Genomic DNA, 72089 nt, shown 5'->3' with positions numbered 1-72089 from the left:
ACTGCTTGGTCCCCAGAGTCACAGGGCCCCACACCCCACCTGGTGGGTGGGTGCTCCTGGACTGAATTCCAACATGTGACACCAAAGGGAAAATACCAGGAGTCTTGTCCTAAAGGTAAGCTGAGGTGAGATCTGGGAAGGTAAGGCTAAGGAAGTTGCTTATGATGGAGACCAGCAATTCTGTTAGTCTGTCTTATAGATACTTAAGCAAGTACTCAAAGATTCGCATACATGAAGGTTCAATGCAGCATTGTTTATATGTATGAAATATTAGACCATGCTCTTAATTTACATCAATAGAGAACTTGTTAAATAAATTATGGCCCACACTTATGAAGAAAAACTATACCTTTGTTTAAAATAAGCTATAATGCTTTCAGCCAAGATGGAGTAACAGGGACCAGATTTACCTTCTCACCTGAAACAGTGTTAAAAATGGACAAAATACATGCAACACTGTACTGTGGGAAACAGCCTGTAATTGTTAGTGAAACAAATTTCCAACAGTGGACATCAGACAGTGTAAGACGTTGATCCCTGAGAAGGAGAAAATAAACAAGATGACCATATGATTGCCTGAACTCACTGGAGAATACCAGACCACAGTGCAGGGAGAAGGAACTCAGGTGGAGACCAGAAGTCTTCCTGAGCTGAGGAGTTGGAGCTGGGGGAGATGAAGTGGTCACGGTTCACTGGCAGAGTACCAGTGAGGCAAACCTGCAAGGAAAGGGAGCTCCAGAGATCTGTAGAGGGCCCCCCTCTAATCTTCAGCTGTGTGTTGACCATCATTTATATGAGGCAAATATCCAAGGCCTCAGGAAGGAACACCTGAATGGATAAAAGGTAATAATTCTCTAAACACCTATAGAACAGAGAATAATTTAAGTTGCCAACAGCCAGGATGCAAAATCCTCATAATTCAACAGACAGCTGACAGAGCATTCGGAAGATCATTGTCTCAGTAGAGGAAGAAATTATCCCTACACAACAGGCTGCTCTGATTCTGCCTAACAAAGCTTAAAAACAAGTCTCAAAAGGAACTATTTCTAGGTAATAGTCACACAAAGAAACAGAAAAATATGACCTGTCATGAGGAGAAAAAGTAATTCAATAAAAATGAAACCAAAAATGATTCACAAATGATATAACTAGTAGAAAGAGACATTTAAGCAGTTATTATAATCATATTCCAAATATTTAAGAAGGTAGAAGGATGATCATGTTAATAGATGACAGATAGAAGGAAAAAAACAATTTTGAATTTCTAGAGAGGAAAGCTGCCTTGTATTAGTTGAAAAATATATGAGATACAATTAATAGCAGATTAGATACTGTAGAAGAAAGATTGGTGAACTTGAAGACATAGCAATAGAAACTATCCAAAAGGAAGCACAGAGAAAAAAAGAATGGGGAGGAAAAACACATCAGCAAGCTGTGGGATAATGTCAAGCAGTCTTATACATGTCATTGGAGTCCCTTCTTACGATTGCTGAAGGCTCCCAGGGTGAGTATGCCAAGAGAAACTGGCAGACGTGTCATGCTCTTTACTACCTAGCCTTGAAAATCACACAGCATCACTTCTTCCACATTCTAAAGGCCTGCCCAGATTCAAGGGAAGGAGACATGGATCCACCTAGTGATGGGAGGAGTGTAAAGGAATCCACAGAGTTTTAAAAACCATCATGCAGACCTTTCCCCTATTGATAGTGTGCACATGCCCTTTTTCTCGCCCTTGTCTTTCAGTCCACCCTGTTGCCTGGAATATGGCTTTTTCCATCCTGGACCATGAGACTGAGGCCATGAACTCAGAGCAACTAGACAGAAAGACAGTTTCTGAATCACTGCAGAGTGACATCCCAGCCCTTTACTACCTACATGGAATCTCTTTTCTATCTTCCTTAAGCCACTGTTATTCTGGGTTTCTGTCATTCACACCGAATCTAATCCATCCTGAGTAACAAGGAGAACAGAAGTGGGCAGTGAAAACTACACAGATCAGGAGATAAGAGTAACCTTATGAGAACACAGGAAAACAACATTCCATAGTATACTACACCTGAAAATTCAAAGATTTTTTTGTGACTTTTTAGGGAGAGATCCTACATTCTCCTTGGTGTGGGTGGTCAAAGATTAAGCCCTAAAGTATGGGGTACCTGTGCTGGGTTTGAACTGCGCTGGGCCAGCGTCTAATGGGCATAGGTGTGCAGTATGTCTTGAAGGGGTGGACTGGGTGCCTGTTCCACATGCTCCTCTGGTTTGCTCATTAGGTTCTTTACCAACATTTTCACAAACTCTCAAATCAGAACTCTCCCATCAGCTTCAGATCACCTCCTAACCCAAAGCAGGGTTTAGCAACATAAATGCAATTTGGGGGCAGATTCCAAGGGTAGCCTAATGTAAAGAATTATTTAAGTGAGGGAATCATACGATGAGTAGTTATGTATAACACATATATGAGTAACCGCAGCATGACCTACTCCTACCAGAATTAACATTTGCCTACATAAAATATTCATGCAATCTCTTGTTTGAGAAAAACTTTACAAAGTGCCTGTGAAATTAATTCATCAAGTATCTATTCTCTGACTGTATCAGTTGGGGTTTTCCTGTGCTTTTTGTTCATTTGTGCAAGCTCTTTCTAAATAATAATAAAAAAAAAATAACAATTCATGCTGATGTATTTTAATGCCATTCTTCGCTATTAGTCATGCTCAGAAAATTATCAACATTCCTCTCTCGGAATTGCCAAATGCTAGGCATCAAAGTTCTACATGAATAATCTTTGCTGATAATTGCTAGTGAGGCTTATGGTTTACAGACTTGCTGAGGTTCGTGGAGGTTTATTGACTCAGAGTTAATTAAATTGTTGGTGCTGCTTTTGAAATTCTGCCATCAAATCATGCCAATCCTTAGTACAGCCTTTGTCCTTGGGGCCTGGGTTGAGTTGTAACACAGGGGTTTTTGGTAAGTGCTTCCCTGGGGAGGGTGTGAGGGGATAGGGATACATCACAGAGATTAAGGATGTACATGCAGAAGCTTAAACATAGGCACTTGTTTTGCATTTTTCTTGATTTTCCTAGATTTTGGAACCTGCTACATTTCCCTTCCAGAATTTCTCTTCCCACAGGAGCTCTGTTTCATAGTCAACCTGATTTCTTTTAATATGTACCTTTTAAAGAAATTTTTAAAACCACGTATTTTGCTGCCAGGTTGTGAATATGTGAGTCATTTGGGATAATTTTACACCCCTTCCCCTAAAATAGGCTTTTCAATTTAGGGTATGACTGTAGAAGGTATAGGAGTAGAACTATTCATCGTTTGTGGTTAAATTAAGTCTATGATGACCATTTGTATAGGCTTTTTAGGATTAGAATCAATCAAGAAACGGTGGCCTGGTTCACACCACCTGGCTCTGCCATGAACCAGTTGTGTGGACTCTTTGTCGGTGTGTGTCATTTAATCTCGGCCTGTTTCCTCCTCTGGAAAATGGTGGCAGTAATTGTACAATCCCAGGGGTTGTTGTGAAGACTGAGTTTACCACATATACGAGGTCTTTAGGATAATAAATAAATGTTGTTTGGTGTGTTAAGTTATATTGTCATAATCATAATTGTAGTAATTATTTATGCCAAGCTATATAAAGTTCTCAAAGTTTTCACATCTGTCGTCTTCATCTGACATCAACCGTACATAATTAACTGGTGTATTATTTTTAATATCCTTTTACATACAAGGAAACCGAGGCTAAAAAGGTTAAGAATTTTTCTCAAAGACAAATGATTATTAAGAGTTAAAACCAAATTTATGTTAAGCTATGCTGAATTGAATCTTAACTATTTATGACTTCACTCTACTTTTCCACAGTGTCATTGAATTTAGAACTGGAGAAGATATTAGAAAACATTTAGACTGAGCCCTTAACTATATGGCTGGGAAAAATGAGGCCCAGAAAAATGAATATTTGCTCAAGATCACATTACAAGACCCATATTTCTTGACTACTAACTAAAAGTATTTTTCCACTACCATATATCATATAAAAACAATTCCAGTAAATCATGGAGGAAGCAGTGATAACATTCCCACATAAAGAATGAGATTCCCTTTTAGTACTTGAGGATTTTAATATCATTAGTTTTCCGCAAGCCAACTGTTATGAAATTGCAATAAAAGGCAAATAACATCCTTTCCATCAATGAGCTATTGTCCTACACAGAGGTTCCCTTTAACTTCTCCTGTGTAGCGATGACTTTACTTTGTTTTTGTCTCCTATAGTTTTTCCCTGTCTCATGGGAAATGAAAAGCATCCCGTGGTGCTTTGCGCATGCTGTGGTCAATCTTATGTTGAGGGCTACCATTAGCTATGAGGTGTGCCTAAAACGCAATGAGATCAGTTTTCGCATATGGCTTCTGAATCAAGAAGAATGTGTTGTAACACATTTTGTTTTATCTTGTAACCTCAGTAAAATAAGCACATCCAGTTCTGTGGTAGCAGCTTTCCTACGCATTTCACTACAGATTCCAATATGAGCCTGTTTGATGCAAAGCATAAATACCACATTTTGTGTGAAATTAACTCTTCAAGTGCAACCTGTGCCGTGTTATAGGGAACATTGGGAGGCAGTATTGTCTAGAGCAAGAGTTTATGACTGGTGCAAATAGTGTTTCATATAGGAAATATGCCCATCGCCACAGCTGAAGGAGTGATCTGTAACTCGTCGAACTGGAAAAATTGCTGGAAAGGGCTTCCTCTCCAAACTCCTCACCAGGCCAACTCTCCCTCTGGCTCAAGGGAACTTCATTTCCCAAAGGCTACCTCCTGGCCTTCAAACAGGCTAGAACTTCCCACTGCAGAGCCTTCTCACCGACTGTCTTTTCACTTGAAACACTCCTCCCACGCCTGGCAGCTCCTCATGCTCCTTATGGGAGCAGAGTTCTTGTTTGAGGTGGTGAAAAAGTTTGGGTAATGGTTGATGATGATTGTAGCATAACATTGCAAATGTAATTAATAACCACAGGTTTGCACACTTGAAACTGGTTAAATGGGAAATTTTGAGTTGTATATATGTTATCACAATAAAGAGTTTTAAGAAAATGTTTTACTTGGCCACCCTAACTAAAGAGGTCACCTAGCCCTGTTATTCTTTATGTCCACATCCTATTTGATTATTTTATAGTACTAATCAGAACTTATAATTACTTATTGTTATTATATAAGATGATCTTTCTCTCCAGCTAGACTCTAAGATCTATGAACATAGGCAGATTCAGTGCCTAGAATTCCACATATGCTGAATAAATATATTTGATTTGATCTATTGGATGGATAATTGAGATTCCTTGCAAAGGCATTAGATTTAAGTAAGACATTTAGGAAGAAATTCAACAAAATTAAAAGTTTTACAAAGAAAGTCTCATTCATTCTAAAATCAATAGCAAAGTCTTGAAAAAACAGTTTGTTTAATTTTTAAGAGAAGCTAATCAGTAGTATGTTTTGGGGAAAATAGTAATTGTGATGAAATTAAGTTATTCCATTTATAAGGAGTGTCAATAAAGGAATAACTGGTGATTTTAAACAAGAAACTTCATTCATTAACATTTGCCCTAGTAGTGTAATTCCAGTGTCAGCCAAGGTTGCCTCTCCTTTGAAATCAAAGGGAAACTGGTTTAAATCTATGCCACAGGTAGTGATGGCTCTGAGTTCCTCTAAATCTCTCCAGATTTGGGCAAAGAAGCCTGGTTTACAGCAGTTTGGGTCACCTCGGAGCCACATTCTCTTTCTCTTGATTGTCCAGCTTGTGGATGCCTAATTACATAGACTTCTTCTATCCTGACCCTGATCCTGATGTGCAAACCAGCTAAACAAACACACAAACTGCCCCTCTCCTTTCCACCTTGAAACTCCTGCTCGTTTCCTTTGTAATCATTCAGTTCTCTCCTGCCAAGTTAGGCCTCAGGGATTTTTGCCAAAAATCCTAAACTCCTTTTCAAGGCCTTTAGCTCAGGCATAAACAGTTCCCTCCCACAAAGAAATTCTGGTCCTCTTAAAATAATTTATTATTTTCATTCATCTTGTTGTATTGGTTAAGGCTCATTTGGTTATAAGGAATAGAATCTAAATCAAGCTAAGGTAAGCAGATTGAAGGATTTATTGTAAGGATACCATGGCTTCTTAGGAAACTCAAGAAAATTAAATAACCAGGCCATGGGGCAGTGTGTCTTAGTAGAAACACAGTTGTAGGGAACATAGTCTCTGAGGATTGCAGACAATTCCCACAGAAGAGGAAATCGGTGTGAACTGGCTAGAAACCCCAAAGAAATGTCTATGGTGTAAACTGCTGAGTGAACAAGATCTGGTCCCATTCCTCAAAGACATAAAAGTTCTGTGCCAGTTTGAAAGTGTTATGGACCCCAGAAGAACCATGATTTTTTTTTTTTTTTGATGTTTTTGTTTTTATTTTGCATTATTTAGCTTTTCATATATTTATGCCATACCACCTTATGAGATAGTTTTCCTTTCCATAGTACACTTTTTAAAAAAAATTAAATTCAGTTTTATTGAGATACATTCACATACCATACAATCATCCATGGTGTACAGTCAACTGTTCACAGTACCATCCTATAGTTGTGCATTCATCACCCCAATCTATTTTTGAACATTTTCCTTACACCAGAAAGAATCAGAATAAGAATAAAAAATAGAAGTAAAGAAGAACACCCAAATCATCCCCCCGTCTCACCTTATTTTTCATTTAGCTTTGTCTGCATTTTTCTACTTATCCGTCCATACACTGGATAAAGGGAGTGGGATCCACAAGATTTTCACAATCACACTGTCACTCCTTGTAAGCTACATGGTTATACACTGTTCTTCAAGAGTCACGTCTACTGGATTGGAGTTTGATAGTTTCAGGTATTTACTTCTAGCTATTCCAAAACATTAAAACCTAAAGAGGGTTGTCTATGTAGTGCGTAAGAGTGTCCAACAGAGTGACCTCTCGAGTCCATTTGAAATCTCTTAGCTACTGAAAATTCACTTCGTTTCATCTTGCATCCCCTTTTGGTCAAGAAGGTGTTCTCAATCCCATGATGCCAGGTTCAGATTCATCCCTGGGAGTCAAATCCTGCATTGCCAGGGAGAGTTACACCTCTGGGAGTCAGGTCCCAGGTAGGGGGGAGGGCAGTGAGATTACCCGCCAAGGTGGTTTAGCTAGAGAGAGAGAGGGCCAAATCTGAGCAACACAGGCACTCAGGGGGAGACTCTTAGGCACAATTATAAGCAGGTTTAGCCTCTCCTTTGCAGTAACAAGCTTCATAGGGGCAAGCCCCAGGACAGAGGGCTCAGCATACCAAGCCCTCAGTCCTCAATGTTTGTGAGCACATCAGCAACAATCCAGGTGAGGAAGCCCAACACTTCCGCATATTCCCCCAGCTCCTCAGGGGGCCCTGCATATATATTTTAGAACCATGTTCTTTTAATCCAAGTTTGTTGGGTACAACCTTTTGATTGAATGTTTCCATGGCGATGTGGCCCACTCAATAGTAAGCAAGACCTTTGATTAAATTATTTCCAGGGAGGTGTGGAAGCCACCCATTCAGGGTGGGTCTTGATTAGTTCACTGGAGTACTTAAGAGTGTTAATAATAGGGTGGTATATGGGGAGAAATACACCCAATACAAACTATAAACTGTAGTTAACAGTAATATTTTAATACTTTTCCATCAATTATAACAAAGGTACCACACCAATGGTAAGTGTCAACATTAAGGAGATATAGGAAGTGTGGGGCTTTTATTCTTGAGTTATGACTGTGGTGATGAATGCACAACTCAGTGATTATACTGAGAACCAGGGATTGTACACTTTGGTTGGATTGTACGGCATGTGAATATATCTCAATAAAATTGCTTATAAAAAGGCATGATGGCCCTATCTAAGCTGTATATTTTTGTCCAAATGAGAGAAAAGTCTTCACTGTGGTTCTTGGACCACAGATCCATCCAGTGCCCCTCTGAAGCCGAGACAATGCACTGCATGTTTCGTCTTATAGATGTCTTAGCACCATCTAGTGATGCTCCAAAGACATAGAGCTAGTGAATGATTTTCTTCATTTTACAACTAATCCCTTTTATAAGAGTGACAGAAATTAACTTCTGGCTTTCAGTTAAAAATAGCGGAATGACCAGCGATGTCTTCTCTATACCCAATGATTACACTGAAGTAGAGTAATGAAATAAACAATGTTCTTAATTTTCAGAGACAAAGAGACCCAAGACCAACCCAGAGAAGACAAAAGACTTCAACAAAGAGAAGAGGACAAAGGGTGGTAACTGGAAACAGAGCGGAGGAGGTTAAAGCCAGTGGCCTGCAGAGGGGATAACAGATGGGAAAGGCACTCACTTGCTCTACAGAATGCCCGAGAGGCTCTGAGCTGAGATACTACATCCTCTAAAGGGAGGGATGAGGCAAAGGGCTGGAAACAGGCAGAGCACTAAATCTGCTCACTTCGCTACCTCTACGGGAGGCAGAAAGCTTTCACTCCAGAGGATTTGAACCCAGAGGCCCTGACCTCGGGGACAACAGGCTGGGAGGACAAAGGTGCAATGAAGGAAACTTCACACGTTGCATGATAGGTCTCCAACCTCCTTCCTGTGCTCTGCTCCCACTCTCTTCCCTGGAGAAGCTGGACAGCACCAGAGAAAAGGCCTCCAGCTGTGGCCGTCAGGGAGTGCCTGGAGAGGGCCAGTTCAAGAATGATGAGTAGTCAGTGAAGCCAGGATTCCACAACCCTGGTTCTGGACACCACACTCATCATTTACTTTTTTGAGTCACTCTCTAAATCAAGAATGGACAACCAGAGGTCATCACACCTTCAGGACAGCCACCAACATGAAAACCAGACTAAATATCTACAAACGGGAAGAGATGACAATGGAAACAGAAGATGCAGGGAGGAGATAAAAGCTACACTTAATTTTCTCAAAGAGGTAAGTTATTGTGTCTATTTAAAAAAAAATGGAAAGAAGATAATATTATTTTTTTAAAAATGAAAAGAGCTCTTTGAAGTTTATAAAAATGGTAATGGAAATAATAATTCATTATAAGGTTTGAAAGCTAAAGTTGAGGAAATTCCGCGAACGTTGAATGTGTAAAAACAATGTGGTTGAAAAATAGGAATCAGAAGAAATTTAGAAGCAAGAACAGATCTAAATGGGGAAAATATCCTGTCTAAAAGGACTTTCAGAAAGAGGGAAGAGAGTAAACAGATGTGTCATTTCACAGTGATGGGCCTTGGCAGGGCCCTTCCCATTTATGACAGTGGGTGCTTGGTAGGCCTCGTAATAAAGAGACTCATGTTATTCTATTCCGGGACATATTCTTGGAGAGCTTTCCACGTCAGCAGAAACAGAGCTCATTCTCTTTAAGTGCTCCATAATGTTCTATTGTGTAGAACTAACTAGTGTATTTAACTACCCTTTTCTCTACTGGTGAGTATTTAGGTGTTTTCTATTTCATGGTATTACAAACAGTGCTGCAGTAAACATCTGGAATACTTCTTGCAGATGTTTGAGAATTTCCCTAAGAGACATACCTCAAAACAAGATTTTTGGATCATAGAATATGAGTTTTATCAATTTAAAATTCAAAGGTTGTTCCTTCCTCATGTAGTACCAATTTCACAGTCCCACCAACATTTTCCCAGACCTTAGCCAAGAGTGGATGTGAATGATCTTTTAAGTTGTTTTCCAACTAATTAAAAAATGACATCTCATTATTAATTTGCATTTTTCTGACTATTATTGAAGTTTAACTTTTTTAAAATTAATCATTTGTATTTCTGATTCTGTAAATTGTCCATTCATATCCTTTGAACATTTATTATTGGATTATGTGTCTTTTCCTTACCACCTTATAGGAGCACTTTATATCATCTGGATAATGATTTTTTTAAAAAAATTTTACATGTTACTGATATTTTGTTCTAATCAATTTTACCTTTTAACTTGGTTTAATAGAGAAGTGTTTTGCATTTTGCTTAAATAGACTTTTCTTACCCCCAAAGTTAAAACTTATTTTTATATGTTCTTGCACATTTCTGTTACTTTTTTGTGTTTGTCACTATAACTCATCAGAAATTATATATGGGTGCAATAAGGATCTTACTTCATTGTGTTTTCCCAAGTAGATTCACTCATAGTACCAACACTGTGTATTGAGTAACCTGGCCTTTTCTCATTGAGGTGAAATGAATAAATATAACAAATGTTTGTTTGTGTGTGTATGTATATTCTGGTCCATTCTGTTGATCTAATTGTCTTTTCTTGGCTAATATCACACTTAAAACATCCATTATAGTTTCATGCTATATTTTGTTATCTGCTTGGGAATATCCTCCCTCACTTTTCTTTCTAAAACATTTTATAAATGAACTTAATTTGTATTTCTGTCCCTTTTTTCTTTTGTGTGTTGGGGGTAATTTTAGTCTGTTAGAACACTCTTTCTAGCTCTTCTCTTTAGGGTTGCTGTAGATGAAAAGGGATCACCATCTCAGGGCTTGCTTGTGTAGAACTCTGTTACATCCTCTCCAGTGCTCTCTGACTCCTCCCTCAAAAGCCCAGAGTTTGCCCTTATTTTCAAATTTTGCTGAGCCCTCCTTCCAGCAGAGCTGCTGGCCAATGGGGAAACTTGTCCAGACCATGAACAGAAGTTTACCATTTATAGGGATGGATAATTGGGATGGAGGAGAGGAACAGTGAGGAAATTTCACTTATTGCTTTATATACATCTGTATTGTTCAAGTTTCTTTCTAAATTTGTATTGCTCTTGTAATTGTATTAAAACAAACAAAACAGTCATCTAAATCAGTGTACACAGTAAACTGGGGAATATGGCAAGCCTAACCTTAAGCAGTGGCTTTGAAACTTAATGTTTTAGCTTTGGGTAGTGTTCTTCACTGAATTTTTGCGTCTTTCTGGCTACCAGTGGGAGGCAAGAAAGGAAATCTAGGTGGAGATATTTACAGGCAAAGTCCTCCTGTTTTCTCCACATTTCGTTCCAGCACGGTGTGGGAAAATAGAAACGCTAGAACAAAACCTTTCTAAAAACTTGATATTTAAGCCTGCAGGTCTTCTTCTTGGCCACCAGGTGGCACTTGCATGTCTCTTAAAGGAGAGAGGTGTTTGAGCATTATTAAATTACAGATATTTTTTAAAATTTGAGAACTTTGACAAATCAGCAGATTAACCTATGGAGACAAGAAGTATAGGTGTTTCTTCACAGATCAGAAAATTTTATTTTGGTAAGAAATTCTATTTCCTTCTCAATTAGGGAAAGGTGACCTTATGATTTCTGTCTGATGGTCCCAACATCTAAACTGTAAACTCATTCTTAAGCTTATGGACCTTAAGTTCACTTGATCAAAATGTGTGGTGTGTACACATATTCACCTTATTCCAAAGCTTTTGGTTGACTCTATGCAGCAAAATGTCAGATATATCTCAGACTTGCCTTTCCCTCCACATAACTGAAAACCATTTGTTTCCTTCTGACCTTGGGCTACCTTACAAAACAATCTTCCATTAATTTAACATGAGATGGCACAAAACCCAGCCTCCAGTGAATTCCTGGATCTCCCAAATAATTGAGAGTGGTTCCCCCACACTAACATTCAGGGCCTTTTTTTTTTTTAATCTCCCCAATGTGTGTGTATATGTTGTCTTCCAAAAGGCATGGACACAAATGTGTTATTCATAGTCACAAAAAACTGGAAACAACCCAAATGTCTATCAACAGTAGAAGGAATAAATAAATTGTAGCAGATTCATAAAATGGAATACTACACAGCAAGGAAAATGAACAAGCTATTTTTTTTTAATTTTTTTTTTCCTTGAACAGGTTATTTGAATATCGAACCAATCCTCATTTTTTTTTATGGCTATGGATATTTTGTCATAAACATTTCAGTATGGGAATAACACCAGTTGGGTCTCATATGAGGTAGCTTTTTGTGGTATGTCCTGTATGTAAAAAACTGGTTGAAATGTATATTTGATTATGAATGCTTTCTGTAGGATAAAGTCCTAGCTCTTTGGAATTCCTTTGTGGTTTGACACCTGCCCACCATTCCAAACTCATCTAGGCCTCGTTCTCCACATCCCATCCTTCTTTTTGGCTACACTATAAGCAATACAACATTCCCTGAGGTTCTCTGATCCCATGCTGATCTCTTTACAATATACATTAGTATATTCACTAAGTTTTGCAACCATCACCACTATCTAATTCGAGAACTTGTTCATCATCCCCAAAAAGGAAACCCTATACTTTTTTTAGCAGTTACTCCCCATTCTTACCTCCCTCTAGCTCCTGGCAACAACTTAAATAGTTTCTGTATTAATGGATTTGCCTATTACGGACAGTGCACATATACAGAACCATGCAAATAACTGCCTTTTGAGTCTGACTTCCTTCTCTTAGCAAAATGTTTTCAAGGTTTATCCATGTTGTAGTTTGTATCAATACTCCATTTTTTGTGACTGTGTAGTACTCCATTTTGTGGACATACCACATTTTGTTTATCCATTCATAAGTTAATGGACATTTGGGCTGTTTCCTTTTTTTGGCTATTTTGAAGAAAGCTGCTATGAACATTCATTTACAAGTTTTTGCATGAACATAGGTTTTCACTTCTTTTGGGGATATGCCTAGGAGTAGAATTGCCAGGTCATATGGTAACACTCTGTTTAACCTTGTGAAGAATTTCCATACTGTTTTCCAAAGTGTCTGCACAGTTTTTACATTCCCTCAAGTCTTATAAGAGGCTTATAATTTCTCCACATTTTCCTCCAACTTATTTTCCATTTTTTGGTTAGAGCCATCCTACATCCTAATGAATGTGAAGTGATACCTCATTGTGGTTTTGATTTGCATTTCTCTAATGACTAACAGTGTTGAGCATCTTTTCATGTGTTTGTACATCTTCTCTGGAGAAATGGCAATTCAAATCTTTTGGCTATTTTTAAATTGGATTATTTGGGGTTTTTATTGTTGAGTTTTAAGAGTTCTTTTTATATTCTGAATACAAGATATATATCAGATATATGTTTCACAAATATTTTTTCCCACTTTGTGGGATCTCTTTTCACTTTCTTGAAAATACCCATAGAAAAAGTTTTAATTTTGATGAATTTCAGTTTATTTTTTCTTTGGTTGGTTGTGCTTTTGGCATCATATCTAAGAATCCATTGCTTAGTCCAAGGTCATGAGAATTTACATCTATGTTTTCTTCTAAAATGTTTACAGTTTTAGCTCTTACATTTAGGTCTTTGGTCCATGTTTAGTTAGTTTTTATATATAGTGTGAGGTAGGTATCCAAATTTATTGTTTTATATGTGGGATATCCAGTTATCCCAGAACCATTTGTTGAAGAGACTATTATTTCCCCCACTGAATGGTCTTGGACTCTTGATGAAAATCAGTTGACTGTAGATGTATGAGTTTATTTATGAATTCTGAATTCTATTCCATTGATCTATATGTCTGTTCTTATGCCAGTGTTACACTGTCTTGCTTATGGTAGCTTTGGAGTAAGTTTTGAAATCAGAAAGTGTGAGTCCTCCAACTTTTTTCTTTCTATAATTTTGACGTTTCCATGAATTTTAGGATTAGCATGTCCATTTCTGCAAACAAAAGGGCAGTTGGAATTTTGATAACAATTACATTGAACCTGTAGATCAATTTAGGGGGTAATGCCATATTAATAATATTAAGCATTTCAGTCCAAGAACATGAGATATCTTTCCATTTACTTAATCTTTTTTACTGTCTTTCAGCTGTGCTTTGAAGTTTTAGGTGTACAAGTCATGCACTCTTTTGGTTAAATTATTCCCATGTATCTTATTCTTTCTGATGCTATTGTATACAGAATTTTTTCCTTAATTTTACTTTCAGATTGTTCATTGCCATTGTATGGAAATGTAACTGATTTTTTTCAATTGATCTTGTATCCTGAAATCTTGCTGAACTTGTTTATTGGATCTAATAGTATTCTTGTGGATTCTTTTAGGTTTTCTACATATTAGATCATGTCATCTGCAAATAAAGATAGTTTTCCTTGTTCCTTTCAATTTGGATGCCTTTTATTTTTATCCTTGGGAATTGCTCTGGATAGAACTTCCAGTAAAATGTTGAATCAAAGTGGCAAGAATGGACATTCTTGCTTTGATCCTGATTTTAGGGGGGAAGCTTTCAGTCTTTCAGAGTTAAGTATGATGTTAGCTGTGCATTTTTCATGTATGGCCTTTATCATGTTGAACAAATTCTCTTTAATTCCTATTTTTATGTAGTAGTGTGTTGAATATTTTCAAATGCTTTTTCTGCATCTATTGCTATGATTGTGTGGTTTTAAACTTTTATTCTGTTTATATGGTGTATTATATCGATTGATTTTCATATGTTGAAACAACCTTGCATTCTGGGGATAAATCCCACATGGTCATGGTGAATACATCTTTTTATATGTTGCTAGATTTGGTTGATAGTATTTTGTTGAGGACTTTTGTGTCTATATTCATAAGAGATGTTGGTCTGTAGTTGGCCTTTCTCTGGTTTTGATATTAGAGGTTAAAGTTGATTTTTAAAAAAACCTACAAAGGACAGGAGAACTGTAGCACAATACTCTGACATAAATTTTATACCACAAAAGTAGCACTTAAAGATCATTTAAAGAACATTCCAAATCAGGTATTAAAAATTCATAATAGAAAAGATAAAAAGCAGCCCTTTCTCTGTAGAATCACTATGGTGGCTGGGATCCTGTACACATCTGGAAAACTGGAGGGCCTTTAAGGCCCTCATTGCTGCTCAGTACAGCGGGGCTCAGGTCCGCGTGCTCTCCACACCACCCCACTTCCACTTTGGCCAAAACAACCGCACTCCCGAATTTCTCTGCAAGTTTCCTGCTGGCAAGGTTCCAGCATTTGAGGGTGATGATGGATTCTGTGTATTTGAGAGCAATGCCATTGCCTACTATGAGATCAGTGAGGATCTGCAGGGAAGTACTCCAGAGGCAGCTGCCCAGGTGGCACAGTGGGTGAGCTTTGCAGACAGCGACATAGTCCCCCCAGCCAGTAGCTGGGTGTTCCCCACCTTGGGCATCATGCACCATAACAAGCAGGCCACAGAGAATGCGAAGGAGGAGGTGAGGCGAATTCTGGGGCTGCTGGACTTTTCTGGTGGGTGAACGTGTGACACTGGCTGACATCACCATTGTCTGCACCCTCTTGTGGCTCTACAAACAGGTCCTTGAGTCTTCTTTTTGCCAGGCCTTCCCCAATAGCAATTGCTGGTTCTTCACCTGCATTAACCAGCCCCAGTTCCGGGCTGTGTTGGGGGAGGTGAAACTCTGTGAGAAGATGGCCCAGTTTGATGCTAAGAAGTTTGCAGAAAGCCAGCCTAAAAAAGGACATCCCATGGAAAGAGAAAGGCCCATGGGAGGAGAAGCAGAAGCCCCAGGCTGAGCGGAAAGAGGAGAAAAAGGCGGCTGCCCCTGCTTCTGAGGAGGAGATGGATGAATGTGAGCAGGTGTTGGCTGCTGAGCCAAAGGCCAAAGACCCCTCTGCTCACCTGTCCAAGAGTACCTTTGTCTTGGATGAATTTAAGAGCAAGTATTCCAATGAGGACACACTTTTGGTTGGGCTACCATATTTCTGGGAGCACTGTGACAAGGACGGCTGGTCCCTATGGTATGCTGAGTACCACTTCCCTGAAGAGCTCACCTAGACCTTCATGAGCTGCAACCTCATCACTGGAATGTTCCAGCGATTGGACAAGCTGAGGAAGAACACCTTTGCCAGTGTCATCCTCTTTGGAACCAACAACAGCAGCTCCATTTCTGGAGTGTGGGTCTTCCGAGGCCAGGAGCTTGCCTTTCCGTTGAGTCCAGACTGGCAGGTGGACTATGAGTCGTACACATTGCAGAAGCTGGATCCTGGCAGCGAGGAGACCCAGATGCTGGTTCAAGTGTTCTTTTCCTGGGAGAGGGCCTTCCAGCATGTGGGCAAAGCCTTCAATCAGGGCAAGTTCTTCAGCTGAACATCTCTTGCCATCGCCTAGCTGCCTGCACTTGCGCTTCAGGGAGATGGGGGTCATTAAAGGAAACTGAACATTGGGGAAAAAAAAAAAGAATAAAAAACAGAAAGATGTGAAATCAGTGTTGACCTAAATTAAGATATAAAGTCAAAGAAAAGAGAATTATTGTAGAAATGAAGTCTTAATTACTTGATGCTAAAGAAGAATAGACTTAAGTGAAAGTATAAAAAAGGACCTTGAAAAAAAAAATTAAAACAGCCTAGAAAATGAAAACAAAATAAAGCAGTAAAAAGATTAGAGTGAAAGTGAGACATACAGAAGATAGGGAAAGAAAATCCAATGTAAGAGAATTATTTTTGAAACTTTATTCCAAGAAAACTTTTCAGAAATAAAAGAAGACCTGACTTTATATATTGAAATGGTCTAACATGTTCTAGGGAAAACTGTATAATGTTCAACTCTCTCTGAGTCCTAGCTTAACAAAACTATCAGACTTGAAACATAAAAGAAAAATATATGGGGCTCCAGGTAAAAATCTAGGTCACTTAGCAAAAGAACAAAAATCTAGTTGATATTAGACTTCCAGCAGCAACATAGAAAGTTAAGCAATATTTTCAAGATATTAAAAAAAAAGTGTTAGTCAGCTATTCAGCTGAGCTATTAAGCATCTAGTCTTTTAAAAATAGTTTAAAACATATAAACTCAAGGAATACTGTATTTGTAAGCTCTTCCTGAAGAATCTACCAGAGGATGAACTTCACCCAATCAAGAGATGATGGGGAAACAGGAAAAAAAGTAATGGTGGTGAGCATTGAATATATTTAACTGTTGATCTAAAACTAAAATAAAGATGGGGACCAGTGTGGAAGAATAAAATATAAACATTATATGCTGTAACAAAGTAGAATGAATACAGAGAAAGAAAAAATTCAGAGGAGTAGAACAGGGAAAGTAGAATGAAAAGTAATTGCTTTGAGTAGAGTAAAAGAGACACAGAATAACTCTGATCTCTAGGTCTCATGGTGTTCTGAAAATTTTACTAATTTCTTACTTTAAAGTGACCAAAATTAGGATTAGGGTCAAAGAATGGGATTATCTCCTGATTTTGGCAAGAACCTGTAACCCTTGCTCTAAGCCTGAACCGCGTGTGACAGAAACTCTTGAAAATGCTGACAGCTTGAATTTCTATTTATCTATTTGAAATAGCCGCCTTCAAAGCTGGGAAATGGAACAGAGGCAGACCAAGTGAGTTTTGGAAAAAGTAAAGACAAAAAAAAAGAGGACAGGAGTGAAATTGTGTGCAGACACCATAAGGGAATTCATAGTCACCAAATTTGGGGTTTGAAGGTTGCTACCTAGTTATCAAAGTAGGGGATAAGGTGTCAGTAGTTTAGGTCTAGATTTATGAGAGTAACCCCAAAATAAATGGAAACAAATAGGCATGAGGAAGTTCCCAGGGAAAATGTAATACCCATGTCTGTTTATGATTTGCATGTAGGAGCCAGCCAGATGGTGCTATGAAAATCAGCCAGCCTGGTCTGAAAAGCCAGGGGTGGGGCTCCGCATCATGCTCCTCTATTTGTCCTCACCACCCACTGAAACATCCTGTTACATCACTCTAATTAGAGAGTCTTTTCCCCTCAACCCAAATGACAGGCCTTATTTAACATGTGCATTAGCTATTTCTCTCCTGGGTAGCAGACTGGAACAGGCATGGATTTTGGAATTAGACAGACCTGGATTAAATTCTGGTGCTGTCATTTAATAGCTAAAAGAATCTAAGCAAGATCATTTCACTCCAGTTTTCCCGTGTGAAAAGTTCAGATTATAATACCTACCTCAGACTTGTTAGGAGAATTATTTTATATCTATCACTAATTATGTTACTATAAGAAGTTACATTAATTAGTTTATATATATAAGAGAAGAAGCATATAAATATAAATAGCCTGGTACTTACGAGGTGGTCAACTATTGCATGCCTGGAGGCCTGGTTATTGCACCCCTGGTTTCGTTTGCCACTTACCACCCTATTTTGGAGTTGAGTATTTGCATACAAGTAGTAATTCACGGGTTGTTCTAACTCCACTTTTGTGACAATATTCTTGGTCCTAAAGATATGCTTTTCTTTCACTCCCTGGTTTGCAGAGGAACACTTAAAATCTTTCACTGTGCCATTTTGTTTTCTTTTATTGTCCTTGCTTAGTTATGTGCCAGCATGTTATATTGTTCAGTAATGATTTGGTTTGTATGTTTCTACATTATTATTTCTTAACTTCATATTCAATTTGCTAATGACAATAAAATTTACTTCAGGAAACCCTCAGATGTACTCCCAATTCATCCTTCCTTTTTCCTTCCTTCATTTGCCTTTTGAGAGAGTCTGACCTGTCTAGCTTCCTTGGAATATAGTGACTAATTCCAGTAGCATTGGTTGATAATTAATTCAAGTAGATTAAGGTTTGAGAAGCATTCATTGAGTACTTAAGAATAAAGGCATTTTGAAAAATATAGATAGTGGCAAACATGCAATTTTCATCTTATTATAATTGTGCTTTAAAATAAAACTGTACAAAACTATTTTAAATGTAGCCAATGGAAACTAAGTTAGCAATTTGATTCTTAACAACATCCATTAAAAAATGCAGGTACAATTTCTTCTTTAATAGTTAAACATTTTACATAGTTCCTTTTTAGCCTTTAATTTATATTTATATTTCCATTCCACTTCTTCCCTGAATGCTATCATCATGTAATATATTTTACACTTGAAAGTCTTTAATTTAGCATGATATATTTTCTTGCAACAAAAGTATATTTATATACTAAAATTGAACTTGTCTTTTATTTTCTATAACCATAAAGTTTAAAGAGTTTTAACATTTTCTTCTGCATTGAATTTCATTATAATTATTGGTTATAAGCAACTTATCAAAATTATAAATACATTACAAATTTTGATAGTTGTTAGACACAAAAAGTAAAATTTTATTGAATTGTATCTCCTAATGTAATATATGGGGCTTTGTTTTTCCAATTAGTTCATGTATCCAAGGATGGATATTATTTATTTGTTGAATGAGAAGACTCAATGTCAATTATATTCTTATTTTTCATTTTTATAGATTTAAGCACTGAGAAAAGTTGTTGAAGTATAAGTACTATATAAGTATGTGAAAATCGAAGGAGTTTTGATATAGACATGCCACTTAATTCTTTGTATTCCTTCTGAATTACATGCCACAAATCACATCGTGGTATTATCAAATAGAATTTCTGATGATCCATAAGCCAACAACTCAGGTCCTCCTTCAACATAAAACTGGAAACCACTTGATTTGCAAAGGATTTTAAAATCCAGTTATTAGAGTTATTCACTTTCTTAACACCAACATCAACATTTCAAATTGTTCCTTTATTTGATGCCCTGGAAGTTTCATAAGATTGGGGATGAGTGACACATATGTTTCCTTTGAAAAGTGAAAGAAAGTGTATTTAAGAGGGGAAGTGAGCTGAGAGTACCTCTCTCTCTGTACAGGTGAGTTCTCAGGCATATCAATTTTAGGGAAAATTAAATATGAAAGTTGAAGCTATGAAAATAGGTTCCCTTAAAACCGTCCATGTCCACCTACCCCACTGGAAAGCCCTGTGTATCTCCCAGGTATAGGTGACCCCCCCAGTTTGTAGACCTTGGGCCTAAATTAAGGATAGGGAATGGACGATGGAGAGAAAAGGGCAGAGTCAAAAGATTTAGGAAGAAAACTGACACGATGGTGAGAAAATGAAAGAAAAGGGTGAAACATGACTAGAGTGTTCCTAAGTGGATGGGTATACCAGTCATCTAGGTATGTAAACATGTTTTTGGCCCATATGTTTTTAGATATAAAGTTTCAGGGATTTGTGGAACATTCAAGTGGAAGAAAGAAAACTATGTGGCTCTGGTGTTTAGAAGACTAAAGATCTGAGTTGAAAATCAAGATTTGGAAATCACTGTCATTTACATTTTAACAGAAGGCATAGGTGTGGTTCAGGTCTCTGGAAGGAAAATGTATAAAGTGAGAGTAGTTTTGCAAACATCTTCTTCCCCATCCTTAGGATGGAAATACTTTGAAGAATTTGGTTTCTAATTAATACCTTTGATTTTTCCAAAGTCCCCAGTGTAGGGTTTGGGAAATGGGAATGAGAAAGTCTCTTTTATAACTAGTAAGGCAGGATGAGTGATTACAACTAAGCATTGTGCCAGCATCTCCACCCACAGATGCCTCCTCAGGACCATACAGTCCTGGATAAGATTCTTGGGATAGCTGAGAACAGCTGATAGCCTACAGAACTGAGAGAAAGTGGGAGGACCTCGATTACAATCAGGGTGTTTGCTTTTATTTTCTAGGGCCAACATGAACCAAGTCCCTATTCAATAACGATGGAAAGATAAAGGTACACAGTGCAAGTTTTCCAAGGACTCTTGATGAGGATTTATGTCTCAACAGTCTCATTATCTCCTGAATTCTTCCAAGAAAAAACTAAGCAAAGGATCTCCCAAGCAGCTTTCTGATTTCTTCTTCCCACTTAGAGAATGGCAGGTCCCAGGATGTACCATATCAACTCCAAAATACTTTTATCTTTGTAAAGTCCACTGTATTCCAGTAAACTGCTATCATTGTGCATTTATCATCTTCTTTTGCAACCTAGCCCCATTTTCTTTATCTATTTTCAGTAATCACTTGCATTTGAAACCTTAGGCTCATTTTGAATTTTCATTTCCTCTCACCTCTCAGTCAGTTGAGAAGTCCAGTGGATTTTACCCCAATGTATTCTCTTGAACTAGTCACAACTTCCCATTTCCATTGCCACTTACTTGTCAATTTCCCCCACTTCCTGAAAATAACTCCAGAGCGTGTGAGTCAGTTTGCAAATTCAAGCATGCAAGAAATGTTGTATTTCTTTGTTTTTTAAATAAACCAAATTCTGATTCTGAACACACTGATGGGATGGTAAAAATTCAACTGCTGCTGTTTTAAATAGCTCATCCTCCCGTAAACAGAGTTGTGCAAAGTTCTGGGTTTCCAAAGTGCAAATGGTCTTTGGTCGTGAGTGGTTAACTCATTATTCAAACGTGCAAGGTCCCTTGCATGTCCAGGGACTCTTTGGGCATGGGGGGGGGGTGTCTGTGGCAATCTGGAATAAAGCCACCCAAGGTCTTGCTAGCTCATCCAGGAACCGCATCTGAACAGTGTGAGGGCCCCCCTCTCTCACAAGACTCACAGACCTCTCTCCTTTCCAGTTCTCAGAAATCTCTTCTAATTCTTAAGACATTGCTTCTCTTCCCATTCTTCCAGAATTTGGCATAAACCCTTCAGTTGTTCAGTTTTTAACTGAAGACAGGAAGAGTATTAGACTATGCTACTTCTGCTTTATGCCAGGCCAAACTCCCTTGAGGCCAGAAATTAAAAACCAATTTACATACTGGTTGAAATAGTCTCAGTGGTGGTGGGTATATAAGGAGAACAAACACAAAAATGTCAATAAATTATTCTGCCATATATACAAATTATGTTTCATAATGTAACTAAAGTTCATTTACCCTGCACAAAATCCTTCATGGGGTAGAAGGCAATATATTCAAGCTTATATTTTCAATGCCTGAGGAAAATAAGAGTGTTGGATATTGCTGTTTTACTTCCCAAAGCAATTTCCAGGAACAATTTTAAAAGATGATCTGAATATAGATTTCTAAGACAGCAAGGGTTGTTTCTGGGTTCATATAAGTGGAAAATAAATCTGAATTCCAGCTTCAAATTTCTCCACTCCTTTTAGTTCAACTGATGGGCAAAGCTATTTCATTTTCAAGTACTTTAATAATTGCTGCAGGCTAGAGAATTATAGCTAAGCCCTGAAAGCAGTGACAATACCCACATTCATCTTGTAAACAGGAGTCCAGACTATATGTAATGACCGACTGTGGAATCTTCCCTGGCTTTCTTGCTTTCTGTTCTTCTTTGAACACTAGGTTTATCTAGTGAATGCCAAATTGAACAGCCAGTAAGTGTAGGGTATCAGGAGGAAAGGTCAAGTCTGATTTTTTTTTTTCATGTAGAGTTTTTAAAATTCCAAGTTATATAGCATAGAACTTTCTCTTATTACAGACTTCTGTATTCCTACTCTGTGTTTGTTTAATGATTCAATTGAAGCACATCAGAAGAAGCTTCATTTTTACAAATTTTATAGATTTACAGATTTATAGTCTCTCCTTATCTACTATTCTGTTGCATATTTTATATCTGTTGTCTCTAATGTCCATCTCGAAGAAGAGGAAACGAGCTTATACACATGAAAAAATCCACCCAAACACAAACACCTAGTTAATAAAGGAGTCAGGATTCACATTCATTCTTTGAACCTTACCACCACTGTCATTCGAAGTGGTATCCACTTACATGTAGCTTTTGGAGGAAGAACACTTTATTTAATCTACGAAGACAATGGTCTGGTTGTTAAAACATCACTCTTATAAAGTCAGTCCTCAATCTTCTACATTGTATTCATGTTTTAAAATGTTTTTAACCTTACTTTAAAAATATTCAGATTCCTGTGGTTGAACTTTCTTCTATAATGGGTTTTTATATTGACTCCTCTTCATAGTCCTAATATTGAATAGTGAAAGGACAATACCAGATATCCTGAGGATATTTTAAAAGGTATATACCTACTCAATTATTCTTTACCATCTTACTGTTTTCAGTTTCAGGCTTTCAACTTTTTATGTGACTCAAACATAACATAGCTGTAATGTTCCTGAAGGCTTGGTTATGTGGAGCACAATCTCAGATGCTAAGACCCAAGAGTAATGTGGTTATAGATTGGGCAGATTAGCTCTAGATGGCTTTCCTATGGGGAAACCGTAAAGGATTTCTAAAGAAAAATAAATCACCTGTCAATCTTACCATTTTCATTTTTGCATACATCTTTGGTCTTTAATCGTACACATAAAGCATGGTAATCATGGTATACCTACAATTTTGACTTGCACTTTTTTCCCACATATTAGTCTCTCTCGTTATTTTTAATGACTGCATGTACTCATTTAAGATTTCTCTGTCATCTGTAGTACACACTGGTTGTTTCTAAGTTTTTGCTCTTCTAGAGAACATTGGAAAGAATAGCTTCATGCACGTCCACTCTATTTATTTATTGAATTGTTTTCTTAAGGTAATTCCTCCAATGTGAGACTGGGTCAAAGTGTAAACATTTTAATGATCCTTGATACATATATTGCAATACTCCTCTCTAAACAGATTATCAATTTATATTGCTCCCCCCAAAATATAGGCCTAAACTTAACCATCTCACAATATTGGTGAGGTATTTAAAAATAAATTCTAATTCCATAGCTGTAAAATGGACCACTCATATGAATAGTCTGTCAGGGATCAAGTCAATCATTTCCAGAACCTTCACTCATCTGACCTGCTTAGATGATTTAGAATTTGAGGTAGCAGTGGAGCCAGACTGCCTAGGTTCGAAGTCAGTTTCACCAAATATTAGCCATGTAATCTTTTAATAAATTACTTAACTATTTAGTGTTCCAGTTTCTTCATCTGTACAATACTTATATCACAAGGTTCTTCTGAGGATTAAACATGGCATCTTCCACCATTTTGAAAACTAAGCATGTATTCTTTTGAAATTAAGCCTATATTCTTTTCAATATCCTTAACTGTGACAAAAAAATAAAAATAAAAAAAAAAACCTTTTAGGATAGATTTCATTTCGGTAAAGAGCCAAAAGTTATTTGGAGTTGCATCAGCAAAACAGTTTATTATTAAGCTGGGTCACATTTTACTCTTTAAAAATGCTTCATATTAAAAAAAAACTTGGCATTTAATATCAGCTTGCAAAAACAATTCAGTCATCTCACTGCTGATCAGTGCCAGACAATGGAGTAATTACTATATGGTTTGTCCTCAGTACACTTGCATATGCCTCTTATTTTTTCCCTTTTAATGGATGAATTCCAGTCTTATGAAGCAAGTACAATATAAGTTTTATTAGTTTTGAGTGCTGGGAAAATTACTTGTATTATTTATTTCTTCCTTCTTCATGCTTTGAAAGTTTTATTAGATGGATGTTTTGAATGTATCCTCCAATGTCTCAATTTTTCTCATACTTTTAGGCTGTTGATCTCTCTGCATTCTATGACTCAATCCTCCACCTCATTAATTCACTCTTTGTCTGCATTCATCTTTTACTTAGCTCAACTATTAAACTTATTTCCATGATTCATTGATTCAACAAACTTTTATTGAATGTCTTATGCCAGGGACTGTCTGAGAAACATTTTAAAAATTCCCAGATCTTTTTTTGGAATGTAACATCCTAAGATCCAAGGATATTGATTGTTGTCTCTTTTATGGTGTTTTTCCCTCAAATTTCTGAGATTTGACTCTCCACTTATCTTTGTTGTTTGGGATCCCTATAACATCTTTTTGAAGTTGCTGATTGTCATAGGTAGCCTGCTTTGTGGGGAATGATGGTGCATACTGCCACCTGAGGTAGGTCAGTGGTTTGCTGTTTGCACATGAGGGCTCCCCAATCTATTGGGGATCTGTAGCTACTTAAGGTTTTGTGGTTCTTTCTGGACCTATGCCAACATTCAGTACTTTGGTTAGAGAACAGTGGCTTTTGCTGGCTACTGCCTAGCCCAAGTGGGCGAGATGGCTAACTGATCCAGTCATTTCATGTGTGATTTCCCAAGGAGTCACTTCAAGTTTCCGACAGCTGCATCCTAGTGGGAGATTACCAGGAACCACTCCCATTTGATCTACTGTCTTCCATTTTTGTAAAACTGTGCTTTCCTCCAGTCTTATATATCAGATTCCATTTCTGTATCTCAGAAATTCCTCAAAGGCACTGGTAAATTGATGAGGCTTTAAATTCACAATGCCATTAGATTTCTTTTTACTCCTGTCATTTTTTTTTTTTTTTTTAATTTGTGAAAGAGGAAGGGGAGGTAAAGTTATTTGCTCAGTTTAGCCATCTTTATCCAATCTCCTTTCTTAACTGGCATTTATTTCCGTTCTGCTTAGTGGTCAGCCTATGACTTGGAGCTTAAATCTGTTTGATACTGGTAGACATTAGTCATAATACTTAATAGAGGGTTAAGTCCCATAAGTGAAGTGCAAGGAAAATGCTATGGGAGTTTGGACTTCTCACTGGCAGAAGATATCTGAGTTATACCTTGAACAACAGGAAGAACTGGACACCTAGAGACATAGTTTGAAATAAAGAACTCATGACAGGATGTAGACATTTAAAGTGATAAAGGGAAAAAAAGTCAGATTCTTTTGCTGTGTGTTTTTTGTAGTTTTTAAAATATGTCAGGTATAGTGGGAAAAAAATTTCCAGAGATTTTTTTTTTTTAATCTGTTAACTGAATAATTGTCAGCCATTTGTCTATCACAAAATTAGGGGTCATATAATAATTAGGGCCCATAAATGTGTCCATTAGTGTGTCTGTATGTGCACAGAGTATATAAACTACTTAGTGTCCATTTGTGGGTGTGCATATTTTAGATGTGGATTTAGCACTAAACTTCTATTGTCATCTGATACATATTTTGAGAACTATAAAGGTGAATTACTCATTCATACTAGCAAGTCGCTTTTTAATAGGCATTAGTTTTTTATTACAAGAAAGTTTACTCAGAAACTACTGATAAGGAAGGTATTTTTGGGGATGGCCTATTCTTTGGACAATGTTTCCTATAGAACTACTGAAAAGATTCTTCATTGGCACAACTTTGGGGGTGAGGAGGGGTCCTCTAGAGAGTCATTTATGAATATGTTTTTAAAATAATATTCAATATTAAAAGATGATTTATAAAAATCTTAGCTGGGGATATGGGGCCAGAAACAGTCAACTGTGTGTAATCTAAAGGAGCCTCAAATGGGGGCAGCATGTATGAAAGAAAAAGGTTGAAAAAAGTGCTTTAGAGGATGGTTCTAGGGCTTAAAACCTCCTTCAGACACTGCACTTTTTGGTCAAAAAACATATTTTGAGAACTGTAGCTTATGTCTTGGGTCACAAAATAGTAGGCAAAACTCATGTACTTTTACCATATACAGTTTGGTTCCTCCAATGGTCTTTTTTTGACATGACCTAAATTAAGAAATAAATTATGAATTTAGCTTTTATTCAAAATTAAATAAGCAAAGGCAAAATTTTTAAGAAACTTTTACAAATGACTTACATAAAAGAAAGCTAATAAGGACAGTCACAAGTTTGCAACAAATAATTACAAAAGTATCTAGGGCAGCATGAATATAAACCATGCCACAGCATGGTGATCTAATTGTTCTCTGAATAAGGCATAACTAACATTTGCACCAAGACCAGAATTTTAAAAACAAACTTTAAAAGCTTAGTTCTATAGTAAGCTTCTTCTCTTCCCCCAAATCCTCAATGGGTTCCTACTACCTAATTTTCTTTAAAACAAATACATCATGTCAAACTATAAATTACATAGATGGGCAGTTAATGTGAAAAGCCCCCTAAAATATACAAACCAACTGGTACTGAATTGAGTTCTGCATTTACTTTTATGTACAATTAAATGTAAACCATATTTTCACAGTTTTAAGTGTTTTATGAATAGATACACAGTACCATATCAGGTTTGCAGTTGTTCCTGAAAACTGGCTCTAGGTTCTGCATCCCATGCCTGTTGGGCACAGTGATGCAAGTATTTACATAAATAAGAAACTGTGTCATAGTCAATGGTCAAGACGGTTGAGCAAGAGCAGTATTTCTAACAAAGAGTGATACTTAATACCATAGCTTACATACTTGTGCAAATATAAGCATTAGGACAGATAAATCTGAGGCAAATTCAATTTGCAAAACCTTGTATCGCTACTGTTGTAAACTTGGGCAGTAAATGACCCTCAGCAAGTTTTGCTCTCTATGGCTTTTTTTTTTCTTTTAAAATTTTAAAGCCAGAGAAAATGCACACATACTACCCAAACACACACACACATACATACACACTCACACACCATATACACAGAATTCTCATTTCATTTTAGAATATGGTACATAGTGCAACTTCACAATGTAGAGGTTTACACACATTCAGTGTGTGTTTTTCTGTGCAAGTTCTTAGTGGTCTAAATCCTAGTTGAAGGTACTCATTTGAAGAACCACGTGATTCAGGAGGTTGAAGAAAAAAAAAAGTTTCTTTACATTTCTCAAACCAGCACTAGATGTGCAAAGGCAGCGAACAATCTGGTTGTCAACACAGCCAGATTAGGGTAACTCTTTAAAGGAAGATCCAAGCAGTTGGTTACTTAGATTGGTCTCTAGAAAAATAGGTCAGTATATGCTGTATCTTTGTCAACCGTTCTTTCAGAGACTTCATTGACAAAACCGACAGCTGATATCGGGGATCTACGGGAAGAACTGCAAGAAGCCACCAACACCATGCAGGTCCATTAGGGGTTGCCTAAAAATGATCAACATTTTATAGTATTAAAAAAAAACCCAAACATCTACATAACAACAGTAAAAAACCACCAAAAGCTACTATTTATTGAGCATATGACTGTGCATCCGGTCCTATCTCAAAATTCTCTTAACAGTCACGTAAAGGCTACTGTGCCCACGTAAGACGAGGAAACTGAAGCTCAGAAATGTAATGCGAATCGTCCAGTATCTCTCAGCTCACCTTTGGGAGAGCCAAGATTCAAGCCAGACCTGCCTCTAGAGCCAACCCTCTTTCCTCTGTCCCACAATGCCTTCAAACTGCTTTCCTTAATCTCAGTGCTATTGGCACATGGGTCTGATAATTCCTTGTTGCGGTGTGCTGTTCTGTGCATTGCAGCCTGTTTAACAGCATTCCTAACCTCTACCCAAGAGATGCCTGTAGCACCTCCCCAGCTGTGACAGCCAAAAATGTCTCCAGCTATTGCCAAATGTCCCAGGGGGCAAAACTGCCCCTAGTTAAGAACTATTGACTTAATATACAGAGTTAATCATTACAAAAAGTTAATTGACATTTAAAAGTTTCTTTAAAAAAACTGTAGACTCCTAAAGGAAAAAAAAATCAGAAGAAAGTGTCAGCTTCCAGTTTTGTTTGAAAAAATAAGCACATCTCCAGCAAAGAAGTTGCTTGACGTTGTGTTGTGAGGGCTGACTACCGGCAAACAAAATAACCAGGAATTTAAACGAAGGTGTTTGTAAGTCAATTTTACATTAATTGCTTTTTATTGAACCTGAAACATGATGTTTCTGAAAGACAAAAGGAGCTATGACATCAGTGTTGATTTCAATAAGCTCCTTCTAGAACCCAAATAGATTTCTACATTTGTGCAATGTCTGTCCTCAACTTAGCATCACTACCACACTTCTGCATTTCAGAGAAGTCAGAAACTAAATTTCTCATAAGCCCTTCCCCATATAGTTGCAGACTTTGCCAATGAGAGGCACTCCTGTGAGATGTGGACCTTTGAAGAGAAGCAGCCATTATTCTCTAGAGACGGCTGCAAATAGAAACGTGGGCAGATGTGAGATTCGCAGAAGCTTTACAGGGAACTCTTGAAAACCACCTGCTTCGCTGCTATAGACTGAGATACTGTATGGACTTACCTGTGATTCCTAAGACTCTCAGCAGCTTGACTGCAAGTTCCTAAGAACCATTTTGCTTTGCTGTTTCCGGCTGAAATGTGTGGTGGCAGATTCCCTGACCTTCACTCCTCCAGTTCTTCCAACTCTAAGTCCTACATTAAACCCTTCATTCCTGGAATACATAGAGTGGCTGCTTTTGTGTTCCTGACCAGATCCTGACTTATAAAATATTATTATCAGAAAGCCATAATAGTGGACTGGATAACAAAAGGCAAGGACTAACCTGGAACTTGAAGGAGATGGGAAAGTAATGTTAAATTTTTGTATAAGCTGGTGTGTTAACACATAATTTACTTATTCAAGCTTCTGCTTTTCAAAGTCTACTTCTATCAGGTTCAATTAGATTCAGGCATGTGGCATGTGGCAACTGATAATACACTAGACACAGAATAAGAACTCAATTTCAAGATGCTACTGTTGAAATTTCAGGTTTAGGTGAAGGATTCAACTGGGAATATGACTTGAACCAACATTTGAGAATTGGAAAGAGAAGCAATTTGCATTACACTGGGACTTATTATCTCTCCATCTTTATTCACCTATTTATGACTATTCTTTCATGAAATCTATTAGCTTCTGACCACAAACATTTTATTCAACTCAATTCAAAATGCTTATGACTAAAAGTTAGTGATTTGTTGAGTTGCTAATCAGTTTTGCCAGGACAGGGACTCTTCTTTTATGCCTTTCAGTGCTTACTGAACAGATCTGCTTACACAGAAAGTCCTGACACTTATTAGATTAAGCTTAAGTGTAAACCCTATCTCCCTGAGCAAGCCATAAGAATAATAGTTTCATATGAAGTGAAGTTCTAAACGTCAAGAGACAAAAAATGAATTTAATGGAGGGGTAAAAAGGGGATAAAAGGAAAGGTGAGAAAAGATTTTTCTTTAAAGTGGAGAAAATTCATACACAATCTCTCAATGACTATCAAAGAATAACAGCAACAGCTAGCTGGCTTGAAGGCATAGCTGTCTCATAATGAGTCACAATTTTCTAGATGGGCCCATGTCCCATGTCCCATTTTTAATTCCTTCTCCTTTGTCCCAGAAAATCCTCAGTTAAGAATTTTCTCCTCTCTGGTACTCATTCTTGTAGGAATCCCAGCTGACACCTACTTCTATCCCTAACCTATAAGAAGCGTAGTAGATACTACTGCCCGAGAGATTATGAGGGTTCAAAGGAAATGCTGTGCAAAAAAGGAAATTAAACATTCTACTAATTTGGGTTTACAAAATACATGACTGACACATTTTGAAGCAATATTAAAACTATTATACCTGAAGGTTTTCTTCTCTCTCAGGCATTGATCCAAAGTGCTGAAGAATTTGGCTTCGAAATTTGTCTCTCAAATTCTGGAACCAGCTGCAAGCTTGAGAATACACTAAATCATGAAGCTTTCTGAGATCCTTGATCTCATCCTCCTTCTCAACCTAGAAATAAAATAGTCAGTAAGACTTCTGTGTCTAATCTCCCTACCTATATCGCCAACCCTACAGAAATTAAAAAAGGATCAGAAAAACAGGGGAATGCCTACTTCAGCGCTTGATTATCAGTATTATTCTTATGCTATGTATGCATATACTTCTGCCTTACACAGTGCCTATGGGGCCAGACTACAAAGGAAGACAGTAACGTCTGATCTCCACCTCACCTTCTTGAGCCAGCAGCACAATCCTACAGAACCCTATTAAAAGCCCCCAATTGGGAGGGGTAAGAAAGCGTGTAAATCCTGGGACAAACGTCCACACAAATTTGGAATTTCTTTTGTCTTAAAAGATCAATGGCTTTTGAAGTCCATTGAACTAAAAGGCCAGGTTGCTACAATAAAAAGAAAGGGGAGGGATGCGGATGATGTGGCAGAAGGCAGGTAACAGGATGGAGGCCAAGCCTAATTACATGTATTACCAGGGAACTGGGTTAAAAAATTAAATGCTTTGCAGTATATCAAAAGATAGAAAAGAAATTATATATTGTTGAACTTCTCCAGCTGTACAGGGCCACAGCTGTAAAGGCTGAAGCTACCTCCGTATCTCTCTGAACGCCTTCAGACTACCAGATCATCAACCTGCAAATGCAAACTCAAGTGCATCGACCTTCCTTACATCAGCCTATGATTTAAGAGTATTCTCTTAGAATGCAAGTGGGCAGATCCAAAATTAACTCCTCCAACTTCTATTGATTTCTTAAACAAACATTTATATCCCACTTACTATGTGCCAGATAGTGTTCTGTTTCATATACATTAATTCATCTGAATAAATACTAGGCTTGACTCAGCCTTTCAAACTTTACAATGACTAAATAGAAAAACAACAAAGAACTATGAAAACATCTTGAAATATAAAAGGTAAGATTATAACACACAAAAGAACATATTTTTTATTTTTGAAAGATTTGAGAAGAAAAGTAAAATTAAAATTTAAAAAGCATATACTTTGCACTCTCACAAAATTCAAGGAAGCAAACCATGGGCTCTAGAAAATAAGGAACGATTAAAAAAAATAAGAGGCAGAGATGAAACAGGAGCTGGTTAAGAAGCAGGCAGAAATTTAAGAAGCTATTAATGAACCTTACTGCAATAATATGACAGAATTTAAAATTTCATTAGAAGTACAGAAAACAGAATTACTACATTAAGGGGGAAAGGGCTTTGATATAAAAAAATTGAGAGGATTTTCCAGAATGGACAGGAAAATTATTATATAGATAAGGAAACAATGGTGAGGAAAAATTACTAGACGTTCCTAAGATCACAAAGGCAGGGAGAACTCAGTTCTCTGAACGACTCCGTAATGCTTTCCAATATGCTCTTCTATTGTCATGTTTCTATTTATAGACACAGTCATATATATTTTGTTACATACCCAAGGGATTTTGTAATCAAACCCAATATATGAAGATGTGAATTTACATAAAACTAAATTCAGGTTATTAGTTTTACAAAGAATATCGCCTTTAGCAAATGATTCCATTAATTAAGATTGCCTAAGGCACAAACTATATCAATCAACTCAAAATTTCAACTCACATAATACTTTTGGTCCATTGCACAAAGCACAGTACCCATACCACATCTTTATGATAACATAGGACAGGCAATATAGCAGACCAAGCAACTTTATCAGCAGAGAGGCCATATGGCATAATGATAAAACATAGAATTAGGTAACTGGCTTTAAATCATATCTCCATTATACACAACCTGTAGGCTAATTATGTAACACTTCTGAATCTTATTTTCCTCATACGTTAACTATTTCTTGGAGTCATGAGGATTTGATAAGTTAATGTTTGTGAAAATGCTGAATGCCAGAATGCATTCGATAAATGTTAACTGACACAAAGGGGCAATATAGATCAATGAACAAGTGATAGTGTAAGATCTCAATTTTTATAATGCTTTTCCAAAAGAAATTATCTTTAATTTGAAGTCATCAAAATAAGTTATTTTTTTGGTATCTAAACTAATTGCAGATGGTAAGTTAGGTACTGGAAACATCAAAAGGGCCACATTAGCTCCAACCAAGAAATATCACAATAACCCTGTCCAAGTAACATATCACAAGTATACTGACCGTGCTTTATCTGTGAGACCCTAGAGTTTGAACACAGCATCCAACTGTGTCTAGCAGATCATTAAGATTATTTCAGGCACAGGAACAACTCTTAAGTGTTTTTTCTTTTCACCTGTAGGTCAAATTCCAATCTACTGATTACATTAGGTTTGACTACTAATAAATTCAATAAAAGAGGACAGGGATTAGCAAACCTTTCAAAATTTAAATGGGTTACAAGTTTAATTCAATCACCTGCTTTTGTTAAGTACCTACCACACGTTATACACACATGTGCTTGAATACCTATGCACACACACATTTTAGTCACTGTGCTGGTTGTTAAGCCCGTAAAAAGAAGGGAATCTAGGCTTCATCTCCCAAGATCTCTTGGAATGCACAATGATTTAAGAGCAAGATAAGAGAAAGGTAACTTGGAGCTGATTCTCCTGAGTGGCAGTGATAAGGGTTTCTGATAGGAAGAACCAGTTCATGTACCTAGAAAAAGATATGCCTTTACTAATCTCTAGGACAAAATATACTAAAGCATCCTGAAAAAGAATACTTTTTAATACCTTAACATCTTCCAGATATTCAATATCTGCAGTGCAATATCCATCCTTCATTCCTCTTGTTAAAACTCTAAACCGCTTTCCTCCAACTGTATCAACTACAGACCTTCCATCAGGTAAGAAATGTACATTTCTAATTTGTAACATACAACCATAATCTGCAAAACTAAAGCAAAAACTCTGATTAGTATTAAGGTTGAAGCAAAAGCATGCAGGTTCTCAATTATATATTCAACGAAAGTTCTAATATAAATAAAAATATTTCAGTACACAGAAACATACCTATTTTGTGTGTCACTGACACACATCCCAAACTGTTTAGTTCCTGTCTGTATACTTCTTCGAATCATCAATCTGTATCTTGGCTCAAATACATGAAGAGGGCAAGGCACAGTGGGATAGGCCATAGTGCAAACAAATATTGGAACATTCTTGGTCAAGCTGAAGAAAAGTTGTGTTATTATGTATCAGAACATACATACAATAAAAATGAGTGAAGTTTATAATAGTACTGAATTAATGTAAAACAAAAATAACTAATTTCTAAAATAAGGTAATTATTATTCTTGACAAGAACAAGAATTAGCACCTCTTTTTTTAAACTAATACTGATGCAATAATAATACTAAAAATCAGCTTGTGATCCTCTTATTTTTAAGGGTGAATTTGAATGTTGAGATATCAGGTTTTCATACAGTTAAGTATCTATGAATCAAAAAGTAATCAATTATAATTAATATTTTAGTATGAAAAACCTATTTAAAAATTATTTAAAATATTTGTACAAATCTTACATTTTATAAAAATATTTGTAAAGCATGACAGAGTTAATACCCTTTATCTATAAAGCATTCTTAGCTACTCTTGGATAACTATAATGTAAAAATAAGTTCCCACAATAGACCAAAAAGCAAATTATTTAAAATTCTTATACCAAAAAAAAAAATTCTTAGGCATTAAAAATTTTTCAAACCCACTATCAAAACATGGTCAATTCAATGATGTAACACTTTTTCAGATAATTAAAATAATATATTTTCATTACCAGATTGACAAAGGTGAAAAATAAGGAAAGAAGGATAAAGATAATGCCCAGTTTGGGCAAGAATATGGGGGAAAAGGGAGGGGGCAGTTTACACAGTGCAACCATGCTAACGAAGAATTTGGCTATATGCATCAAAAACTTTTAAAAATGTATCTATACTTTAAACCAACGATTCACTTTTAGACATAATTCTATAAGTACTATAAAAATGTTCATTGTAGAGTTGTGCAGAGTAGCCAAAAGTCAGAAGCAAAAATATTACAAGAATATTATGTAAAATCACATAATAAAATATTTATCCTGTGGAAAGACAAATTAATATCAAGTTGTGTAAAAGAAAGATGAGAAATCTTCTTTTATTCAAGGTCACTGGCCAACAGAAGACATTTGATGGGCACATACTGAAAAAGAAAAGTCTACAAATACAATTAATTTTCTCTTAGAAAGTGAGAAATAAAAAATGTTTAATTTATATTTTGAAAGATAATGGGAACACAAAGTTGCTAAATAAAACAGCATATAAAATTACAATTTTTTCTTTAGTGTCTAGTGAAAAGAAAGTTAAAGGAAAAAAGAGTTAAGAAATTAAAATCCTAGAAAGAAATTGAGACCCAAGTCACTGGTTTGAAAGAGGGAAAGACAAGAAAGGGAGAAGAAAAGTACAAGAGAGAAAGACGTACAGAGCAAACAAAACCAGGTTCAACGTTTCCAGCCCTGGTTAGCAATTACGTCCTCTTAATAATGGTGAGTACCATTAAATCCCAAAGCTACCTCATACTGATTCAGGTTTTTCCCCTTCCTGAGCCTTAACTCACTCCTGCTACCAGTCAATAATCCGTTAATTGAATTAATTGACCCCCCAACCACACCTTCTGATTCTGGGTTTCGATCTCGGTCTTAAGGTCTTGCCTCCCTCCAATTCTCTGCTTGGCTGAAATCCCCCGAACTCCCCCACCAGTCCTGGTCGTTTTTCTGCAACCTCCCTGCTCTTCCGTTCACCTGGCTACCAGGATCCGCCAGGGTCGCTCACCTGGCTGTGACCAGCTGCACTTCGGTTTCCAACTCCACTGCCTGATGTCACCACAGGAAATTTCTCCCCCACTAATATTGCTTCAGTGTAAAGAGCTGGGGCAACACTTCCCTATAGAACATCTGGATGTTATCAAATGAACTTTGGAAAAATTCTCTGTTGAGGACAGGGGAAGTTGACGAATACTTGTTAAAAATGTGCCTTTGACAGAATGAATTGAATAAAGACAAGATCCAGCTTGCTGTGAGAAGGTCTCTCCTCACTATTTTGAAGGGCAGTAGTTCATAATTTAATTTTCATGAGAAGAAACTTACTGTGAGAGTTCAGCAGTTTCTTCATCATATATTTTTTTCCTCTCAGACAGCTCATCAGGCAGATACTTCACTATTAATTCTTCCAACAGCTGTGTGACACAGTACCTCCTATCTGCTAGATACTAAAAGACAATATTATTTTACATTCCAGTTGTTTTTTTCCCTTACAGTATAAAACAGGTAAAACAATTTAAGTAAGATATTAAAGCCTTTATTACACATTTATACAGTCAATTCTGAATTATTTTTATAAGTGGATGATGTTAAACAGGTAAAACTATCTGAGGCTTTGCTCAAGAGCATTAAAGATACATGGCTGCAACTTGAACCAAGCACAGCATTTAAGACCCAGATCTTGCTAAGACCACAAATCCTGTATTAGCAGCAATCAGTCCTGCTCCCGCCACCTCCACCACCAGTGGTGAATTTCCATAGGTAACTAGTATCTGAAACTATCACTTAACTGAGAAATAAAAATAAGATAAGGAATAAAGAAAAATAATACATTTGCCTTATTTAAGAAAAGTAAAACTATTCCCTTTCTTTGTTCCCAATTTCAGTGGAAATTCTTTCAGATTTTCTTTCCACTACCACTGTCCCTGTCACTCCAGAGGCTTAATAAAAGGTTTTTTTCCTACATAATCCATCCCTCACTCAAAACAACATGGTACACCTACATAACTCCCTGAATATTCTGAAAAATTGCTACCCTCAGGCGGTTTTGTGTCATTCTCTATTCCAATTGCTAAAAACCATCTCTTATCTCTGCTTAGGAAAAGCCTATTTATTTCTCAAGGTCTGGCTCACGTTTTACCATTTTTGTAAAACTTTCTTTGCTCTTCCATCCCCCTGAAGTCCCACAGCACTTACTGCCTTTACTATAGAAGGCATTTGCCATAACCTGTACTGTATTATATGTACACATGGATACATATCTCTGTAATTTAAAAACTTGTTTAGGGCCAGAGACCAGGCTACAGTGTGTGCACAGAACTCAGGACAAAAAATGACCAATAAGTATTTATTTAATAAAAGCAGTGCTGGAAAAGCTCTTGGAAGACAATCAAAGCACAAGATAAAAAGAACTCATCCTTTAACCTGTAGAGCCAGCAAAAAAAGGGGGGTGGGGTGGTCGGTGGGTTCTCAATATCCAATGAAGACTAAGTTAAGAAATGTGAGAAGTAGGGAAATTTGTTATAATAGTGGTTTCCAACTTTAGCATAAATTAGAGTTTGCTAAAATATAGATTGCTGGGCCCCACCCCAGTGTTTCTGATTAGTGGGTTTGAAGTGAGGTCTGAGAATTTACATTTCTAACAGGTTCCCTGATGATACAGCTGTTCCTGACCAGGGAAACACATTTTGAGAACCTCTGCATTACAGATTCAGAAGGGGTACCCTTTAGCAGATAAATCTCTGCACAGATAATTTAAGAATTTATTGTAAAATAAATCAAATTATAGACATTTAAAAAAGCAACCCTGTTTCTTTTAAATTAATGAAGGTGTTTTAAAATTTAATGCCCCTATGTTAAATCTGGAAAAACAGGGCCTCTCTTACACCTACTGATAGGAATCCAAATTTGGGCAACATTTCTGGGGGGACTAGGCAATTTGACAACTGATTTTAAGAGCTTTATAAATACATGGCCTTATCTAGTAATTCACCTCCCAGGAATTTATCCTAAAGAAATAAAGATGCATACATACATTAATTTAAAATGATGTTCACTAAACATGGTATATATAAAGAGAGAACAAAACAACTTAGATAACAAACCTTAGAGAAATGTTAAATCATTGGAATATTATGCAGCTGTAAAAATCATGTCTCTAAAATATATTTAAATGAAAATGACCGAAATAAAAGTAGGAAAAGCATAAAACAGTAAAAAGAGACTATCATTTTATTTTTCTAATCATGTATTTTATTTTACAAATTATATTACAGAGTTTCTTCAAAGTTGGGACACAAAGTTGGATAAACTTATGTTAGTTATATTTTTAAGTAACATCCTTAAAATGTTTTTCTTCAAATTCCAGACATTTTATAAGGAGAAATATCTCTAAATTTAAAGCAATGGATCTAATTATTAATCTGGGAAAAAAGGATAATAAATATGCTAGATAGTCCCTAAAAAGTCTGGAAACACAGGAAAAAATGGTATATTTAGGATACTTTACCTGAAAATACTGAACATATTAGTTGAAAATATAACTAACAAACTCTTTAGAATAAGTTTATCTTATTTTTCCTGACTTTGTGAACATTATGGATATGGTTTTGTGTCTTATATCTGAGTTTGATATATAAGACCCAAATCACATGTAACAATATACATATTATAATAACTGTACAAAGTTGTGTTTTCTATATAGGAAATAGTCAACATATATTCAATAAAAATGGTTTTATTTTTTAGTTCATATTTAGAAGACAATTTTTTCTTCAGCAATCCTGTCATCACCAGAGATAGACTCACCCTAGTCAATGCTACCACTGCAGCTATATGATCTTGACATTCAAGCATGATCGATCGAGTCTATCCACCATCAGTAAGAAGACAGCTACCTGAAATCTCTCTGTTATTCTATTACAGGTTATTAGTGCTGATTATTAACCATACTTAGAAGGAGTGTGGGAAGCTATGCCTGCCTCTCTTCTCTCCAGTCTGTCACTTTCTAGAGCTGCACTGTCCAGTGTGGTAACCACTAGCCATGTGAAGCTGCTCAAATCTAAATTAAAATTAAATAAAATTAAAAATACATTCCTTAGTTGCACCAGCCACATTTCAAGTGCTTAACAGCCACATGTGGATAGTGGTTACCCTTGTGGACATCCCAGATATAGAGCATTTCCACTGATGCAGAAAGTTCTATTGGATTGCAATGTTCTAGAAGTTAAGGAGGATAGAACAGGTCTCTAGTTTGGTCTATTACCATAGGAAGGGCAGGTTGGTTGGGTTTTCCCAATACTGTCATCATTAACGTTGAAAATATCCCTGACCAAGTACTTGACCATACTCCATTTTTTTAAAATTAAGTATAAGGGGCTTGGTTTCCAGGATCTCTCTTCTCCCTCACTCATCCCCCCTTCTACTTCAACTTTCTCTAGCACTAGCATATGGATTATAAAATATTATCCTTTTTCATCACTTTACATATACAGTGCAATTCATTCTGAACAGGATGATCACTGCTTCCATGGCCGAAAATAAATCAAACCAAGTTGCTAAATTTAAGACCAATAAACAGATACATATACAAATATTTACCTCTTTTAAGCTTTCTTTGCAAAGGGGACAATATGGTGTATGATCTAAACACCGCTCAAGACAATTCTTACAGAATGAATGTCCACAAGGGGTTGTTACTGGCTCAAAAAACAACCTGAAATCAACCAAAATACATGTTAACTTTTACATAAGGAAAGCTTGAACAAACTAATAATGAACCATAACTCTAATCTCTTTTTAGAGGAGGAAGGAGGAGTACCAGTAGGCAGGAGAAGAAAGGAGCAGCAATAAATGCAATTATACTCCCCTGAACCTTTAAAAAATTCTCCATCAGTCCAGAGGCATTCTGGAGGCTATTCTTAAGCATTCTATAGATATCCATTTTTTTTAGTTTTTAGTGTATTGGAATAGCTAGAAGGAAATATCTGAAACTGGTGAACTGCAACCCAGTAGCCTTGATTCTTGAAGATGATCGTATAACTTTATAGCTTAGACTCTGTGACCATGTGACTGTGAGAACCTTGTGGCTCATGCTCCCTTTATCCAGTGTATGGACAGATGAATAGAAAAATGGGGACAAAAAGTTAATGAAAAATAGGGTGGTATGGGGGGGGTGGGTTGTTTTGGGGTGTTCTTTTTTTACTTTTGTTTTTATTCTTATTTTTAGTTTTTTATTTTTTTGAGTAATGAAAATGTTCAAAAACTGATTTTGGTGATGAATGTACAACTATATTATGGTACTGTGAACAACTGATTATACACTGTGGATGACTGTAGGGTATGTGAATACATCTCAATAAAACTGAATTGAAAAATAAAAAAGTCCTCCATCAACAGGGATGCCCTGCCAAGGACCTGGAGCTGTGCTAATATGACAGCCCCCAGCCACATGAGGCATCTGAGCACCTGAGATGTGACTGGTCCAAAGGGAGATGTGCAGTAAGCGTAAAATGCACACCTAATTTCAAAGACAGTACAAAATAAATAATGTAGGATACTTCTTAAATTATTAAATAGCTTTTGTATAGTCTTTAGAACCTTATTTTATCATCACTTTAAAACTGGTTTTCTTAGTAACCTTATTAAAGCCTTACTATATAAAATCCATTAATAAGAATATCCTGATAGATATTAAAGTTGAATCCTAAAGAAATATTAGGCTTAATATTATATATAAAATCAATGTGGAAAAACTAATTTTTACTTACATTATAATTATTTTCTGAAACACAGTATTTCTGAATTTCCTAGAAATACTGTTAGGTATATAAGGCACTTTAGAAATCGTCTAGTCAAAACCCCTCACCTTGTGGATGAGGAAACTGAGGCTCAGTGTTAAGGAGCTTTCTCAGGAATATAGCTGGTTACTATCAGCCTAGCATGGCCAGCACGAGGTCTCCAGACTCCACCACAATTTATATAAACGGGTAATGCTTTAAAACTATCAGCGTATTCTACGTAATGGAAATCTTTATCCAATGTTATTTAAAAATGATTTTATGGCTAAAATATATAAACAAAATAGAATCATGTCTAAATAATGCATAAATAGAATTCTTTCTCAAATGTTAATAGTAACATCCCTTTTATAGTATTTGACAATCCCCCAGATTCTTTCTATACTTAAGCCATTTGATTCTTACAACACTGCAATGGAGGCTATGCAAACACTTTCTAGATAAGGAAAACCAAGGTTCAGATAAAAAGTAATTCATCCAAGGTATCAGTGGTAGAACTGGGACTAAAATCCACCTCTTTTGATTTTTAGTTCTGTATTCTATTACTTTACATTGCCCAGTATTGCTTTTATCTATTGCTGCACTTGATTTACAATAACATACTTCATCTTTTATAAAATGATTTACTTACCTCATGCAGAGAGAACACTCAAAATCTGAGACATCTATTAATTCTTCTGGGATGTCACCATATGCTAACAAAAACGTACAGACTTCATTGGGAGTTTCTAGTAAAACAAACAGATTTTCTTCTTTAGGAAAAAAATGCAAAAGCCATTCTGGGTAAATAAATGTATTTTACATAGAAGTATAAAAAATTTTTTACCTCCTTGTTTTTTAAGCTTATTTCTTCCATCTTCATTTACAATCATGTCCTGTTCTAAAAGAGACAACTTTCTTTTCAGCAGAGCACCTTTTTCTTGAACAGAGAGTAAAGGTTCTGAGGACACTCTTTTCAAACAATCCTCTCTGGCAGGCATTTCTGTAGAATTTATAGCTTGTGCTGACTGAGCCCGGTTTAAGCTTCCTTTGACAGGCTCTGAAGTGACCTCTGTTATTTCTTCATTCTACAGAAATACAATAAACAAATAAACAAAGGTAACTACACTACTTTACTTTAAATAACAGAAAATTGCTCTTGCCAAGAACCAAACTGAAATGAAATTCCAATGCCTTATAATGTTCATTTTTTTAAAATTCAACTTTATTGAGATATATTCACATACCATGCAGTCATACAAAGCAAACATTCAATTGTTCACACTACCATTATATAGTTGTGTGTTCCTCACCAAAATTAATTTTTGAACATTCTCATTACCACACACACACACAAACAATAAGAATAAAAATTAAAGTGAAAAAGAACAATTAAAGTAGAAAAGAACACTGGATTTTTTTTGCCTCATTTTTCTACTCATCCATCCATACACTGGACAAAGGGGAGTGTGGTCCATATGGCTTTCCCAATCACATTGTCACCTCTCATAAGCTACGTTTTTATACAATCATCTTCAAGATTCAAGGGTTCTGGGTTGTAGTTTGATAGTTTCAGGTATTTACTGCTAGCTATTCCAATTCATTAGAACCTAAAAAGAGTTGTCTATATTGTGCATAAGAGTGCCCACCAGAGTGACCTCTTGGCTCCTTTTGGAATCTCTCTGCCACTGAAGCTTATTTCATATAATGCTCATGTTAGGAGCACTAAATTTTAATTTCAAAACACTGGTAAGTCAATGATTTTACCAGTATTTATACAGCCCCAGACAATAAGATGACACATTACAATGAAGTTTAAACAGTCATGTTAATATAATGGTTCCTATCTTGAAAAAACTAAAACAAATACAATGTTCTACATATTCAAAGAGACTAAGTTTTCTGACAGTCAGGTGACCTAAAATTGTGATTAACAAAACACACAAGGTTTTAGTGTACAATAAAAGGATACATATGAAATCATATTAAGACAATGCTAAATATGTTAAAAGCCCAAGTTCTAGCACTTGATACCAGGAAAGTGAATAATTAGCTTATAAAGAAATACTTATGTTAATCTCAAGAAAATCCTTCTCAGCCCTCACCTGCTCTGGGCTGAGCTCACTGGGAGAGTGAGACTCCTCCATCACTGAAGGAAAACCCAAAGCTTTGTTTTTAACACATGGTAATGAAGTCCAGGAAGATTCCTTTAGGCCTTCTTTTAAGTTTTCAGGTGATAATAAATCACACAATATCTGTAAGGGAAATATTATAAAAGTAATGGAAACATAGAAAATACTTGGTTAAGAATACAATAGCAACTTACCTAATATTTAAGAATTTTTAGGAAGTTTACGGCAAAAATTACAATAAATGGAACTGCCAGAATGATTATTAAGTTTTTAAAAAGCCAGGGTATGCTAGATAATCCATTTAATGAACATACATTTAAAAATCTGTATATGCTTTTACATTTCCTCTGACCTAAATACTCCATAACCCAGCAATTCCACTCCTAGGTATTTTCCAAAGAGATATTAAAGCAAATGTCCACAAAATGGCTCATATAAGAATATTCATAGAAGATTTATTTATCATAGTAAAAAACTGGAAACAACCCATATATAAATCATGTGCTGATTATCTACTAATTGTGAATATCCCAAATTGTGGCATTTCATACAATGGGATACTTAGTCAATAATAAAAAAAGAAAAAATTATTGGATACATCTCAAAAATACTACGTTGAACAAAAAAACACAGACACAAAAGAGAACACACGGTATGATTCTATTTATATGGAGGTCTATAAGGACAAAATTACTCTATGGGAACAAAAATCAGAACAGTCTTAATTACGTAAGTTAAATTAGAGGGCTAGAATATGTATGCAAACAAACCTCATAGAGGATATATTAATATAGGCCGGCTTCATAAGGGATTTGGGACCTGAGCAAAACTTCAAAGTTCTCATGTCAGGGTATGTAAGAATCACCTGGTGCTTGTGAAATACGCTCCAATTCCAGAGATTCTGATTCCAACGGACTGTAGTGGAAACCAAGAATCTTTATGTTTAACATGCACCCCAAGAGAGTCTAATATAGAAGACAAAGAGCCACATTGTAAGATACACTACCAAGGTGGTAAATAATGTGGCATGTTTTGAGGATAATGAGGAGAGCATCATGACTGGGGTGCTGATTTATAGTAGGGTAAATTTTCTCAAAGGATATTTTCAAAGACATTAGTCTTTCCAGGTGGTCTGTGGATAAATCTGAGAAAAGCTGCATGCTATTTTCATGCTAGCCTACCAAAAATTCTGAGAAGTTCTGAAGAAACTGTTTAACTTGGTTTAACCCAATGTTTCTCAAAGTCATTTGACCAGAGAACCCTTTTATTTTAGTAACACCTACTAATACAGGACAGAAAACACACCACTTTGGAAAGTGAAATATGGAGTGTAGAGAAAAACAAGTTGGCTGAGGCAGTATTATTGGCAATGTAGAAAGTAAGAAAAGTTTAGACCTGAAGTAAAAGGCAAAAGGCAGGCCAATACAGATTCCTCAGCAGGAACATCTTGACAGCAATGTTTAATTAAGGATGATTAGTATGGCTCAGATTGAACAAACTATTAGGGAACTTCTAAATGTAACTAAACAAAAACATTGCATTTAAATATCTGTGAATGAAATGTTTTGATTTCACTAAGAACTCAATGCACTAAGTATACGAAACTGAAAACCATATGACAAATCACTAAGTTTGATTTTTGCACTTCTTACGTTCCTATGTCAAATTTCTAATTAACATTTTTAAAAAAGACCTATGTCTTATCCCCATCTTGAACTATTATAATGTGTAAACTGATTACCTTTTCTACTTCTAGCTTGGCAGGTGCAAAATCTTCATCAAGGGCTAAGCACTGAAGAAACAGTTGTAAGGCATCGCCTAAAAAACCAGCATCATGGAGGACTTTTCCTTTCCTGAAGTAGACCTCCAATAAAAGCACATAAACAAAAGCTTTACTCATAGAATTGTTTTTAAAAAATCACTATCAAATTTAAAAAAAAAATGGTCTGCTCAGAAATGCTGATTTTGAAACTCAGAATGACTCTGACAAAGCCACAGCATTTTAAAGGTGTATCTGCAAACTATCCCCAAGAAGCACTGATGGTGGAACAGAAACTCAGTGACCAGACCGAAGTTCCACAGCAAGTCAGAGCTGGGCGAGACCAGAAATACCAAGTTCCCTCATTTTTAATACATCCTTGGTTTAAGTACTATCGATTTAGTAACAGCTCCTTGTGGGAGGGGAAGGAAATAATATACAAAATACTCACTAACTTTAAGATGTAGCAAGATTAAAGAAACATTAAAATGTGAGAAACCATTCAATTTACAATCAAGGAAATATGATAAATGTCTTCCAGATTATTATGGATGCATGTTTGCCTGTGTACTTTCCATAAATCTTTAGTATTTTATTTTTCTCCTTGAAACGAATTCAGCTAGCTCGATGACAAAAATTGGTACCCTACTAATTATCATTGATAAATCTGAAATTCTATTTCTGGGTTAGTCCATCATCTTGAAACAGAGTGTCAGGAAAGCTTTCAATGTGTCTCACTTAAGTGATTAGAATAAAAGAGGTTTAACAAGTCATAAAACCATTAGCATTCAATAATATTGGAGGAAGCTAAAGAATGCTCTGGTCAAACAGCATGCAGTTTTTTGAGCTACCTTTTAAATGGCTGAATAAAACTGCACGTCCAGTTACATCACTTCATTGATAAGTCCAGAGAGTTCTTTCTAAACATCTTCCAAGGTTTAAAGCTTTCCATATAGACCATTTGCTCTCTGAGTCTTACTATATATTTGCTTGGTTCTAACCATTAATGACATCATGGGATTTCATACCATTTTTTTTAATAATGTGTAATTTTCAGAGTGTCCTTACCATGCAATTCTCCAAGGCACAGTTTTAAAAGGAGAAAAAAAAAAGTCACAGAAAAGAGTAACTTTCAGCTTGAAGAGCACATATAGGGAGAGGGACTGATTTACCTTGACAATTTGATAAAAAGAAGAATAAACCGATTGTACAAACATGTCCTTATGGACAAGGCAACATTCTTTGCTCCAATCTGCTGTATTGAATCACTACCTAACTACCTGGTTCCTGTGATAAGGCCCCGATTTTTCCAACTTCAAGGGCTCCTTCTCTTTCCAGTAATAAACCTCCTTGTTCAATGAAGTCCAGTTTGGATGCATTCCCACACTATAGCAAGTTGTATTTCTTTGCTATCAATACAAATTTTGTCTAAATACAATTTGTCTAAAATGTCTCTATTTTTTGTTCCTTCAATTCAGTTTCTTCTTCAATTATGAAATGAAAGATTTCTAATTTAAAAAATTGTCAGATAATTCATCAAAAGACTAATCCTAGATTTCTAAAATCCCCTGTATTTGATTTAAAGAGTCAACTAATACATTTTGCTAAAACTTACACTCATCAATGCATGTTCCCTATAGTTGAAATTTACAAATTTATGCAAATGTAAAACCACAATTTTACCTCAGGCCAATTTGGAAGTTGAGCAAGAACTGCATTTAAATCTTCTATGGCTGCTTTAAACTCTTGGAGACCAGCATACGATTCAGCTCTGTAAATTTTTAGGGTCAAGTCACTGGGCTCTAAAATAAATAATTTATAAAAATCTTCATTATTTTAAAAGGTTTATTGTAGCTCACAAAACATAATATACTAGATTAAGGAATGGGTTAGTGACGCCAGAGTCAATAATCAAACAAAAGGTTATAAAGCAAGTCTCATGTAGGTAGAACCCATTTTATGTCATCTAAGTTATGAATGTTGAACATTGTGAGTAGACTTTTTTAACAGTCTTTAGCAGAGGAAATAATTTTTAAGATTACTGGAAATATTACGTAGGAGGAATAATCACTAAGAAAACTTACCTAGTTTTTTAAAATAGGATATTCTATAAAGATTTAAAAGACATACATATTAGATGTTTATAGGTTTGTCTTTTTATAATACATCTCTTTTACACCCTAATCTCTAAATCCTCATTTATAAAACAACCATATGTGTGACTAGTACAGATGGAATTCCCACTGTGCTGAGGGTCTCATGAGGTCCTGATTCTGAAGGAAATGGGCTAAGAGTAAGCTTTTAAAAGGTCAAAATTTTAATTCCAGCCATCAGCAAGAGTGGTATTGGGTCATCTCACATTAAAAGATTTCATTTCAAATGTTCCTCAGGAAAAAAGCTTTGTTGGTATTTCACTATCCTGTGTCTCTACTTGAGAAACCAAATTATCATATGGCATTCTGAATTTCAGATGCTTACCTGGTCCACCTATGATACTGTAGTCTAGGTAAACAGATCCTGAAACCAAGTCCAAGCAAGAAACTAATGTTAAGTATACTTATAGGTGATGTGAATTTGACTCTTCTTTTAAAGCTATTCATCTTTGAAATCTTCAAAAATTATCCTTATAAAATAAAGCATACAGAACTTCTAGATATACTGCTATAAAAAGGTATTCATTCCAAGAAGAGCATAAAAACCTTTAATGCTTCTTTTAAATATATGTAATAAAACTCCTCAAAAGCCCCTGGTTTCCTCTAGTTTTGAAATGACTGCTTTTCTGTCAATAACTCTTGCTTTAACAATTAAATTAGACAGGTCCGTTTCAGTTGCTAGTACTTGAGAACTGGAATCATACTGTTCCCTCAAATGTATACTGATAAAAAACTTTTAAAGAATGAAATTAATAGTTCATGAAAATATTTCTGCTTACTTCCTAAATTAAAAAGTCAAGTCTAGAATATTTTGTTTTGCAACACTTATTTCTTAAAGCAATATAATTTGAAACCATTATCTTGGAAAAAAAATTGCACAGAAATTTAAAAGCTCAAAATAATTAGTGAACTGAGAATTAAGAGTTCTAGCACAAAGTTAGATTCTGTAGGTGTTCAAAAATATTTTACGTTATCCATGTATTCAAAGTGGTTACAATCCAGTTAGAAAAAAATTTTACTGTAAAGCAGCATCATGTGATACTGATTTGACAGGTACAACTGGAGTCAAAAAAGGAAGAACAGAGTTTGCTGAAACAGTCTAAGAATGAGTAGTCAAAAAACAGCATCAAAAACTCTAAGCTATGAAGAATTGCTGCTCAGGACACACAGTTTCCTACCCATAGCTGGGTGCTTTCAAAGGAATCCTTGAGACAGAGCCTCTCTCTGCTATAGCTTCTCCAGTGATAGAGAGTTCACTACTGCAACAAGCAGGCCATTCCACTCTTGGAACCCTGGCTCATTTATTACAATTTTTTGTTATACTGCAAGTCCCCACTGTGTCACACTTGACTCAGTGCACATTCAGAACTGCTGAATGTCATATTTGTTCATTAATGCCTCCACCAATCGACCACATTTTTAACAGCTTCTCTAAGGCACCACTGAGGAAAGTGGCTGAGAAGGCCTCTGGCTTTGAAAAAACTCAATCTACAAAAGTTCTCTACTCTCATCAAACTGAAAAAAAAGATTGTATCCCCTCTCCTCTCAACTACAAAAACACTCAGGCTACTGAACACCCTAAAGGGGGTCCTAAAAAGTTAGTGTATGTTGGGGTGAGAAGAAGATATCCTTAAGAAGGGATGACAAGAGGGCCAGATTTTAAAAATTCTTGCTTCCAGTTCCTTGTAGGTAATGTTTTGATTGAGAATTTCAAGTGTTAATGGAATAATTTTTAATGACTCTACTTAACAGGAAAAAACCCTTATCAGGTTGAGTTCAAATCTGATACTTTTTAAAAAAGGATTAGAGCTGCCCTACTTACTTTACTTAAAACCTTCCTTAACTCTAAAAAAGAGCCAAATGCATTGTTTTTGACATTTATAGTAAACTGAGACCTCTGAACAATCAAAACATGCACAGTATCTGTCCTCAGTGTAAAATTTACCAAAGGCAACTGTGAAAAAAACAGCCATGAGCTCCTGTTGTATCATTAACTCAAGTTTGAAAGGGTTGACAAATATTTATTGTGTGCATTCTGTGTCAGGCTTTCTACGTGGCCTGGAGGACACAAGAGTGAACCAGTCACCTCACTGCCCAAGTAATCTGGGCAGGAGCCTGTCTCTCAGTCCACTCCTACAGATAACGACAGTGCCTAGCAAATGCCTGGCACATGATAGACTCAATTTGTTGAAAAGGCGAAGGACTATAAAGAAATTATATTGTTTGGGGCCAATAAATTGTATTGAGTATGATGATTGTGGTACTTAACTGTATGATCATATTCTAAATCACTTAATAGCTCTGGTTTTATTTCCCCATCTACTAGGCCCAGGGACAGATCAGCTAGTTCTCTGTCATGATTTAACTCCTAGATCTCTATCTTCAGTCCTGAGTTTTCAGATTCATCAAATTTCCAACTGTCTACTGTACTTTCCCTCAAACTCAACATGTTGCCCACAAAAAACAAAAGTGCCTTTTCATTGTAGTCTCTACCGGTGACATCACCAACTCCCAAATCAGAATCATCCATGACTTTGTCAATTTTGCCTCCTATAATATTTCTGAAATCTGTCTCTCTCTTCCAATCCTACTGCTAACAGCTCTAATTCAGACTTTCCTAGTAACTGATCTTCCTTTCTCCAGTTCTTCCATACCTACATCTGCACCACCCACAATATAAAACATGTAGTGGTTACTACAGCATAAGTTCCTCCATGCCAAGCTCATGTTCATCTCTCAGCTTTCCTTCCTATCATTATCAGTTTCCCACTTTAAGTCCCATTAATATCCAATACTCATCCTGCCCCATGCTACATACTATGCTTTCATACTCCATCCTTTGCTCACAGGGTTCCTTCCCTTTTTGTCACACATTCTTTGCCTACCCCTTTGTCTGGATAACATTTCTCATCCAGTAAGACTTGCTCACCAGTCTCTTCCCCAAGATGCTTTCTTTCAGAGTCTACCTCCACTAAGCATGTCATGGAGATCATGACCATGAGCCTGGAAGTCAGACTGCCTGGGTTGAAACTCCAGTTCTTCCACTTACTATCTGTAATCTAGGGCAAATTACTCAACTTCTGCAACCTCAGTTTCTTCAGCTGTATAACTGAGATTATTTTTTCAATTTACTTTTATTTCACATACACTTATTTACTATGAACTGTTCTTAACGTTTTACAAATACTAAAATAATCTTCAGAACAACCGTATGCAGTTGAAACTAGGATTATCCCCACATTTATAGATAAGGAAATTGAGCACAGAGTTCAAGTAACTTGCCCAAGGTCATACAGCTAGTAAGTGGTAAAGCCAAGATTCTAACTTAGGCAATATGGATCCAGTGTTTTAGCTGTTTACTGCTATGCTATGTCAATAATAGCATCTTCTGGATCAACCTCACAGGGTTGCTCAAGAAAATGAGTTAATGAATGCAAAGAACTTAGAACAGAACTTGGCACATAGTAAGCACTGGATTAGTGTTTGCTATTTATGATTATGTTCATCCACTGTAACTGTATAATAATTATTACAGTAATTTAGTTTTTAAATCTACTATTGGGACTAGTTCCCCCATTGGTTCCTGTCTTTATAACCTAAAATCTTGACTTTGAGAAATGTTTGCTGAACTAGAGGAAATTCATTAAAATCTGTCACCTTATACTCCTTAATCTATGCTCCCATTTTCTCTTCTCTTGGACCCAGTAGTCAATTTTTGAGTCATTAGGTAAATTAAAAGGTTGAAATAAAATTCCGCTACACATCTGAGGAAACTACTCCCAGGCTGTCCAAAGTATTTCATGGGCTGAAAAGAAGGAGTTTCTCTAGAATCAAGGTTTCCCATCTTTGTCCCAATCCTGGGGGATCTGTGATTAGTGAGTGCTTCTTTAGTCTGCCTTCAGGAAACATTGTGATTATAAAAGTTATAAAATATTGACTGTATAAAATTTGAGAAACAAAAAATTAAGAATTAAAAAGCATTTTCCCTCACCACAAAGAAATAACCGGTGTTGGTGTATAACCTATACTTTTTTCTACATCTGTAGATTATATATGGTATATTATGAAATAATACCAGAAATACTGCTTAAACACATTTATTTCTCCATGTAATTAAATACTAGTCTACACGATTTTTAATGGCTGCAAAGTATTCCACTAAACACACAACCTATTTAACAATTTACTACTCTGCAATTTAGTTACTTCCAATTTTTGCTAGTATAAAAAGTACTACAAACATCTGTATGCCTTTATGTATCCGCTTATGTCCTTGGGATAATTTCCTATAAAGTTTATGGCTGTATAGAAAGTTATACAAAGTTTTTAATACATTCTGCCAAGCTGTCTTTGATTAAAAAACAAACAAAAAAACTGGACTAATTTTACACCCTCACAGCTGTGCATTTTTCTGCTTACCAGGAAAATACAATTGAAAAACAGCATCACTATTTTAATGTGCATGTCTTCAGTAGTGAGTTTGACTTTTAAAACTGTATTTATTGGCTATTGGGATGGTCTATGTGTGTACAGATTTACAACTTCTCTAATAAAAAGAAAAAAACGAAAAGAAACTTCCTAGTTCATTTCTTTGTTCATTTTTCTATTTCAGTGTCTTTTTCTTAGCTTTATTATGCACAACAATTAAAAAAATTTCAGTGGCTAACCAAAATATCAAACTCCATTACTTCTATTATTTTATCAAATTCAGTATGGTAGGACTTTGTTATCACAGTTAAACCAGAAACTGCCAATTGACAAATTATTAATAAAGCCCAGGAATAGTAATTTGGCATAGTGATTAAGATTATAAACATTGGATTCAGAAGATCTGGATTCAGATCCACTTTGGGCAATTTGCCTAACTCATTGAACCTCACTTACAAATCAATGATGATACCTACATTTTAAGACTGCTATAAGGACTAAGTAAGGTAATGCATGTTAAACAGTTAATATATTCCCTAGCACATAATAAATGCTTAATAAATAATAGTTATTGTCAATAGCATTACAAAATATTTCAAAACAAATTGATAAAGAAATGACATTAGCACTTGATACAAGGTATTAGAAGAGCATTTTCTACCTTATCGTTTAACCAAATAAACCTTAGCCCAGTGAGAAATATCTGCTTTAGGAATCAGTAGCATAGACTCAGGACAACAGAGGGTCAGGCAAAAAGAAAAAAAGAAAAAAAAGAAAAAAGAAAAAACAAATGGAAAAGACCGTTCTGTCTTACCAAAGAAAAAAATTGGATACAAGCTTCTGTCTTGAATTTTAGAGTGCTCTTAAGCCATTCACAGTGTATAGCAAAATACTAATTCCAACTTTGAAAAATACCTTTGCACAGTAAAAGAGGCAAAAATAATGCAAATTTATGTAAACGCTTACTCGAATATTTCCAAGTCTCTTAGAAATATTCCATTAAACAGGAAAAAGATTCTGAATAAACTGGAGGTTATTTGTATTAATACAAATAACTAGAAATCTCAGACAACTGAGTTTTGGTAAATTTTGAATTATTTGTTTAATAAAATTTAAAAGGGGGACAGCATGGAAATTATTCATTAGAAAACAAAGCACTTAATATTTATTTACATAACCTATTTTTCCATCTTCTATATCAATAAGAATGTGCCTTTATAACTGATATTGATAGTGACTCCATAAACTGCCAAAATCCTTAAAGTGTCTTCTGAATTAAATTTTAAAAATGAATCTGAGATATACCACATAAGTTTAGAAGTCAATTAAATGTTAAGCCCCATTTTCTAGTGATTTTCAGTAAATACCAATTTACTGTACATAAAACATAAAAATACTAATTCCCTAAGGGCAAGGAATTTACTGTGTTCATTTCTGTGTTCCCAGCACCCAAAACAATGCCTGGCTTATATAGTAGGTGGTCAATAAATACTGAATCTTAAAAAAACCTAAGAATCCTTAAGATTTATGCTTCATATGCTCATTTCCAAAAATCAACTTCATGCTGAGAGACAATATCCATAGATCCAGCTTCTGGTTTCAGTTTTAACTTGGCTACTTACTTGCATTAAAAAGTCACATAAAAATGTCGGAGCTTTTTCTTCAATCTGTGAATTAGGGATACTAATTCTTGTCCTCCAAACTCACATGATCTTTTTGTAAGGCTGAATTAAGGTACGGAAGTGAAAATATTTTATGAATTATAAAACACCATGTAAATGTCAATGTTTACTTTTTCAAGTCCTTTACAGAATAAGTTAGGATATAAGTTATTGGTTACATTCAGATCTCTTCACTTTAACCCGGTTGAGTTGTTAAAGATATAAAAAATCTCTATTTCCTTAAATGTATTCAGTATTTACCCATAATTTGACTGATCATTTTATAACTAAAGCTTTGCAGTTTCCATATTTCATTGGTACATGTTAAAATATTACTACCAATCAACATGTGTAGACTAGAAGCAGGATTTAACCTTCATTCTGGTAGTAAATATTAATGTAGTAGAGAGAAAAGAATAGGAATTGAAATCAGAAAGTGTAGATTTTAATTTTAGCTAAATCATCTTCTAGTTGTAGCACAACTTTTACATGTTAAAAATATTTTAATTAATATTTACTGGGCACTTGCTCTGTGTCATGCACTATTCAAAGTACTTTACATGTTTTTACTCACTTCTCAACCCTGTGAGGTAGATAATATTATTCGCACTTTTCAGATAAAAAACCAAAAACACAGAAAGACTAAGTTAACACTCCTAAGATTAGAGAATAAGTGGAGGGCTGCATTGGCATTCAAAACCAAAACCAGGTAGCCTGCTTCCAGCATCCACAGCTTTCATCACCAAGCTGTAATGTATCTCTCTCTCACTTGGTACCTCAGTTTCCTTCTAAAAGCTAAGTCACCCCACAGGATTCTCTGTGAAGATCAGATGGCACAAAGCATGCAAAAATATCTGGTGACAGTCAAGGACTATATAATTGATATTAAAGACAAAAATTTCCTTAAATATTTTAAATAAAATGTTTTCCCTCATGACCTTCATTTAAAAAAAAATTGACTTGAAAATTACACTGCTCTGTTGTATTCTTTTGGAGGAGAGATGTACACAGGGAGGAGGCAAGTCGGTGTAAAAATCCATTCAAAATAAATGGAAGACAACATAGCAGAGGGGATCATTTCAATACACTCTTATTAACTACAAAGATTCAATGCTGAAAAGACGTTTATATAACATCTTTGAATACTAAAAAGACAGAAAGTTATGAAACGTCTGAGAGTTAATATAAAAGGTCAATGGATTAATGTTCCTAAATAGAACTCAGTGCAACAGAAACTTATGTAATCCATTGGGAAACTTATGACTTGGCAATGGTTTTCAAATTTTCCTCTCTTGTTGACAAGATTAATCATGGATGTGTGTGGGCTAACTGTAGACTAGATTATTTTTTTCCTAGTTAACAGCACTAACTTGTTTCATTATAAGAATTCTATGAATAAATTATAGTGAAGGTCTTTTTCATGATGAACAAAGTATCATTTAATAACTACAACTATACACTTATATAAACTTAAAATGTCTATTTAGCTATCTAGCCAACTCCCAAGAAGTTGAAGTGTAACACTGTACAAACATATTTGACTCCACTAGTAAAAATTTTTATTTATGCCCATAAACTATGAAACACTTATAATATCTGTATTACATAAATTATAGTTTGTTGGCTGTAAGATTTTTTTTCTTCCTATTTCATACTAAGAATTCATAGGATGCAAAACTTCATCCTTATTAGTGCCATTCAGGCACATTCTTAAGGATGGAATTAAAGATTTTGGAAAGACCTACAAAAAGGAGGAAAAAATACCCTAATGTGGTAAAAGTCAGAATACAAAAGTAGGATTAACTAGGTGAGTGGGCAAAATTCCCATTGCTAATCTATGCAAATTTTTAAAAGCAGAAGCATAGATCTGAAAACCTTTTTTTTAAAAAAATAATATCCTCAATCCAAGGTCCAGGATCTTCTTTAATTAAGAAATTATTCTTGTTCACAGAATTTTAAGCTAGACCTTAATTAGTAAATGTACTCTCTGTTCTTCCATGGGCTAGCAAGTGAATACTTAAGAAGCACATAACTTGAGACCATCATGATTAAATTAGTAAATACTAAATAATGCTGTCAATGTGTTTCATCTTCAGTTTTATACTAGTGACAAAAAAAAAACTTTTTTGGAAATTTATACTAAACATTTTCACTGGATGAGCTAACAAAGACAGTTAGGAACCCCGGATGATCACTTAGAAAAGCTACTGTGTAACTGTGAACATGTTATTTCTCTGCCCTAGCTTCTGCTCCTTCATTTTTTAAATGAAGTTACTAGACAATCTGTACAGCAAAGCCCAGCTTCCCAACTCTTATTCCATTCACCCTGAGAGGCAAAGTTCTCTGCATCAGAATTCTGTACTCCAAGTACATTTCTTTTGTCCTGCGTCTATCATTCTGTTCTATTTTATAACTGCCTACATCTCATAAAGATACTGGAAGAATATGAAAATATGCTGGGTTTGTGCTTTGAACTCTAAAGGTATTAAATAACTTTAAATTGAATAAGCATTTAGTGTAAAAGATCCACAACAAGAAACTTCCAGTTACATAGTTTATAAACTCACCTAGATCCTAAGGTTTACATTTTAAATGTCTATTTTTTTGGCCATTATTCCCCAAAGTACTATTTTATGCCTAGCTATAGACACTAAAATCTTGAAATACTCTTATTTAACACAGGGTCTATCAATAGCAACACTACTGACATCCTGGGCCCGATAATTTTTTGTTGTGGGGGGCTGTCTAGTGTGTTATAGGATGTTTAGCAGCATCCTTGACCTCTACCCACTAGATAGCCACTAGGTACCAATCCCCTCCCAAATTGTGATGACCAAAATGGTCTGTAGATGTTGCCAAATGTACCCCCCACCTCCCTGGCAAGGGGTGTGGGGCACAAAATCGCCCCTGGCTGAGAACAATCGATTTCAAGGACTAGCTTTACATTTTACATGGGGAAGTTTGACATTGCCTCTTTCAGCAGTTTACAAACACCTTAAGTGTTCAGTTATGAGGCAGAAGGTGCTTCCTGAAGGCGAAGAAACAGACAAAAGATCTACAAGCTTGATGAGGAGTGGAAAGGCAAAAAGAAGCGAGGCACACAACTCCATCAGAGACTACCTCTTTATCTTTACGACGAACAAAGAGTATTCGAAACAAGAGCGTTGTGTATATATGAAATAAACAAGACTTGATATAAGAAAACTGAAACCTTCAAGAGAAGGGACAAATCTGAAGGCATTGTCAGGTAGGAGTTGGACGTCACTGAGCAGCTCCGACCCCCGCCCGGAGCCGGGTGGCCGACAGGAGGGCCTCCGGGTGGGCCTCTGGGTGCGGGCGCCGAGCTCCCGCCACGCCCCCCGACGTCACCCGTTACACAACCCCCACCCCCACCCCAGCTTATGCAATTGTGCCCTCCCGCGGCTTCCAATTGCCGGGGTGACTTTTGTGGGAGAAGGTGGTAAAGGTTGCACGCCCTGCCTCGGCCCGGGAGCTCTGGCGACCCCGCTGTCATTCCCCCAGGGCGGACACGGTCCAGCCCGGGTGGCGGCGGCCGACTACCGGAAAGAGCGCGGCAGGAAGCAGGCGGCCGCCCCGGCTCGTTCGACTCCCACCCCATCTCGCGGCTCGGGCGACCTCGGCCCGGCTCACCGTCCCGCTCCCGACGTACTCGCCCGACCGCAAAGCTGGCGGCGGGAACCTCGCGCCAGGGCGCCCCTCCCCGCGCCGCGTCACAGTCGGCTCCGCAGGCGATCCCCATTGTGACCGAAGCACTCCCGGGCGCCGCCCCGTCCCACACCCGCGGGGACCCCGAGACCCGACCCACCCGAGGCCCAGCGGCCTCGGGGAGGCGGAGGCGCCCCCGGGTACCCGGTCCTTCGGGTGAGGTTGGCCGGGCCCGCGTCGCATCCCCGTGCGGTCACCTGCTTGCAGCGCCTCGCAGGCGGCGGCCAGGGCCTCCCGGTAGCGCCCCTGATGCAAGAGCTCCCAGAGCCGGCCGGCCGCTCGGGCCCGCTGCCGTTGGCCCGGGAACCACTTCTCGGCCAGGTGGTTGAGGACGACGCTGGTTCTGAAGCCCGAGGTGGTGATGGCGGCGGCCGGAGGCGGCGGCCGCGGGGTGGTCCCCTCAGCATCAGTGGCAGCGGCGGCGGGCGGCAGCCGGTCCCGGCACAGGCGGCAACGAGCGCGGAGCTCCCTTCGCAGGCACCGGCTGCAGTAGCTGTGGCCACAGGGCACGGTCACCGGCTCGCTCAGGAAGCCCCGGCAGCCCAGGCAGCTCAGGAGCCCGCCGGCGTCCGCTCCCGCGGCCGGGACCGCGCTCCAGCCCAGCCCGTGGCGGAGCCGGTAGTTGAGCGCCATACAGTCCACCAGGGTGCCGAGGTGCTCGGGCCTGACTGGGACCCCGCGGCGCAGCGCCGCCGAGTACGCCTCCAGCGCTCCCTTCAGGTGGCCGCCCAGCGCCAGCAGCTCGCCGCGGCGGAGCAGCAGCTCCCAGCGCTCCGACTCCGCGGCAGCGCGCTCCAGCCGGTCTCCGCTGCCGCCGCCCACTTCCCCAAACCGGCCCCGGTTCCGCGATCTGGGGACCATATCCCGGCTCCCTCCTGGGGAGCTCCTCGCTACCACGGGAGAAGACATGGCCCCGGGAGGGCTGCACCGCCGCCGCCGCCCGCCCGCCCGCCGCCACGGTCCGGGAACCTCCGGAGCGCGCGGCTCCCACGCGGCCCGCGGGCAGGGGGGCGTGGCGCGCGGACACGGCGGGGCGGCGCGCGCCCGGGAAGCCCCGGGGGCGGGGCCAGGAGGGGGCGGAGCCTGGCTGCGCTCCCGCGCCCGGGACTCCTCCGCACTGCTCCGCGGCCGCGTTCTGGAGGAGACTTTCGCTGGCCCCGCCCATTCCTAACCGCCTCCTGGAGAGGGATGGGAGGTCAGATGATCCCCCAGCGGAGATGTAATTGGCGTCTCCGGGAAGGAAGGGCTTGGCCTGCTGTTGCCGAACAAAGCCCAAAGGAACTCAGAACCTCCATTCCCTTTGCCTCCTCGCCGGACGTACCCCACTTGCCATGGCCTCTCCTCTGTCCTCTCCCCGAGCGCCTGTTTGGTTGGCGCTCCTCTGAAGCTCAAATCGCTGACCCTCTCCTGACACACCAGTCCACCTGGGTGGGGACCCGCCCTCTCTTCCTGGTGGGTGGGAGTCTCCGGGGTGGTGTCTTGGTTGTCAGGTGCAGGCCTGCATTTTCGTTAGTTTATGCCCCAAGTTACAGATGGACAGGTAGAGGCAGAGTGCCTGGGGATGCTCAGAGTCAGTCTTGTGACTTTGTGACTCAAGTTGAGTCAGTCAACCTTAGAAACAAACAAAACCCGCCCACCTTCTTCTTCCAGAGAGCAAGGCAATTTTCCCTAGTGCCAAGTTACTGCCGTTTCCTGTTTAAAACACATTTTCCACGTCTAGGGAGGAAGCCCGCAGGTTTCTGGAGTGCCACCTGTACTCCGCACATCTCAATCACTGCCCTACAGCAGGCTACGGTCTATTTTTGGCGTTTTAAAAGGGAAGACACCAGGAAAATTGGTTTTCATAGGGCAGTCGCGACATCACTACAACCCAAGCAGGGTCCGCAGTTTTGACGTCAGAAGAAAAAGAAAATGACCTGTTCTTAATATATTGGGCTATATTTCCTTTACTCTTGACAGCAGCATTTAAAGCTCTCAGTTGAAAATAACTATTGATTTGATTGTAAGGTACTAGATTATCAATGCTGGAAGTGATTAAGACAACTTTTAGTCCTTTTTCAGATGGGAAACAGTGGCCCAGAGAGGGAAAGTTATTTGCCCAAAATCACACAGCTAATATAGTAACAGGTTTTTTTTTTTCTTTTTTTAATGCAATTTCATTGATATATAATTCACACACCATATAATCAATCCGAAGAGTACAACCGTTTTAAAGTCAACTCTTACTCCAGTATTATATTACCATGTTAACTCTTGGAAATGTTTTTCATGAGATTTTCAAAGTAAAGTTGCTAATTGGAATGTTAAACTAAGCATGTTATGTCTGAAATTGGCTAACATTTAACTAATAGCCATCTTTAAACAGAACAGTCAGTTAAGCCTTGAAATTATGTTTTGAGTCACATTTGTTTTTATTACACAATGAGCAAGGCAAGTAACTTCAGAGAAAATACAGCTACATTACCCCCAGTGGGAAGAAGGATAAAGAGTTCACTGAGGAAAAGCAGAGGCTCCTGTTCCAAAAGGGCGCATGGCAAACAAGTTCATTTATCATTCACGGTGTACCCGAAGCAAATTGCAGCTGAAACCCAAGAAGCAATTTGTAATCATTTGTGGTGAGGGAGTGGGATTTAATCAAGAGTACAACCTTAAATCTAATCCTAACCCCTTAAATCACTACCTTCTCTCTATAAGCAGAACAATGACTTTAGTCAGATGCCCACACATTTTTATTATGGGATTTCCCCCAATGTAAAATGTGTGGCTCAGAAAATAAAGTGTAGTATCATTTGTTCTTTGGAGTTGCCTTCCTTAATAAATATGATGAATAACCAAATCTAATTCTGGCAATAAATAAAATGGCACAGTTATGATAATGTGAGGAAAAAAAAAATGGGACGATAGGAGGAATCTTGCTCTGTTCTCCTTGGCATTTGTGAATGGTTATAATTCATGTTTGCTGGTTTATACATTTACATAACTTGTTCTCATTTATGTAACTTATTTATGTAAGAGGCTGTACTGCCGCCGTGGCCTTTGTGTGCTGCACAACTTCTCTCCGAATCAGGAAGTCTGGAGCTAAGCAATCACCGGCAATACAACAGGTCACTCTTCTGTCATTCTGTGCCACCAAAAGGGATTTGCATGCACTTTATGCTGCTTCTTTTTAAATTCAAAGGAAAGAGAAATTATCTTTTCTCATTCATTTTCTGAAATGTAGACTTTGGTCTATGACTCAACCAGCAGCCTGCAATGGAGACAAAAACCCTGCAACTTGGCCTCTGTGCCCCGAAGAGTTTGATGGGGCCAAGAGCTCTCCTCTTTTTTCCTTTAAGCATTACTTGCCCCTGTCATTCTTTGATTGTGAAATAGTAAAGCTGTGAGACTTGGGTTTCATTTCAGTTTTTTAGTGTCTTCTAAAATGAGATCAGTTATGTAAGCGTAAAGAGAAAAACGTATCTGTTTCCTAATTTGGAAAATGCTTATCACCATCACTCCCTGCCTTATCCCTCCCTGCCCCACCCCCACAGCATAAAAAGACTTTCTGATATAGTTAGGTAAGTTCCTATTTAATAACATAACACAGTGATTTTTTTTTTTTTATACACGAGTTAGATGAAGATGTATATTTGAACCTGTTTATTTTTGGCCGTGTGGGTGAATTCACCATTTGTGTTTTCACATTCTTACCTTTAAAAGAAACTGAACTGAAGCTTTAAAGAGCCAAGCAAAATTGTCCTTTAACCCTAATTCATTTCAGTTGACAACATCCTACACAATGCACTGAAAGCAATAAAAGCTAAAGCTTAATATAATCAGCATGTGTCCTATAGCTAATATACAGAGGGGAGGGGCATTGGAGACCACCTTCTCACCCTCTCATTTTATAGATGAGAGAACTGAGAGCTGAGAAGCTGCTGGTTTAATAGAAATCCCACTGGAATGGGAACGTGCTGACCCTATGCATGCCTCTAGAACAGAGAGGAAGACACCTGACTGCTCGGGGCCTCAGTCGCTGTCTGTAAAATGAGGGAATTGGAAAGATCTCTAAAGTCCCTTCCGCCTCTGGAGCCGAGCCCTAGGGGTTTTAATGAACACAATGAGAAGAGGCAGAATTTCTCAGCCTCTGAAACACAGCAATGTGACACCTGATGAAAATGTAACAGCAGAAGTTGAAGGCTGAGAGTAGAAGAGAGTATCAGGAAGCACACTTTGTTGGCATGCACCCAGCCCTGTTCAGAGGAGGAGAAGCCAATCTCTGGGACGTGAGTATTTTCAGTCACTGGACAGGGACACCCTCTTGCCCCATACACCAACCTGCTAGCCCCTACTGTAAATCTGTGAAAGGCTGGAGGAAAGCCCGTGGGGGTGGGTTATATAACTTGGGCATTGATGGGAAAGTTTATATAAGATGCTAAAAATATATACTATATGATTGCTATAATGGTGTTCTAAGTTTTTGGACAGCCCTAATGAGGACAATCTGAGTAGGTTAAATAGAGGTGATAGTAAGTAGATGTCTAAAGCCAATTGCTGCAATGACTACTCTAACCAAGGTCAGTTTACTACTCATTAACTAAAATCTTCTCTGCTGTCCCCACGGGGAATGCTGTCGAAGTGCCCAAAGAGAGCACTTACTAAGGACATCATTTTTTTTTTCCTCTCTTTCCTCTCATAGAATTTTTTAAAATTCAGTTTTATTGAGATATATTCACATACCCTACAATCATCCACAGTGTGCAATCAGTTGTTCACAGTACAGCATATAGGTGTGCATTCATTGCCAAAATAAATTTTTGAACATTTTTATGACTCCAAAACAAAAAAATTAAAAGAATAAAAATACAAGTTAAGAAGATCCAAAACATCCCATCCCTTAATCTCCCCCTATTATTCATTTAATTTTTGTACCCATTTTTCTTGTTCATCCATCCATACACTAGATAAAGGGAGTGTGAGCCACAAGGTTTTCACAATCGCACAGTCACACTGTGTACTCTACGTAGTTATACAATCGTCTTCAAGAATTAGGGCTACTGGGTTGCAGTTCAACAGATTCAGCTATTTCCTTCTAGCTATTCCAACACACTAAAAACTAAAAAGTGATAGCTGTATAGTGCGTAAGAATGCCCTCCAGAATGACCTCTCAACTCCATTTGAAATCTCTCAGCCACTGAAACTTTATTTTGTTTCATTTCTCTTCCCCCTTTTGGTCAGGAAGGCTTTCTCAATCCCTCAATGCCCGGTCCAGGCTCAACCCCGGGAGTTATGTCCCTCTGTACCAGGGAGATTTATACCCCTGGGAGTCACGTCCCACGTAGGGGGGAGGGCAGTGAGTTCACCTGCTGAGTTGGCTTAAAGAGAGAGCATAAGGGCACCATTCTTAATTCTTCTCTCCTAATACTCTGAAGAATCTAGAGATTCTAAGTAGGTCATCTATATTCTATTTTATTGGTAGTCAAATTGATCAAATGAATGTATTTTCTAATATTAAGCTGTTAAAAAGAAATAGATATAGGAATAAATCCCATAAATTATTTTGACAAGTTCTAAGAATAACTAAACATGAATTCCGGGGTATCTCCAACTCCCCATATATAAGCTCCTTGAGAGCTGAGACTTCTGCCTGCCTTGTTTGCTGATACATGTTTAAGCACTTAGGGCACTGAAAAGACACTAGACAATCATTGCTGAATGAATCTGCCTCCCCCCAAAGTTAAGAATATCACCTATTATTCTTCATTTTCTTTTTTTCAGTGACTAAAAATCCATTTACCATTAACACGCTAGGAAAATTTATTTTCTCCATTTCTCCTTTCTTTCCTTCACACATCACATCTGGTTGGCCAGAAAATCCTTTTGAGTCTACCTTCAGAATATATCCAGAATCTAACTCGTTCTCACCCTCTCCTGCCACCACCCTGGTCCAAACCACCATCATCTCTCACCTGATTACTCAAACATCCTCCTAACTGGCCTCTGCTTCTGTCATTACCCCTCTTCATTCCAGCAGAAACAGCACCTAGAGTGATCATCTTAAAATATAAACCATAGTGTTCTGAAAAACATGGCATTTGCTTCCTGTTCCACTCAGAAGAAAATCCACAGTCCTGTCCCCACCTTCCAACATCTCTGGTCTCATCTCCTGCTGGTGTCCCTGATCCTCATGCCTTCTAGACACACTGGCCTCTTCCTTGCTCCACCTCAGGGCCTTTATTCTTTCTGTTCTCCTTACCTGGCTGACATGCTCTTCTGAGAGATATCCACACGCTGCCTTTCTCTCTTCCTTCAGACCTGTATGCATGTGTCACCCTCTCTATGAGGACTTTCCTGTCCCTACCACCTCCCTTTCCTGATATTTTTTTTCTCTTTAGCATTTATCACCAATGTACTGCATATTTTGTTTATCTTGTTTATTGTTTGTCTCACCCAACAAATACAAACTCCATGAGCTATTTTTTGATTTTTTTTATGGTGAACTGTACCGTATACACATAACAGTGATAGCATTCAAAGTACAATTTCACAAGTAGTTAAAGAGAAAATTTCAAAGTACGTCATGGGTCACAGTTCCAAAACTTCAGCCATTTCCATTATTGTAAAAAGTAACATACATTCAGAAAGGTGTCATCTCTCGATGTACAGCTCAACAGGCAGTCATATAGGTAATTTCAAAAATTGTTATGGGTTCTTTTCAGTCATTCCAACACCCCAGCTTTCAAAAAAAATCTATAATTATATAAAGTTTCAGTATTCATAGACCTTTGTTAAATCTTATCTTGTTTGTTGCTACCCCTTCCTTTCAATCTCTTTCTTCAACTTTTAAGGGTGTCTAGAGAGTGAGCCCCCTAACTTGTTCATATTGAAAGGGAGTGTCAACAGTATGGGGAAGGGGGCTGCATCTGACAGTTGATCTTAAAGAGGCTGTTTTCTCTAGGTTTTAGGACTTGTCTGGTATAGGAACATTCTGGTGGATTTAAGTTTCTAAAAGATAAAACTTAGTGAGTACATCTTATATAGAATCTCAGGTAGGGACCTAGGTATTTGGGGACTACTTTTGGTAAGGGCATGGCATGCTGTGGCCATTTGGGATGTCTAGCTGGAGCTTTCATAAGAGAAATCTCCAGGCTAACCTCTTGACTCATTTGGGGTCTCTCAGCCACTGTGACCTCAGCTTGTTACCTTTCTTTTTCCCCCCTTTTGGTCAAGTAGGCATTTTCAGTCTCTCGCTGCCAGGTCCAGGCTCATTCCTAGAAACCATGTCCCATGTCACCAGGGAGATTCATTCCCATGGGAGTCATGTCCTATGTAGGGGGGAGGTTAATGAATTTATTTGCTGAGTTGGGCTTAGAGAGAGAAAAAGGCCACATCTGAGCAACAAAAGAGGTTCCCTGGAGGTGTCTCTTAGGCATAATTTTAGGATGGCTCAGCCTCCTATTTACAACCCTAAATTTAACAAGAGCAAGCCTCAAGTTGAGGACTTGATTTATTAAGTAGTGGGTTCCTAACTTCTCTTAATATATAGTCTATCCCAAGATAAACAGTTTCTTACATTATCTTCATTTAGTTGTACAATCATCATCACTCTCAACTTTAAACAATTATCATAAGATAATACATACCAGAGCTCTTATCAGCTGCTAATTATTCATCCCTAGTATTAGTGTAGAGTTGGTAAGATATTCCTATTAAATATAGACACTAATACATAATAGGTAATTTTTCCATACCACTCTGTTGTTAACCCTCTGCACCAGTGTCATACCTTGTAAGTGTATTGTGCTAACACTTATTTAGGTTTCTGGTGCTACTCTGTGGGTTACTCACCTTTAAACAACCATTTACGAACTTGTTCACCTTCAGTGCATCATTGATACTTATAATCCCATTAACGAGCCATAGTCTACTTGACCATTCCCATACCATTAAAATCACCCTCATTATCATATCTGTACATATTAGATTATCATTCCCCCTTCACTAGCTTCTATCTCTAGGTCCCTTATATTCTATGTTTTAAGACACTTATTTTACATTTTTCACAGAGTTCACATTAGTGTTAACATGCAATTTCTCTCCTTTTGTGTCTGGCTTATTTCACTCAGCATTATGTCTTCGAGGTTCATCCGTGTTGTCATATGACTTAGTTCCTTCTTACTGCTGCGTAGTATTCCATTGTGTGTATATATATATATATATATATATATACACCACATTTTGTTTATCCACCCATGAGCTATTTTTAACTATTCTGTTGTGCCTCCAGGGCCTAGAACAGTGCCCGTCACATAGTAGGTCCTCAATAAAAAACTGTTGAATGAAAAAAATGGAAAATGTGCTACACACAGACATATTGGTTTTGATGCTCAACTTCTGCTTGTGATGATTATGGTCACTTGTACAACAAATGGAAGGTTGAATAAAGTCTATGTAATTAAGGATGTGGATTGGAAACTCTAACATGGTTTCCTAAGACAAGATCCAATACAATAATTATATTTAAGAGAGATAAGTAGATATAAAGTTGTAATATCAGCTTACTTGAAAAGGAATAAGTAGCCCTACTGATGAAAACCAAGTGAATTTACCTCTTTGGAAAGTTCATGAATTGTGCTGGCAATTTGTGGTCAACTCCCCCACCCATCAAATATTTGATAGAGAACCCCTGCCACTGCTTCCCTCATACATGGTTTTGATTTACTGATGCATTCCCAAGATCATACAACTTGGTTGGGCTACCACCTGGTTTAAAGGATTAAGGCATGGAGTCCAATTTTTCTTGTCTCATTTTCAACTCCTGTGTAACTTCTTTAAAATCTGAATTATTACATAAATCATAAATGATTCAAGATTTCAATTCATAAAATGAGTGATATAGATAGGGTGAATATTTCTATAGAGATGGGGAAGGTAAGAATTTGGGGTGGGGAGGGCACTTGGGTTGGTGAAGGAGAAGGCCAAGCATGGTAGGCAAGAAGGTACCTGTGACTAGGTCAAACATGATGATCTATTTCCCAAGATGTTCCACAAGTTTGGTGCTAAAAAAGGGAGAGTTGGGAACCTGGATGATGGAAGAATTCATGACCAGGAGATGAAAATGTACAGATCAGAAAGTGAAGACAAGGACATAAGGGTAGAATAAATAATTAGATCAGGGTTGAGAAAGTCAAGAGAAACAAGAAGAGAAAGACATTGAACAAATAAGGTCTATATGCATTACAGATCATCATTATTAAGTGTCCAGTGCATGCTTTAGGCCAGGCTGGTTTAGGACATCAGACCAGAGAGAAGGATGGACATTTCTTTCCAATTCCAAAGTAAGTACCTATCTGAGGGGACTGTCTTCCAAACTTAAGTGAAATGGGTTAAGCAAACAACACGAAGAACCCTTTCTTCTAGCATGAAACTAATTACCAAAAAATCAGCACAATATATTAAAGGGTTTAAACAAGTTTAAGAAAGAGGGATACATTAAAATACAAAGGAAAGTCAGATTCAACCAAACTTTTAGGTTAGTTAAGAGAGGACAATGATACTTTTCCATGATCCATTCCTTTGATTTTTCTTTCAATAAGAGAAAACTGGATTGGATGGTCTGGGATCCGATCTAGTAGGACATATTCTTTCATCTTCAATTCCCTTATGACTCTAAATCATAAAAATAACTTTGAATAAAATGCCTTGCAATCAGAAACATCTTGACCAGAGAGTTAAGTAAAATACAAAGTATAGGAATATGTTTCAGTACATGTGTCAGTTTTTTAATGACCCCTCCCACCCCCAGCTGACCAGCTCATATAAACTCCCAAATCCCATCCTCCAATTTAATCTCATTCCAACCCTGGTCTCTTTCTGTGAAAATTCTGGACCTAATTTCGTAAGACCTCTGACTCCAGCTCTTAAATTCTTAGGTAATCAAAGTGTGAAGTAAACCAAAGGTTCCCACAAGCACATTTAATTCCCAGGGTAACTTTGCAACAAGTACCTTTTGGCCTCAGACAATTTACTAATTCAGTTATCAGTATATCACTGTCCCCCATAACATCATTTCAGGCCTAGAAGAATTAAGGCCTCTCCCATAGAAAGTGCCTTTCCAGATTTAGATCAAACCTCTGAGTAGCAAGGGGCATTTTGTTTCCCCTAAGTGAGTTGTAGCCAAGTTTATCTGACTCCAAATATAAATAGATAGTTCAAATATGGCCAGCAATAGCTGAGTTTATTGAAGCTTTCATCTATATCTGTTTACATAAACAGCTTGCTTAAAAGAATGCTTTTGAATTGTTTATATGATAAATCAAGCTTTAGTTTTGTGTTTGAGAAAACAGAACTACTTATATGTATAGGAAAAGCAGGCGGCTTCCAAGACAGTGTTAGTTATAAAGTTAGTTATATGGCGCGTAGTAAGGTCCCTTACTGTGTCACCTGCAGGGCAAGCCGCCTTGATTCTGTACACTTGGGGGGGGGGGGTTGTAATATAATTTCTAAAGTTCCTTCCAGCTGAGAAAGACTGCTTTTTCATAATTTTCCAGTGGAAAATGAAGGCAGTTTGGATACCACACGCGGAATCTCGCGTTTTGTCATTTATAAACAAAACCTGCAGTGGGGAGGCCGGTGCTGGGGAGGCGGTGTCTACGCATGCGCGCCTCGCTTCCGACAGCGCCCTAGGCGGTGGCGCCATCTTTGGAGGGAAAGGGGTGGCTTTTGGGCACGAGTGCGAAGTGCTGTTTGGTGATGGCAGAGTCACAGTGGGCAGGGGGAGGAAAAGAGGCCCCCCACCTTGGGGTGTTTAGGCCCAGGTGGAAGCCGGGAGGGAGACGAGGTTTACAGTTCACATTGCGGAATCTGAAAGCAGAATCGTTGGTGTTGGGGTGAGTGCCCCGTCCTCAGTGCGCCCCTGCATATCCGCGCCTTTGGATGGGCGCCATCTGCACCCAGGTGCCCGGATGGTCCTTGGCACCAAAGGCTGAATAGGGGTGCTCCACCCCTTCCTCAGACGCCTGCTCTGGGGCAAAACGGGGGCCTCCAGAGGACACCACTTGTCCACCTGCCAGCAGGGCCTGTCTTGATAAAAGAGAACCATGAGCAGTGAATATGTCAAACTACTACACATGGCTGACAGCAGCTGTGCAGTGGGCATGTTTAATACCCCCATAGAGAAACTGCAGTGGCCAACTGTAGGAGGGAGAGTATACTGTATTCAAGTATGCACTGATTTGGGGGAGTACTTTATCCAGGTGAGCAAAAGAGAAATGTTCTATGTGCACAACCATGTGCAAATGGTTACTGTGGGCATCGCATCACCAGTTCAGCCTGGAAATGCCTGATGCCATGCTGCTGGCCCCACAAGCTGCAAGCTGTGACGCTATGTCAGGCGTAGCTGAGACAACCAAGGAAGAGGCCACAAGCCTACAAAGTTAACCAGGCTGCTTTCCTTGAAGTTTACGATATTCACCCCACAGTTCCACCTGAAGCTTGCTGTTGTTTGCTCTTTTTACCTTCAGTTGTGTCCCCCTACAGATGCAAAAAATCTTTTTGCTCATTGGGAAGACTGTTCGACTCATGAGATCACCAGTGAAGACTTACAGCTGTAAGTACAGCTGTACCCAAGCCACTCTGGACAAACCTGTGTTTGAGGCATAAGACAAGGAGAGCCCAGTGACCACAGAGCACCATGGAGAAGGGGGTGATGATCAGTTCAGCGTCCAGAAGCTTCCCATAGCCCCTGAAGCATTTGGAGCCACCTCTCCTGGTTATGGTGTGGGATAGGGAAAGGAATCCAACATGCTTCTAGTCCATTTCATGTTAATGGAAGCACACTTCTGAAAACTACACCTACGGAGCTTGACAAAGGGGATGGGACAGTAGCAACAGCGGTAGCAGGCACCACAGCAGGTGCCACGGACATGGCAGTAACCAAGTCTGCAGACTCAGGGCTTCTAAAGACAGCACTAGAAAGAGTAGCTTCCATGGATCCTGGAGGAAGCAGAACCATCATGGCCATGGAAGAAGCTTCTGACATGTCCTCAGAAGGTCTTCACATGGTTGGAGCAAGTGCTGCATGTCAGCAGGAGCCACCAGTCTCTTCCCAGAGGGTAGCACAGACGTGACTGTAGTAGCAGAGGCAACCGGCAAACCTGTTGCAGAAATAGTTCAAGGCCCAGTAGTGGGTCTCCTTGTCTCAGCCATGCAGAGCGAAGGTTGCATGAGTGAACAGGATGGAAGCCAGAGAGTCTCCTACATAGGGCTGAAGGAGGGAGAGAAAGGAAAAGAACAGAACTCTTGTAGAAGGCATTCCCATCACCATAGAGGAGGGAAGACATGTCAACTGTAATCTCATCCTTCTCTGGTCCTTAGCCCACCATTGGAACCTCTAGGGGTGAAAAAAAGTTCAGAGCAGACCAGGGGCTGAGGACACAGCTACTCCCTCAATAAAAACACTACCCTCAGCCCCACCACAAAGGAGTCTAAGTTACTGCAAAAATTGTTAAGAAACCAATCTACACTTTGAAATGTTCTTTTATTGTATGTTTGTTTTCTTTTTAACTTTTTTTTTTTCATACAGTTGATTTAAAAAAGAAGGGAAAGTTAAAAAAAAAAAAAAGAAAAACAAGGGAAAAAAAAAAGATGTAGTGCCCCCTTGAGGAGCCTGTGGAGAATGCAGGGGTATTGGCCTACCCCACCCCCATGGTTGCTAACATGACCACAGACATAGGGGACTGGTGGTTTGATGGGTTGAGCCCTCTACCATAAGTTTTACCCTTGGGAAGACGGTTGCTGCAAAGGAGAGGCTAGGCCTCCCTATATTTGTGCCTAAGAGTCTCCTCCTGAATGCCTCTTTGTTGCTCAGATGTGGCCCTCTCTCTCTGGCTAAGCCAACTTGAAAAGTGAAATCACTGCCCTCCCCCCTACGTGGGATCAGACACCCAGGGGAGTGAATCTCCCTGGCAACGTGGAATATGACTCCCGGGGAGGAATGTAGACCCGGCATCGTGGGACAGAGAACATCTTCTTGACCAAAAGGGGGATGTGAAAGGAAATGAAATAAGCTTCAGTGGCAGAGAGATTCCAAAACGAGCCGAGAGATCACTCTGGTGGGCACTCTTACGCACACTTTAGACAACCCTTTTTAGGTTCTAAAGAATTGGGGTAGCTGGTGGTGGATACCTGAAACTATCAAACTACGACCCAGAACCCATGAATCTCGAAGACAGTTGTATAAAAATGTAGCTTATGAGGAGTGACAATGGGATTGGGAAAGCCATAAGGACCAAACTCCACTTTGTCTAGTTTATGGATGGATGTGTAGAAAAGTAGGGGAAGGAAACAAACAGACAAAGGTACCCAGTGTTCTTTTTTACTTCTATTGCTCTTTTTCACTCTAATTATTATTCTTGTTATTTTTGTGTGTGTGCTAATGAAGGTGTCAGGGATTGATTTAGGTGATGAATGTACAACTATGTAATGGTACTGTAAACAATCAAAAGTACAATTTGTTTTGTATGACTGCGTGGTATGTGAATATATCTCAATAAAATGATAATTAAAAAAAAAAAGAAACCAATCTACAAGCAGAATTGGCTCTTTCTTCATAAACTTCAAAGTCCACCTTGCTGCACATGGTAGAGAGGTGAACATCAAGTCTAAGACTGTGGACGAGAGCAGTGTGGAGGAGGAGAGCATGCAGCCAGCAGGGTGTGGCAAACAGATGGAGATCACTTGGACCATAGCAGAAACCAAGGAGCCAAGTAACCTTTGAAATCTATCAGCAAAGGAGTCAGAACATGGAGATCAAGGTGTTTCCAGCTTGGATTGATTTAGTTTTAAGTATATAAATAGATAAATAACATATATATTCGAAGAATGAAACTAAAGAAAAACATAAAACACCAAAGACACATCTCTTTTCTTTTATCAAGAATTGCATGTTCGTATGTTTCATATGTTGGAGAGAAATCTGAGGTAGGAAGAATCAGAAGATCCCTGCCTTCCCTAGAGTGAAAGCATACTCGATAGGCCGTTCTTGTCCGCAGAAGAGTTTCTTTCCTTCCATTTCTCCAAAACACACTAGTGATTCTCAAACTACAATGGACTTATGAATTTTCTGAGGTGCTTTTTGAAATGCTGATTCCTTTCCCTAGACAAACCAAGCCATGAGCTCTTGGAGTGGGACCATCGCAGATGATTCCGATAGAGATAATCCAAAACCTGGACTCAGAAGAACACTGGTATGTGGCCCAATGTGAGAATTGGCTTTGAGAGTCACCAAGTATGCCCTGCAGGTTTTCAGGTAAGTGTGCTCCTTCAGTGTTATCAGATCTACTGTGTGAATTCATTAACAAAGATTGGAATAAGAGGTTACTATGTGCCAGACCTTGTTTTAGGTGTTGTAGTAATCGAACCTTTCACTTGAAGATCTGATTTCTATATTGCTTCATACAGATCTTCCTTATTGTTTTTAGCTGCTGCCTAGTGTTCCACGGTATCGATACATGCTGTCTAACCATTCTTTCGAAAGGGGAGAGGATGGGTTGGAGAGGAGGGGCAATGGCCCTCTTTATTGTTATCATTTTGATGTTTATCTTTGCAAATATAGGACATTCACTAATTTTCCAAAACTTTATAGTCTTGCGAAAATTATAGATATGAATAAATATGCCACAAAATAGATGAGAAAATAAAATTGTTTTTCGGTGGGGGTGGGAGATTGGTTATAAAACAGTGGCTACATAGATATGTAGAGTTCAAAAAAAATATTTCAGCATCGTCACCTTTGGAAAATTCATGTGCTCTGGTTTTACACCAAAAGAATGAGAGGGGTTAAAATGTTGAATGTTTTATCCATTGAAATAGAATCTTTATTAAAATAAAATAAACTTCTATATGTTTAAATAAAATAGCACATTATTTTAGAAAGAGCATTAGAAATCAAGTATTTTTTTCACCAATGTAAAAGACAGCAAGCAAAGGAGGTTTACTTGGATGTTTTATTTTTATGATAGCCTTTTTATAGTAGACTGCTGGTAAAAATATGAATTGCAGGAGAGGTAAACAATGACTATGAGGGCCACAGGTTATTATAGCTGATAGTAAGCCCAGAAATCATTCAGCCTTCGGTGAGTGAGGGAGTCATAATTTCTCAGGAAGCAAACTAGGCAAATACAAGACGCAAAGCCTCTTAAATATTTATTTATGTGTGGGCTAGGAGTGTGATAACACCTATACTTAACAAAAAAGAGGAGCTAAGCTCCCAAAGAGCATGCAGGAGAGCATGGTGTCATGGTATTAGAGCACAGCTCCAGAGGAAAGGTGTGAGTGGAAAAGAAGGGAAGAGAGGGGAGGTAATTCTATAAGTCTCTGTTCTGATCCACCATACATGTTGACTGGGGACAGCCGGGCCTATCAGGATTTCTACCTGGTGATGATTCCCACTCTATGGTGTGTCAGGTGGCAAGGCAATTAAAGCTCTCACAAGCTCAGTAAAAGTTATGTAAAGGATGACCTTGGAGGTAAGACCAGCAAGTCCAGGGAAGAGGGCTTTGACCTACAGAAGGCAGCACTGTGGTTTGGTGGTTGGCCTCTGTTCATGTTTGTGACAGAGCTTCAGGGCCTCCAGAATGCTACCCTGAAGTAGACCATAAAGTCTTATTGGCTCGTCATCAAATGCCTCTGGGTGTTCTAGTATCAAAGTAGCAACCTATTTATCAGGCATTATGTGCCACACACTGGTGCATTTTCTCTTTTAATCTGCTTAAGTAATTTTTTTGAGATAGGTACTGTTATCCACATTTTACAAACATAGAAACTGAGGTTTAGCTGCATTAAGTACCATGTTCTTAGTCGCTTAGCTAGTAGGAGATGGGGCCTGGATTCGGGCCCAGAGCCAGTGTTCTTAATAGCAACCAGGATGTGTCTGTGCATTTCTGGGGAGAAGAGGTCAGGGAGGGAGAATACCTAGGACAATCTGCTCTAAGTGCTATGCTAATAAGGAGGCAGGTCATGGCTTTAATATGAGCATAACCAATTTTGTCTTAGGCAGAGAAAACACAATCAGCCAGATGTTCCATAAACATACCATTAGGGGACTAGTCAGAATAGAAATGGATCCATGCAATAGGGAGTGACAATCCAGTTAAAGAAAATGGAATAAACACATATCTGCTTTATGTATTTTGATGCCAGTTTCCAAAAAGGCTGCAGTTTATTGTATAAACTGATTGAAGTCATATTTGGTGTTTTATATAAACCGCAACCCCAAAGATGCATGCTCTGAAAGACATTGATCAGCAGCCAGCACCGTTCTGCATTTGGTTGTGTGTTTATTTTTCCTTCCTTACATAAGCATGTTTATGTTATATAACATCAGTACCCAAAGCAGTAGCCAAATGATATTACTAATGATGGGAACAGGAGAGTACTGCAGAGCTCAGCATGTCAAGACACTGCTTCCTTCTGATGGTATCTAGTAAATAAGAAACTGCTCACCTTGAAC

The 72089-nt window shown here is 38.0% G+C and overlaps 1 protein-coding gene and 1 pseudogene across 1 annotated transcript; one reads left to right on the top strand and one right to left on the bottom strand.

The window, feature by feature from the left end:
- Positions 1–14803: 14803 nt before the first annotated feature.
- Positions 14804–16096, top strand: LOC119530636 (annotated as a pseudogene).
- A 10166-nt stretch (positions 16097–26262) lies between these two features.
- On the bottom strand, positions 26263–56600 carry LONRF1 (LON peptidase N-terminal domain and ring finger 1). Its single transcript, XM_037831274.1, has 12 exons — positions 55798–56600; positions 45316–45434; positions 43615–43737; positions 41847–41996; positions 40589–40829; positions 40394–40490; positions 38564–38678; positions 35291–35412; positions 33184–33342; positions 32905–33067; positions 30053–30205; positions 26263–27591 (listed from the first exon to the last, which is right to left on the bottom strand). The coding sequence occupies exons 1-12, from the start codon at positions 56507–56509 to the stop codon at positions 27433–27435; spliced, it is 2313 nt and encodes a 770-aa protein (XP_037687202.1). The 5' UTR covers positions 56510–56600; the 3' UTR covers positions 26263–27432.
- Positions 56601–72089: the final 15489 nt, after the last annotated feature.

Source organism: Choloepus didactylus, chromosome 3, assembly GCF_015220235.1.
Source record: "Choloepus didactylus isolate mChoDid1 chromosome 3, mChoDid1.pri, whole genome shotgun sequence".
NCBI lineage: Eukaryota > Metazoa > Chordata > Mammalia > Pilosa > Megalonychidae > Choloepus > Choloepus didactylus.
Note: the sequence above shows the minus strand (reverse complement) of the source record. Positions and strands in the feature narration are given on the sequence as shown.

Excerpts from the sequence above, each read along its gene's own strand:
- LONRF1 (XM_037831274.1), bottom strand. The coding sequence starts at position 56,509 with ATGTCTTCTCCCGTGGTAGCGAGGAGCTCCCCAGGAGGGAGCCGGGAT. Across the intron at positions 38,679-40,393 it reads GAGTGTTCTCTCTGCATGAG|GTTGTTTTTTGAGCCAGTAA; the intron begins GTAAGTAAATCA and ends GGTTGATTTCAG. Across the intron at positions 33,343-35,290 it reads GAAACTGCTGAACTCTCACA|CTTGACCAAGAATGTTCCAA; the intron begins GTAAGTTTCTTC and ends ACTTTTCTTCAG.